Source organism: Salvelinus namaycush, chromosome 3 (genome assembly GCF_016432855.1).
Source record: "Salvelinus namaycush isolate Seneca chromosome 3, SaNama_1.0, whole genome shotgun sequence".
NCBI lineage: Eukaryota > Metazoa > Chordata > Actinopteri > Salmoniformes > Salmonidae > Salvelinus > Salvelinus namaycush.
Window position 1 is genome coordinate 72,502,131 of NC_052309.1, and position 68,199 is coordinate 72,570,329.

At 44.2% G+C, this 68,199-nt stretch overlaps 4 protein-coding genes across 5 annotated transcripts; all 4 read right to left on the reverse strand.

Annotated features, from left to right (window-relative positions):
• Positions 1–13,560: 13,560 nt before the first annotated feature.
• On the reverse strand, positions 13,561–24,384 carry LOC120037270 (histone acetyltransferase KAT7). Of its 2 annotated transcripts, XM_038983446.1 has the most exons (14): positions 24,218–24,384; positions 21,560–21,707; positions 20,552–20,713; positions 19,418–19,657; positions 19,165–19,247; positions 18,923–19,009; positions 18,632–18,730; positions 18,232–18,342; positions 17,572–17,757; positions 17,341–17,430; positions 17,094–17,234; positions 16,913–17,006; positions 16,530–16,783; positions 13,561–15,928 (listed from the first exon to the last, which is right to left on the reverse strand). In XM_038983446.1, the coding sequence occupies exons 1-14, from the start codon at positions 24,230–24,232 to the stop codon at positions 15,830–15,832; spliced, it is 1,809 nt and encodes a 602-aa protein (XP_038839374.1). In that variant the 5' UTR covers positions 24,233–24,384; the 3' UTR covers positions 13,561–15,829. The 2 variants fall into 2 exon arrangements, with proteins under 2 accessions (XP_038839374.1, XP_038839378.1); XM_038983450.1 differs by lacking the exon at positions 20,552–20,713 and having other exon boundaries at positions 13,567–15,928.
• A 7,108-nt stretch (positions 24,385–31,492) lies between these two features.
• Positions 31,493–35,287, reverse strand: LOC120044567 (glucose-6-phosphatase-like). The gene is made up of 5 exons (XM_038989231.1): positions 34,834–35,287; positions 34,506–34,615; positions 33,663–33,768; positions 33,400–33,515; positions 31,493–32,661 (listed from the first exon to the last, which is right to left on the reverse strand). The coding sequence occupies exons 1-5, from the start codon at positions 35,049–35,051 to the stop codon at positions 32,153–32,155; spliced, it is 1,059 nt and encodes a 352-aa protein (XP_038845159.1). The 5' UTR covers positions 35,052–35,287; the 3' UTR covers positions 31,493–32,152.
• A 5,635-nt stretch (positions 35,288–40,922) lies between these two features.
• On the reverse strand, positions 40,923–43,722 carry LOC120037287 (primary amine oxidase, liver isozyme-like). The gene is made up of 4 exons (XM_038983457.1): positions 42,072–43,722; positions 41,637–41,922; positions 41,396–41,528; positions 40,923–41,269 (listed from the first exon to the last, which is right to left on the reverse strand). Exons 1-4 carry the CDS (start codon positions 43,627–43,629, stop codon positions 40,985–40,987), a joined length of 2,262 nt encoding a protein of 753 aa, XP_038839385.1. The 5' UTR covers positions 43,630–43,722; the 3' UTR covers positions 40,923–40,984.
• An 8,876-nt stretch (positions 43,723–52,598) lies between these two features.
• On the reverse strand, positions 52,599–55,400 carry LOC120037356 (primary amine oxidase, liver isozyme-like). Its single transcript, XM_038983505.1, has 4 exons — positions 53,748–55,400; positions 53,313–53,598; positions 53,072–53,204; positions 52,599–52,945 (listed from the first exon to the last, which is right to left on the reverse strand). The coding sequence occupies exons 1-4, from the start codon at positions 55,303–55,305 to the stop codon at positions 52,661–52,663; spliced, it is 2,262 nt and encodes a 753-aa protein (XP_038839433.1). The 5' UTR covers positions 55,306–55,400; the 3' UTR covers positions 52,599–52,660.
• Between the last annotated feature and the right edge of the window lie 12,799 nt (positions 55,401–68,199).

The window sequence follows — 68,199 nt, forward strand, 5'->3', positions numbered from 1 at the left end:
CAGTACTTTGTTGAAGCACCTTTTGGCAGCGATTACAGCCTCGATTCGTCTTGGGTATGACACTACAAGCTTGACACACCTGTATTTGGGAAGTTTCTCCCATTCTTCTCTGCAGATCTTCTCAAGCTCTGTCAGGTTGGATGGGGAGCGTCACTGTACAGCTATTTTCAGGTCTCTCCAGAGATGTTCAATCTGGTTCAAGTCCAGGCTCTGGCTGGGCCACTCAAGGACATTCAGAGACTTGTCCCGAAGCCTGCATTGTCTTGGCTGTGTGCTTAGGGTCGTTATCCTGTTGGAAGGTGAACCTTCGCCCCAGTCTGAGGTCCTGAGTGCTCTAGAGCAGGTTTTCATCAAAGATCTCTCTGAACTTTTCTCCATTCATCTTTCCCTCGATCCTGACTAGTCTCTCAGTCCCTGCTGCTGAAAAACATCCCACAGCATGATGCTGCCGCCATCATGCTTCACCGTAGAGATGGTGCTATGTTTCCTCCAGACATGACACTTGGCATTCAGGCCAAAAAGTTCAATCTTGGTTTCATCAGACCAGAGAATCTTGTTTCTCATGGTCTGAGAGTCCTTTAGGTGCTTTTTGGCAAACTCCAAGCGGGCTGTCGTGCCTTTTACTGAGGAGTGGCTTCCGTCTGGCCACTCTACCATGAAAGCCTGATTGGTGAAGTCCTGCAGAGATGGTTGACCTTCTGGAAGCTTCCCCAATCTCCACAGAGGAACTCTGGAGCTCTGTCAGAGTGACCATCAGGTTCTTGGTCACCTCACTGACCAAGGCCCTTTTCCCCCGATTGCTCAGTTTGGCCGGGTGGCCAGCTCTGGGAACAGTCTTGGTGGTTCTAAACTTCTTCCATTTAAAAAGGATGGAGGCCACTGTGTTCTTGGTGACCTTCAATGCTGCAGAAATGTTTTGGTACCTTTCCCCAGATCTGTGCCTCGACACAATTCTGTCTTGAAGCTCCTCGGACAATTCCTTTGTTCTCATGGCTTGGTTTTGCTCTGACATGCACTGTTTACTGTGGTACCAAATCATGTCCAATCAGATTGATAAGGATTTTTTTTTTTTTTTCAATTTTAGAATAAGGCTATAACTTAACAAAATGTGGAAAAGGGAAAGGGGTCTGAATACCTTCCGAATGCACAGTAACTGCATAACATCAACAACATGCATGCCAATCTTTCCTTGTTGAGGGTTAAAGAGAGATTAAATACTTATCTTGTAGTTTTTATGAGAAATATTACTTTGATGAGAATTCCAGATTGTCTGCGTAATCAAATAACATACATCTCAGACACCCATACATACCCCACAAGACAGGTGACTCGTCACAGTATTATACAGAGCCATGATCGCATGGAACACCCTTCTATCTCCAATTACTCAAGCAAACATCAAAATGACCTAAAGATGTTTTATAAAACAACATCTCATGGCACAATAGGAACTGTGAAATGACACACACTGACACACTAACACGGTCTAAGGCACTGCATCTCAGTGATAGAGGCATCACTACAGACACCCTGGTTAGATTCCATGCTGTATCACAACTGGCCGTGATTGGGAGTCCCATTTGGAGGCGCACAATTGGCCCAGCGTTGTTCGGGTTTGGCCGGTGTAGACCGTCATTGTAAATAAGTATTTGTTCTTAACTGACATGCCTAGTTAAATAAAGGTCAAATAAAATAAAAAAATATACATTCTTTAGTTGTATTGTTTGTATATCGTTGTATTTTATATTTGTGTGACGGTTCTTGTCTATCAGTGTTTTGTTACTTGTCGCGTTGCATGTGTGGACCCCAGGAAGAGTAGCTGCTGCTTCAGCAAAAGCTAATAGGGATTCTAATAAACCAATAAAACCAATAGTCATTCAGGATTTTCTGACACAATACATTAATTACCATTCATTTCTATTGGGCACAAAATAATCTGAAACACAACCAAAACTAACTGCAAATGTATCCAACAAGTTTGTAGAGTCACAAGCTTGATGTATTCATTGTTTGTTAGGAATATGGGACCAAATACTAAACTTTTGACTACTTTATTTTTACGAATCTTTAAGGGTGTCAATAATTGGGACCGCTACCTTTTTGAGAAAAAAGTTATTACTTGTTAAGCAAAATCAATTTTTCTTTAGCAATTGTATTACTATAAAATTATATAATTTCCCACTTATTTTTGAGCGTACAATATAGCCCAGTATTTGAATAATTTATTTTATACAGTCATTATTGCCCATCTTTATCAAGGGTGTCAATAATTTCAGACCCGCTGTGCACACTCTTTGCCCCTGGAAAATAATATTTGTTTGCCAAATTGAAGCATATGGAAAGCAGTTAGGAGCTTGGAAATGCCTCAGGGATGAATCTATTTTCAAGGTTATCTTTTCCCTGAAGAAGGAGTAAAAGTTTATTGATGATTTATAAATGATCAATAAAATAACGTACTTATATCGTTATTACTTTAATTTAAATGGCATCACAGTATGTGTTACCCTGATGTCTTCATATAATAAACAGTAGGTCGGACTAAATGGTAAGATCCTGCTGAGTATTGAATACACAACTCATTCATTGACTGAATACAGTGGCTTGCCATCCCATGTGTGATTTAACACTGCTTATCTTCCGATGTGACAGTTATAGTTTAGTGAAAAGGGGTTGACTTGATTATAAAGCCCAGAGTGCGTCAGTAGTTTACCACACAGTAGCTAGTGGTGTGGAGAGGAGATGAAGGCAGATGCCTCTCAGTGACTCGCTCTTTAAAAGACAATTTCCTAACAGGGTGTGGGTGTACCTCACAGCTCAGTCTGGCAGGTAGTGAGATCTAGCCCATCTGTGACACACACACGTTGCAGTGGAGAGCGAGTGTGTACCATAAGGCAACACACCAACTAACTGACTGATGTTTGATTTGAGTTTAACTGCATTCCAATCAGTCGAGGACTTTAGAGGAAACATGCCTCAAAGACACATGCTGGTCTCTCAGGCAAATTATTGAGTCAATCCATCATTGAGGGAAATGCCCAGTCATATGAATGACATTGTCACGACTTCCGCCGAGGTCGGTCCCTCCTTGTTCGGGCAGTGTTCGGCGGTCGACGTCACCGGTCTTCTAGCCATCGCCGATCCACCTTTCATTTTCCATTTGTTTTGTCTTGTTTTCCTATACACCTGGTTTGCATTCCCTCATTACTCGTCTTGCATATAACCCTCTGTTTACTCCCATGTCTGTGTGTGGATTTGTGGTATGTAAATGTATGTGTACTCCAGGCTGGTTTGCGCCGGGTTATTGTAACCCGTGTGTGTTTAGTTTTCTTTGTACCCGTGTTTTGTTCGCCTCAATAAAGGGCTCCGTTTGCTACCCATTTCTGCTCTCCTGCGCCTGACTTCCCTGCAGCCAGTTACGCATTCCTTTACAGAACTCCACACCCAGACATGGGGGGAAACAGAGGGTTATATGCAAGACGAGTAATGAGGGAATGCAAACCAGGTGTGCGGGAAAACAAGACAAAACAAATGGAAAATGAAAGGTGGATCGGCGATGGCTAGAAGACCGGTGACGTCGACTGCCGAACGCTGCCCGAGCAAGGAGAGGGACCGACCTCGGCGGAAGTCGTGACAGACGTATTCATTGGAGTAAGCTCTCTTACTACATGATTCAATATTTGTTATTTCATAGTTTTGATGTATTCAATATTATTTTACATTAAAAATAAAGAAAATCCTTGAATGAGTAGGTGTGTCCAAACTTCTTTGACTGGTACTGTATGTGCATAAATATGATATAGCACCACGACTATACCCTGATGAAGACAGCTTGTCTGTCGAAAACGTTGGTTATTAGGTTATGAAATTAGTGCGTCTGAGCTCCTAGAGTGTGTGGCTCTCCTTTTCTTTTTCAAGTGTTCTACTCTGCCAGCCAGCACCTAAACAGGTGTGCGTTTCTTTCGCCTCCAGATAGCACCAGTATTACCCTTGCTAGACAAGGAATTACAGGATATTTGTAGCCACATTACTGTAGAGACGGTTATGAGCAGTGACATGGTGGTGTTGTCGTTCCTTTTTGTCTAGAATTCATATGGACAGAAGCAGTCTAATTTATTCCCTGTCCGTTTGGAGAGTGGTGACAGTGTTTCTCATCAGGACACTCAGATCATCTGAGGACCCTCCTTAGATCACATCCTCAATCAGCCTTGGTCTGGTCTAACTCATCTCATCTCTCTGCATACTCTGACCCTTCCCTCATCACTCCACGCCTAAACATGGCCAGAGATGTCTGACTACTTTCAATCACCACAAAGTGTCAGAGAGAAATGTCTTACCTCAACTAAAGGTTCCTTTCTGTAGATGTGTGCCTTGACGAAATGTTGGCATCTGGGAGAGTTATGCTAAAAGCACAAAGATGATTACCAATCAAATGGAATGTCTTTGTCTGCAATTAAATGAGATTGATGTCTTACATTTGTTAACATAAAACGAATACCTTGATAGTTGATGGTGGACTGGTTAACTTTATTATTGACATTGTCCAGAGAGTTATGTGAAAGCCATTGGTCCAGTTATAAATTGGTTTCGGATTGATTTAATCGGGCAAGACTTTTTGGTCACCCTTTTTTTTGGTCACCCATCAAATACATATCACATGTGGCGTTCCACAAGGTTAGATATTGGGTCCTTTACTGCTCAGTTTATATATATGTTACACCTTGGCAGCGTTATCAGAAAGCAAAGCATTGATTTTCACTGATGCGCAGACAATACACAACTTTACATTTCTGTGTCACCAGAGGATTTTAGCTCCACAGATAAATTATTAGACTGTATGAGTGATTTAAATTATTGGATGGCTCACAACTTCCTCCAGCTAAATCAAGACAAGCCTGCGGTACTTATTGTTGGAGCCAAAGCACAGAGAGAGAATCTAGCTGCACATTCTAATTCACGGGCAATAAAGATAAAACAAAAGGTAAAAAACCCAGTTTTTATTTTAGATTCTGTACAAAATATCAAATCACACGTTAGGAATGTGACCAAAATAGCTTTTTACCACCTGAGGAACATTGCCAACGGTTCTCTCTCAGGCTGATACAAAGAGAATCATCCATGCTTTTATTACAAGCAGGCTTGAATACTGTAATGCTCTCCTGTCTGGTCTACCCAAGAAAGCCATTGGTCAACTGCAAATCGTACACAATGCGGCAGCACGAGTACTGACCAAGACCAGACAGAGAGCACACATTACACCGGTTTAAAGGTCTCTGCACTGGCAGCCTGTGAGTTATAGAATTCATTTTAAGATTATTCTATTGTTCACCCCAATACATGTCAGACATGTTTTAAGTTATGTACCCAGTAGGTCCCTCAGGCACTGTCCTTTTAACTATCCCAAAGTCTAGGACCAAGAGGCATGGAGAGGCAGCCTTTAGTTATTATGCCCCCAGACTCTGGAATAGCCTCCCATTATCACGCCCTGACCTTAGAGATCCTTATTATTCTCTATGTTTGGTTAGGTCAGGGTGTGACTCGGGTGGGAAAATCTATGTTTTCTATTTCTTTGTTTTTGGCCGAGTGTGGTTCCCAATCAGAGGCAGCTGTCTATCGTTGTCTCTGATTGGGGATCATATATAAGTTGTCATTTTCCTTTTGGGTTTTGTGGGATCTTGTTTTCTGTTTAGTGTTTCTGCCTGACAGAACTGTGCGCTTTCGTTTTCATGTTTGTTATTTTGTTTGAGTGTTTTTGAAATAAAATAATCATGAACCCTTACCCCGCTGCGCCTTGGTCCACTCTTCATACCACCAACGAGAGCCGTTACAGAAGATCCCACCAAAAACGGACCAAGCAGCGTGGCCAGGAGGAGTGGACATGGGAAGAAATCCTGGATGGAGAAGGACCCTGGACAAGGGCCGAAGAGTATCGCCGTCCAAGGGAGCAGATGGAGGCAGCGAGAGCGGAACGGCGACGATACGAGGAGTTAAATCAACAAAGCAAGCACGAGAGGCAGCCCCAAACATTTTTTTGGGGGGGAGGCACACGGGGAGATTGGCGGAGTCAGGGTTTAGACCTGAGCCAACTCCCCGTGCTTAACCGTGGGGAGCGAGTGACCGGTCAGGCACCGTGTTATGCGGTGCGCTCTGTGCTAGCTCCCCGCATTTGCCGTGCTAGAGTGGGCATTCAGCCAGGACGGATTGTGCCGGCTCAGCGCTCCTGGTCTCCGGTGCGTCTCTTCGGCCCAGGATATCCTGCGCCGGCTCTGTGCACTGTGTCTCCGGTGCACCTTCACAGCCCAGTGCGTCCTGTGCCAGCGCCCCGCATTTGCCGGGCGAAAGTAAGCATCCGGCCAGGACGGGTTGTGCCAGCTCTACGCTCGAGACCTCCAGTGCGCCTCCACGGCCCAGTGTATCTGGTGCCTGCTCCACACACCAGGCTTCCAGTGCATCTCCCCAGTCCGGTGAGACCTGTTTCGGTTCCACGTACCAGGCCTCCAGTGTGTCTCCCCAGCCTGGTAAGCCCTGTGGCAGCTCCACGCACCAGGCTGCCAGTACGTCTCCTCAGTCCGGTGAGACCTGTTCCGGCTCCACGTACGAAGCCTCCAGTGATGATCCATGGCCCGGAGCCTGCTGTGATGATCCATGGCACGAAGCCTCCAGTGATAATCCATAGCCCGGAGCCTCCAGTGATAATCCATGGCCCGGAGCCTCCAGTGATAATCCATGGCACAAAGCCTCCAGTGATGATCCATGGCCCGGAGCCTCCAGTGATGATCCATGGCACGAAGCCTCCAGTGATGATCCATGGCCCGGAGCCTGTAGCGACGATCCATGGCAAGGAGCCTGCAGCGACGGTCCCCTGTCCGGAGCCTGTAGCGACGGTCCCCAGTCCGGAGCCTGCAGCGACGGTCCCCAGTCCGGAGCCTGCAGCGACGGTCCCCAGTCCGGAGCCTGCAGCGACGGTCCCCAGTCCGGAGCCTGCAGCGACGGTCCCCAGTCCGGAGCCTGCAGCGACGGTCCCCAGTCCGGAGCCTCCAGCGACGGTCCCCAGTCCGGAGCCTCCAGCGACGGTCCCCAGTCCGGAGCCTCCAGCGAGGGTCTTCAGTCCGGAGCTTACAGGGGGGATTCCTAGCCTGGAGTCCCCGGCGACGATTTACGTTCCGGAGGTCCCGGCGACGATCCCTGCACCAGAGGCGCCACCGAAGTGGGGGGAGCCTCAAGCGGAGCGGGGTCTGTGTCCCGCACCGGAGCCTCCACCGAGAGTAGGTGCCCACCCGGAGCCTCCCCTATAGGTTCAGGTTTGCGGCCGGAGTCCGCACCTTTGGGGGGGGGGGGGGGGGGGGGGGGGTGGCTACTGTCACGCCCTGACCTTAGAGATCCTTATTATTCTCTATGTTTGGTTTGGTCAGGGCGTGACTCGGGTGGGAAAGTCTATGTTTTCTATTTCTTTGTTTTTGGCCGAGGCTGGTTCCCAATCAGTGGCAGCTGTCTATCGTTGTCTCTGATTGGAGATCATATATAAATTGTCATTTTCCTTTTGGGTTTTGTGGGATCTTGTTTTCTATTTTGGTTTCTGCCTGACAGAACTGTGCGCTTTCGTTTTCACGTTTGTTATTTTGTTAGAGTGTTTTTGAAATAAAAGAATCATGAACACTTACCCCGCTGTGCCTTGGTCCACTCTTCATACCACCAACGAGAGCCGTTACACCCATAGAACCTGAGGGGGGACGAAACTGTGGACATATTTAAAAGAGACGTTAATTAAAACACATGTTTTAGCCTTGCTTTTCCTTAGGGTGCTTTTTAGTTGTTCAGTTTGTGTCATTCTTTTGTATGTTTATCTTATGTTTGTTGTGTAGTAAATATTTCAGCTTTTATTTTCGTAGGTTTTTAAAAAAAGAAATTCCTGTGAAGCTCATTGCGTTGCATTCCATGTCTGAAATGTGCTGTATAAAAAAAGCTTGATTTGATTTGATTGGTGAACGAGAGATAACACTAAGGACTAATCATGCTCTCCCTCAGGAGCATTTTAGTTGGCAGTGTGAGAGGCAGCAACATGCCTGAGATTGACTGCCTACTCAGTGAGACTCGCCATTTCACTGAAACTACCTCTGTGGCCTGGGTAGGATTGAGCTGGATAAAGCAGCAATCTCATTTCACAGATTCATCCCTAGAGTTGACCCCAATGTCCAAAAAGACAATGAGGATATTAGGAACCTTTGTGACTGGCTGGGATATTGAATACAAAACACATGGCTATGTGCTGATTGAACCACTCTTGTCACGCACATCCAATAGCACCTGTACTTCAGCCTGGAATTGGTCCATCTATCATTAGATGGATGATATAACCAACATGTGTGTAACATGTTATTTTGTTCATTCTTGTGGTGTATATCCAGCCTGTATTTTACAGTTGAAGTCAGAAGTTTACATACACCTTATCTAAACACATTTAAACTCAGTTTTCACTATTCCTGATATTTAATCCTAGTAAAAATTCCCTGTCTTAGGTCAGTTAGGATCACCACTTTATTTTAAGAATGTGAAATGTCAGAATAATAGTAGAGAGAATTATTTTTTCAGCTTTTATTTCTTTCATCACATTCCCAGTGGGTCAGAAGTTGACATACACTCAATTAGTATTTGGTAGCATTGCCTTTAAAGTGTCTAACTTGGGTCAAACGTTTTCGGTAGCCTTCCACAAGCTTTCCACAATAAGTTGGGTGAATTTTGGCCCATTCCTCCTGACAGAGCTGGTGTCACTGAGTCAGGTTTGTAGGCCTCCTTGCTCACACACATTTTTTCAGTTCAGCCCACAAATTTTCTATAGGGTTGATGTCAGGGCTTTGTGATGGCCACTCCAATACCTTGACTTTGTTGTCCTCAAACCATTTTTCCACAACTTTGGAAGTATGCTTGGGGTCATTGTCCATTTGGAAGACCCAACCAAGCTTTAACTTCCTGACTGATGTCTTGAGATGTTGCTTCAATATATCCACATCATTTTCCTCCCTCATGGTGCCATCTATTTTGTGAAGTGCACCAGTCCCTCCTGCAGCAAAGCAGCCCTACAACATGATGCTGCCACCCCCGTGCTTCACGGTTGGGATGGTGTTCTTCAGCTTGCAAGCGTCCCCCTTTTTCCTCCAAACATAACGATGGTCATTATGGCCAAACAGTTCTATTTTTGTTTCATCAGACCAGAGGACATTTCTCCAAAAAGTACGATCTTTGTCCCCATGTGCAGTTGCAAACCCTAGTCTGGCTTTTTTATGGCAGTTTTGGAGCAGTGATTTCTTCCTTGCTGAGTGGCCTTTCAGGTTATGTCGATACAGGACTCGTTTTACTGTGGATATAGATACTTTTGTACCTGTTTCCTCCAGCATCTTCACAAGGTCCTTTGCTGTTGTTCTAGGATTGATTTGCACTTTTTGACCCAAAGTTTGTTCATCTCTAGGAGACAGACCGCATCTCCTTCCTGAGCGGTATGACGGCTGCGTGGTCCCATGGTGTTTATACTTGCGTACGATTGTTTGTACAGATGAACGTGGTACCTTCAGGCGTTTGGAAATTGCTCCCAAGGATGAACCAGACTTGTGGAGGTCTACAATTTTGTTTCTGAGGTCTTGGCTGATTTCTTTAGATTTTTCCATGATGTCAAGCAAAGAGGCACTGAGTTTTAATGTAGGCCTTGAAATATATCCACAGGTACACCTCCAATTGACTCAAATGATGTCAATTAGCCTATCAGAAGCTTCTAAAGCCATGACAAAATGTTCTGGAATTTTCCAAGCTGTTTAAAGGCACAGTCAACTTAGTGTATGTAAACTTCTGACCCACTGGAATTGTGATACAGTGAATTATAAGTGAAATAATCTGTCTGTAAACAATTGTTGGAAAAATTACTTGTGTCATGCACGAAGTAGATGTCCTAACCGACTTGCCAAAACTATAGTTTGTTATATGGAGTGGTTGAAAAACGAGTTTTAATGACTCCAACCTAAGTGTATGTAAACTTCCAACTTCAACTGTATGTGTGTATTAACATAGACCTTAGCCTATGCCTGCTATGTGATGCATGCCATAAAACACATGGAAGCTGTAGGCCTACATGCTACATGCAGATCTGCCACCAGAGGTGTCATGCCCATAAGGGGCACAGGGGCACGTGCCCCCTCAGATGTGTCCTGGGAAAAAAATAAAAAATAACATTACATTTTTTTGTTTCATTTGTTGTTATTCTTTCTTTGTAATACTACTAGACACCTACAGATGTAGGATGTTAATTTAAGGTAGTTTACTACAGCAGGAAAATAATCCTGCAGCAATACGAAATGGGAATTATTATGTGGATTATAATTCATGCACATTTTTTGTAAGGGAAAATCAAGTCTGTTATTTCAAAGTGGAAATGACAGACTTCAGAAACCTTTTTAAACCTCAAATACACTACAAGTTTAACATTTCCTGCATTGCAGGAAACTTATCCTAACAGGGTGGCCTAATTAAGTTTTTGGAATCAAACCACTCGATTGCATCCCTACTTTATATCGACATCGAACATGTCACCCTCCCTAGGAGAGGGGGTGACCTCGACAATTTATTGTTAAAATGAGAGGCTGCCTGGATCTTTAATTTATAGACCCTTGCCCCATTCGGTCTTAACGTAGACTTTGATATGAAGCCATTCTTGTAATTATTGTGATTTTGCTATTGTAAATGTTTGTAGGCCTGTGTAGCCAAATTGTATCTATGATCGTATGCTATCCATTCATGTTTTTGGTATGTTATTTTTATATCTGAGAATTAACCAATGATATCAGGCCACACCCGGCCATGATTACAGACACCTGTGTGTGTCCTTTGACACTATATAAACTAGTCACCCCGTAGTGTTTGTCATTATACCCTGATGAAGACAGCTTGTCTGTCAAAACGTTGGTTATTAGGTTATTAAATTACCGCATCTGAGCTCCTAGAGTGTGCGGCTCTCCTTTAATTCTGTAGCAATTTTATGAAGTTGGCTTTAGCTAGCCCAGATATGTTCCCAATCTCCCAACCTCATAACTAGCTACCAAGGCATTTCAGGCTATCAAGTTAGAGTAGCTTGTCTAACTATCTTATCTTAGCTGGCATGCCTGCTGGCAAGGTTGGTGGACTAGAAAAGCAAGCAATTACTAAATGTACTGAACAAGACTCATTTCTTTCAATGTTTTACTCAGATTTTAGTAGAAATGCTGTGTAGCATATTTAGTTTCTTAAATTAAAAAAACACCAGTCAGTAGGATACAGACAGCTCAAGAGGTATGATTAGATATGCATAAAAATAACCATGTTGTTTTTGCATAGAATTAAGCATAATGCTTACGGCTCTAGATTGCAGAAAAAAAGATGTTTCAGATGTTTGAAAAATGCTAAATTCTCCAAATTGGCAAATATCTGAATTATTGGTCATAATGAACAAAGCAATGTTATACATTCCTAATTAATTACATAATTGCGTTCTGGGTTTATTTTGTAAATTAGCTTCTGTGATTTTATATTTATAGCCCCTCTCTGACCCACCCACCAGCCATCCTCACATACTTTGTGCCCCCTCAGGTTTTTGGGTTGCATGATGCCCCAGTCTGACACAGAGATAGAAAGAGTGAAATGACCGAATAAGAACTGTTAAGATCTAAGAAACTTTTTTCAATACATATATTCATTAGAGAGGGTTTGATTTGTCCAACATTGATTCCATTCGCCTTTTTTCACCAAGTCAACTGCAACTGCAATATATATTTCTTCAATAAGTCATTGCTTATTGTCCCAACTCAATAGTACTCACCTCTGGTTGTTCTGCCCTTATTGGATGATCATTTATCCAGAGGTAAACGATTCGAACACACAATGTAAAACAAATGGGTTGAGAAAAACAACACATACATCATGAGAAAAAGGTCAGATGGCTTTAGACAAGGCTTTAGACAATCGTGAGTTTGCTCACCAGTTGCGCACAAAGCTATGTCAAAAACAATATTTACTCTCGTAAAAATGCACATATGATGCTATATGGAGAGAGGGGCGGAGCAAAATATTGGAATATAAATTGACCACAGCGTTACCGATTGATAGGCACACGAGAGAGACCACACTATAACGCCTGTTACAACTTTGGCTTTGCTTAATAGATATCTGTTTGTTTCATACAGAAGAAACACCTGCAGCCTATCATCTATTCCCTCAAATTTACCGACATGGACGTTTTAAAGTTTGTGGTTTTGATAGTTGCAGTGTTTGCGCAGGTATACGGTGCCCTGGGAACACCAACCAGCGACGATGGAGATATTTGGTCGATTGAAACCTGGCAGGTAAAACGCACGTCCCTCTTCTGAAGTCCATAGCTAGTTGGTTAGCAGTGAATGTTGTAGCGTCCTGCTGCGTTCAAGCTATTACGTTTAGGACATCTGATAGAAGGCTTCTGTTACTTATTCACTGTTACAATTACTGTTACAGAGGGATCCGTTGGAGAGTGGCTTGGCCTTCCGCGTGGCTGACCTCACCAAGAGGTCCAAATCGCAGCAGTTTCAACAACTCGTGGGGCAAAGCTCAGGTCAATTCAACTTTCATATCTTTTGATTTGGTCTGTTTTTTGGGGGGTCATAGTAAAATAAGTTTGTATGCTATAATTCATAGAAATGATAGAAATTTGAATGAATTAAACACATTTCATTTCCAGATTTAGGAGTCCCTCAACCGATTCGAAGTAGGTGTTTCAAATTTGAAAGCATTTTAAATTAAATTATTAATTGGCCTGCTTTGGGCTATAGCCTATATTATGTTCTTCTCAAATAAATGTGTGTGTGTGTGTTTCATCAGGAAATAAAGCAGACATGTTTATTGGACTCATGGGTCGAAGGTCCTCAAGTCGAGGTAGAGGCAAGCACCTTACCAGATGATAAATATGTTAGCTATCATTCTTCAGAACAATTTCAATCTAATGTATTTATTCCATATTTGTTTTTCCAGAGTCACAAGAGGAATGGAACAAGTCCCCGTATTACTAGAGATGAAGATATAACTTGATTGTTCAAAGTTACTGTAATAATCAATCTTTCTCAAATTATTAATCAAGGTCAAAGCAATCTAATACGTGCAACAAAGCTTAATTGATGTAACATAAGTAAGGAATGTGTAATAAGGGTCAATAATTATTTGACCCATGCGTTTTAAAACTGGGGCAGGGATTTGCTGCAACTAATTGACATTTTATGCCTTTCTTAACTGTATCATTCTGTACTCTCCTTTGCAATACAAGCTGCTTGTCATGTTCAATCAAGTATTTTTTGTTGTTGCATAATATTAGATGGCTTGTTATGCATACAAACGGGTATATTTGTCTAACTTAAGATAATTCACACATGTCATCACTGAGAGCATTACTGAACATCAAGATTCATTAATATTGAAAAACAATTTGCTTTTCTGTGCTTCATATCAAATGCTGATCATTTGTCAGTGAACCCCTACACATGCTGCCCCAGAAAGTTCAGAAAGAACACCTTGCACACAGGATCAAGACATTTTGGAGTTTAGATTTATTGGAGAGGAAGCAAGTACAAAAGCAGGTGCACACAACTGATCTACATATTAATGCTGTACAGGGGTACTGCTGTGTAGCTACAGTGGTCTACTGCTCTTTTGATAGTTTACTGAAGAACAAATTCTTGTATGAAGGTGAACATTATGACCAGGCACACTGGTTTCAGGTAAACCGAGCTGTTCTGGAGTTGCTTTCTATAGCTGCCATGACTGGCACAGGAGGAAGCATCAAGACAACACAGACCACAGCAACATGTTGGGTGGCAAAATATGAAAGGCAGAGGTAAAGGAAGAGAATTGTTTGTGGGAAATTAACAGTTGACCTGTTGTAGCAGTGTTCTCAGGTACCAATAAAATCTACAGTGAAATGAGCTGCAAGTTCACCTGCTGTAATACCTCTGTGTGATGTTAGGCCAAGTTAGCATCTATTCATGCCAAAGATGCTGATATTATAAACTCTTGATGAACCATGAACTTTGCAACTAAATCAAAACCATACCCCAAAATATAGTGGACAGTGTACAATCTAGTCAAAATAAGGAAGTAAACAATCTGATGGGCAGGTATATTTCAAGGCCTGTCACTTAACACTCAAAAGCAGAGGGAATGAATAAAGCCTGACTGGCCCAAAACTATTTTAACATGCAATTTAAATTGGAAATCCAACACGAGTGCTTATATTCTGAAAATAATCATAAACCCCATATTATTGGAGAATTACTTTCTTAGTTCAACCTGGATCCATTGAAATACATTTTGAAATATGACGGTGAAATATACAGTATATTTGGCAGCCTTGAATAAATACCTCTTCTCTCAGATTTTGAGCTTGTTTTGTTACTCCCCTATGACATACAAATGCACAGCTCAAATAGCTTATTTCTAAAGTACACAAGAAAAACAATAACAGCCCAAAAACACAACAATAAAAACTCTACACAAGGATTAACACCATTTCAGAATGACAGTGAAGTTTGTCAATCCTTTACGATGTTAGTAAAGAGTTAACTTTTGACATATGGTCAGTTAAGGCCATTTCTTCTGCAACTATAAAGATGTGCACTTCATATATTTATTGCCCTATTGTGGCTATAAATTCTTGAGATGAGGGCCATACGTTGCTGTGGAACTCAAAATCTTTATATATATACACACAGCAGATGGAGGTAATTTCTGGTTTCATCCAATGTATATGCACAAATAGTCTAGCAGTCAGTAACATTTGCAGCAATTCAAAATGTTGGTGAAAAATATCCATTATTTTATCCTTATACACAAACTGACATAAAATGGGTTGACTACAACGCAAAACAAATAGTCTCTTTTGCTGGGTACTACATGCATTGTTCCTCTGCAACATGTTCGAGAAAATCTCTTCTAATGACACGTTCAAATCTAGTTCTCAGTACGGCTAGGAATCCAGTCCTGCACATTTTAAAAACTTTCTTCAAATATACTTTGTCTTGCCAAACCTGTACCATAAAATCTTCTCTATCATTTAAATATATTGACAGCATGACTTGAACTTGACATCAAATTCGTACTTCGGCCTCAGACAGAGCCTGACTGCAAATTCCAGTTCTGTTCTTCCTCCTACTCTCCCAAAGTGTTTACTTGTGCACTCTCCTTCATGCATTTAAAAGGAATGGATTGGGGTAAGGAACTTCCTCCAGCCAGCGTTTTCACCAGTCCGATGCTTTTAAATACTTGAAAGAGTGCACACTGTGGAGAGAAGGGGAAGAAAGGGAATTGGCAATCTTTCAGGAAGCCAAATTTAAAATAGCTTAAAAAAGGACATTAGCCAAAACAGCTTAAAACAGTGGTAAAACCAAACAGAAGTAAAAAAAAAAATTGTTTAAAAATTTGTTAAAAAAAATAAATAAAGCCAAAACCAAACAGAAACACTAAAGACAATCAAGACACATGGATACATTGTTGTGTTACCTCGACCCCTCCCCAGAAAGACAGCTATATTCCCATACGTACTGACTGGCTCACTAGGTTAACACGGTTCTACTGAGAAGTTGTGTGTGGAAAGCTAGGGTCTGGATTCAAGCAACCCACCATTAGTATTCTTCTTGATATTATGATCTACTACTTAAGCCTGGTTAGGACTCTCAATAATAATGATGAATAATTCTGCACTAACACTTGTTTGAAGTAAACTATTCTGATAGTGAGCTTTGAACCCAGGTCCTTGGGTTGGAGAGTTGGCGTGGTATGGTGTAGGGGGAAGGGTGTCCTATGTTCCTTTAGGTGGGGTCCACTTTAAGGCGGTGGGTTCAATAGTCTTGCTGCTGCCACGCTTGGTCTCCTTGGCTTTCCAGTCGTCGATTAGGTCCTGGAGGAGATAGTTAGCATGTTAGCCTCAGAAGCCAAGATTTGTCACGTTCTGTTCCAAATCCTGTGGAAGTTCTCCTCAAAATTAAAATTAAAAAAGGACAGACAACAGTGGTATAGATGGAAACTAGACATGTTGCCACTTTCAAACCTATTAAATATTTAGCATGTTTCAGATTTTTTTTAAATTAATACACAACTAACACAGCATAGGCAAACTGTCTGACACGGTAGAAAGAGAAACAAAGCATAAAAATAAAAAAAAGCTACAAAAAAAAAAGCCTCTCTGAGGGGAAATGTCACTAATACTCAAAATCCAATACCAAAGTTCTCCAGACTTCCAATAGTAAAGTCAACGTGACGAGATTTGGAAGGATGGCTCCGTGAGGTTAGTAGCATGTTAGCACTGCTCGGCTCATGATAAGTGGATGTCCACGACAATATCGAGACTGAACTGACGTCTAATGAAATAACCCAAAACCCAACTAATTCCACAGTTAGTTGGAGAAATGCCCAGGCCGTCATACTAAATCAGAATTTGTTCTTGGCTGATTAAATGATATATAAAGAATAAATATATGAAGAAATGGTAGGTGACATACCTGTCTCTTCAAGACCAGGTGCTTCCCTTTCCAGTACTTGAGCATCTGGAGGGACTGCAGGGTGCTGACGATGTCCACTGGGTTGACGGCTGTCTCCTGGCTGATCTCCTTGATGGAGATCTCCTTCCCCTGGAACTGGTTGAGGTAGCGCAGCAGCACCTCCTTCCAGTAGGACCTGTAGCTGATTAGGCCCAGGTCTGAGAGGGGCCGCTCTGGAGAGCCCACCTTCTCCTCCACCTTAGACAGTAGGTAACCTGGGAGGGGGCAGACCACACACAGGGTTACACAGAGACCAGGGTTAGAGAGAAACCAGGACCAGACACGGGGTTACAGAGAGATCAGGTAGAGTTACAGAGAGACCACAGGGTAGTGGCTGTACTCACTGAAGTCAATCAGCATCTTTCCGTAGCCCTGCCTCATGTACTGTGGCATGGTGAGGATACAGGAGACATTGTAGTTCAGGAACGAGTTCTTCTCCTAAAATGGGAGGGCATAGACATTTTGAGTTTGAGAAAACCAGTTTATAAATAAAACGTAGCATTATAACTACGACTGACTGGTTACCTTTGAGAAGTAGCCAACAAGATGGCAGCCGGTGTTGTCAGCCTCTGTCATGACGTAGAAGAGGAAGGGCTCCACGTCGTAGTATAGGGTCTTGTGGTCCAGGAAGAGCTTAGCCAGAAGGCACAGGTTTTGGCAGTAGATCTGTGGACGATAGGGTCATTTAGCAGGGCTATGGTCAGAGCAGGGTAGTCAGAACATTCACAAGGCAGGATAACATAACATTCCTGGGACCACAGAAATCTCTCACCTTGTTCTTTTTACCGTCCACCTCAAAGACGGAGATGTTTCCCTTTCGATAGATCTCATCCCCTGGTGGGTGTTTCCAGACACACTTGGCCTGTACAGGGGGAGGGACAGCACCGATCATCATACAAAAACCTATTGAGAACTGAGATCCACTCTGAAACGTCTGAATCCATCCATAAAGAACAATCAGAAAACACCAGAGAAACTAATTGACATGCACCAACGCTCTCACCATGTGCCGGCGCAGGATGGTCAGACTCTTCATGTACTTGAGGCAGAACTCACACATGTAGAGGCGTCCCAGGCGGGCGTACTCCTCGGGGTAGGGCGAGTGGTACCAGGTGTCTAGCTCGTACCGGCCAAACACGATGGTCTTGATCATGTTGCTGCCCTCCGCCACCTGGCCCTGCAGCTTCTCCTGCACCAGGCGGAGGACAGGGAGAGGGGACAGAAAAGAGAGGAGGAAGAGAGAGGTTTGACCAACGCAGCGAGGGAGAGGGGCAGGCAAAACGCCTGCCCCTCATTACTCTCCGTGGAAGCGACCACAGAGAATACGCTTTAATTTGGGAAAAAGGTTAGAAATATGTGTAGAAAGGATAAGCGAGAGCTTTGATTTGGAAGACTGAAAGGGGAGCCTCTTAAAGATATCGGCTAGAGTAAATCTAGCTCAAAGAGGGCGAAGAAGAACTTCTCCATAAACTACCCGGTCTTGTAACTGACAACACCAGACAGTGTGAGAAGCCAGATTACCCAGAATGCTCCCCGTCTGGCACTGCCCACCATAAACGGTGAGAGCTGGGCGTCAACTGGGCCCAGTCCAGACAGTCACTAGTACAGGCTCAGGAAAAGAAAGAGGAAAATGGGAGGAAGGGCGATGAGTTCTCTCTCTTACAAGATCCTCCGAAGCACGTGCCTGGGCTTTTCGAAAGAGCTCCAGGTCGTAATCACTTGTGATGTTCTCCAGGAGGGGCTCTCGGTTGTTGCCGTGGGACTGCCGGTGATCCTGGGACATCAGAGAGGGAGAAGAAGCCTTTAACCTCAGAACAATCAGCACATCTCTTCAACCGGACACATTATTTACCTTCAACATATCTGTTGTCCGAACAGTTGTCAAACTGTGCTTGCAAGACACTTTTTAATTTTGCAAGTATTATATTTGTTTACGTTTCGTATGGGATAAGAGTGTATTACAACGCGTAGGCTACAAGGAAGCTTTTTCTTCTGGCACTAATGGAAAAGGGTCGTTTTTTCTTTCCTAGAGTTTGGATTAGAGGTCAGATCATCACACTCACCATGTACTGGTCTTTCTGCTCTTTTAGCAGACCCGAGTTCCTCTTCTTCCTCATTTCAGTCACCTTCTCCTTGTACCTCATCTGCCTCTCCGTTGGGGCCTAATCCATTATGCAATGTTATGATACTGCCATGACACTGCCTGTAAATCCAAATCCTTAACTAATTTGCACCCTATTGCCTTTCTTGAAACATTTACTGCAAGGAAGGACAAATCCAAACCAAAAACAGTAGCGTAGTAATAAAATGAGATGGTTGACCAAATGAAAGGCCCAGGATCAGGATCATAGTACCTGGTGACGGGTAGCGTGTCGGTTCTCATCCTGCCGGTGGGACAACGTCCGCTCCTCCACCTGTTTGTCACGAGAGGAGGCCCTCGTCTGTGAAGAGAAATCCCGTTTGGTAAGCCATCCCTACTAAAGACATGCCTGCAGTATGTTGTTTTATTAAGTAGTAGGCAGACAGACTTCAGACACGGCCAAAAGAATCACACACCTCAACACTAAAGCCAACTTCCAAGGTCTTGTAGATTTACCTTGCATTCATCTACAGAGAGGTTGTGGAAGAGAGGGCAGCCAGATATTGAGAAGTGCCTCTCATGTTTCCCTGTCAAATGGCCTGAAAAACAAATAAAACAGAACGTCAAGTGAAACAAATGCAGAACATAACAATTAACAGTGTGTGTTTTGAAGGTGTAGCATTCACATTGCACAAAAAGTCAACTATGTAAATAAAATGTCCTGTCCTCATTGACGGTGGAGCTGACAGTTAAGAATGAGATCATTTACCCAGGGAGTTGCAGCCTGGTGTGGGGCACTTCATGTTGAAGTTGTAGCTCTCGTGGAAGCGGCGGCGCTTGGGCCTGTGGGAGAGGTCGCTGCCAGAGTCTTTGAGTGACAGCTCCTTGGCCAGGCTCTCGTCATGAGAGGCGTTAGGGCTGGACACGTCAATGTCCGACTCCGATGAGAGGGCGTTCCCTGTTGGGGTGCGGGGCGGAGACTCGTCCTGGTCTGCTGCTCGCTTCAGGTCTGGAAGAGCCAACGAGGAGAAGAACACATGTAAAATAATTGTTATACTCACAAGCCCGACACTTTTTTATTTTACCTTTATTTAACTAAGCAAGTCAGTTAAGAACAAATTCTTATTTACAATGACGGCCTACCCCGACCAAACCCGGACGACGCTGGGCCAATTGTGCGCCGCCCTATTGGACTCCCAATTACGGCCAGTTGTGATACAGCCTGGAATCGAATCAGGGTCTGTAGTGACGCCTCTAGCACTGAGATGCAGTGCCTTAGACCGCTGTGCCACTCAGGAGCCCACAGTACCATGTTTATACAGTTTCAGGACACAAGATTCCATTTTGTTGTGATGCTGTTATACACACACTATGCTATATATTTTTTGTCAATGTTGGTGATGCATTTGTTTTTCACAAAATTCTTGCACGCCCCCTTCAGGTTTTCCCAAGGCATGTTTTTCCAAAGGCAAAAAGTGAGGGGTATGAAATAGGACAAGAGGGATGATGACTCATCGTGACACCAAACACCCAATACATGATCGCATACAACGACCCCACCACACCAGCAACGGAAACCCAAAGGAATGAATAGGGATGGTAGCTACAAGCATAGGCTGCAATTTTCAGCAGAACTGTCTGAGTAACCAGTAGAAACATAACAAATGAGTGGAATAACATGTGGAGGACAACACAAGCTCAAATCATCTGTTTGAGGACACAAGTCCAAAACAAACTTAAGAGTAGAAATGCGCTGGTTGAGCACCACTGCCTCTTCGAAAACTTAAAATGATACAATGAAAATATATCATAAATAACGCAGTGGGTGGCCAGCTCTCAGGTGTGGACAATGGAGCAGGGGGGAACTGTGAGAGAAAGTGACCATGCTGCCTCGTCCTCCTACCCTCCACATGCTGCTCCGTGTCCGACCCCGAAGAGCGACTCTGGCGCAGAGGGTATTTCTTGGGGGTGACCGGCGGCCCTTGCTGCAGACTACGGCTACGGGTCACTCGCCGGGCAGAGAAGGTCACCACCTCTGCTGGGCTGATCTGGACAGGGCTGGAATCTAAAAACATTTTTTTTTAACAGGCATCTTCAGGGGTCTCTGGCCCTCAGCAGTAATGTAGCGGGCTAGGAGCTACAAGTCTTCTGTCTCGTCAATGGAGAAATCCCTTTCAAGCAGAGACACTTACACTCCCTTAACAAACATATTCATTTCCACAACATACCTGACCATATAGGATTCATATACAGGCAACAAAACAAAACATAGGCCCAAGCAGTAGGCTACTTGTTGTATATAACAACTTAATAACAATATCAGTTCAGTTGTCACATTGAGGACCAAGGGACATGCCAAGCTTTTCAAAAACCACATAGAATGCATCAAGTTTTATTTCAATAACAAAAGGGAGTGGAAACTATATCATCCTCTACTCAAACCATGACAGCCAGACCGAATAGGGATCAGGGGGGATGACTGCTGTCTAAACCCATTTGCAGTTTATGAGCTTGAATGCTGATTTACAATGGCTATTGTACAGCAAGAGATAACAACACATGAGCACATCTATGGGTATATCTACAGACAAGAGAGAACCCCAGCATTACAGTCAGTATCTTCATTTTGAATCTTCTGACTTAGATTATTGTCACAACATTTGGTTCAATGACCGAGACTGAAAACTCATAGGGCTGAAATCCAAGGGATTCACATAGGATTCATAGTTATTCAGCAGATTCTTGATGCAGAAACATAACAATATAAATATCTTGGCCATCTCATGACAGTTCCATATCAAAACTGCACTGTTGGTTAAGGGCTTGTAAGCAAGCCACTGTAAGGTCTACTACATCTGTTGTATTCGGCGCATGTGACAAATACATTTTGATTTGAAAACAGCATATTTACCTTGAGAACTTTGGCTGAGTCGCAGCGATGCCCGGGTGAGGCGCGTGTTCCTCCGTGTTCTCCCATAGGTCTCGATTCTATCTGTGTGCTCATGGTCAGCAGAGAAGTCTGAATCTTCAGTGCCCTCGGAGCTGCTCCCAGCATTCCTCTTTCATAGAACAAAAGGAAAGATCGATCGTCAGTTATGCACATCAGTAACATAAACATCACGATTCTTTGGTTTGGTTTCTGTTAGCTTGTATGAACAAAAATGCTATCGTTGAATCCATTTATGATTATCATGAAGCATCACTTGTGTGCCCCAATCTTCCTATCTTCCAACAACATGTGGGAGGAAACAGCGCAATAACTGCGACGTGAATAGGCTATATTCAGTAGCCTACAGTGCATTCGGAAAGTATTCAGACCCATTGACTTTTTCCACATTTTGTTACGTTACAGCCTTAATTCTAAAATAGATTAAATCGTTTTTTCCTCCTCAATCTACACACAATACCCCATAATGACAAAGCAAAACTTTTTTTTTTAATTTTAGCAAATGTCAAAAATATATATCACATTTACATACGTATTCAGACTGTTTACTCAGTACTTTGTTGAAGCACCTTTACCCATTCTTCTCTGCAGATCCTCTAAAGCTCTGTCAGGTTGGATGGGGAGCATCACTGCACAGCTATTTTCAGGTCTGTCCAGAGATGTTCGATCAGGTTCAAGTCTGGGCCACTCAAGGACATTCAGAGACTTGTCCCGAAGCCACTCCTGCGTTGTCTTGGCTGTGTGCTTAGGGTTGTTGTCCTGTTGGTAGGTGAACCTTATACCCATTCTGAGGTCCTGAGCGCTCTGGAGCAGGTTTTCATCAAGGATCTCTCTGTACTTTGCTCCGTTCATCTTTTCCTCGATCCTGACTAGTCTGCCAGTCCCTGCCACTGAAAAACAACCCCACAGCATGATGCTGCCTCCACCATGCTTCACCTTAGGGATGATGCCAAGTTTACTCCAGACTTGGTTTCATCAGACCATAGAATCTTGTTTTTCATGGTCTGAGAGTCCTTTAGGTGCTTTTTGGCAAACTCCAAGAGGGCATGTGCCTTTCACTAAGGAGTGGCTTCCGTCGGGCCACTCTACCATGAAGGCCTGAAAGGTGGAGTGCTGCGGAGATGGTTGTCCATCTGGAAGGTTCTCCCATCTCCACAGAGGAACTCTGGAGCTCTGTCAGAGTGACCATAGGGTTCTTGGTCACCTCCCTGACTAAGGCTCCGATTGCTTAGTTTGGCCGGGCGGCCAACTCTAGGAAGAGTCTTGGTGGTTCTAAACTTCTTCCATTAAAAAAGGATTGAGGCCACTGTGTTCTTGGGGACCTTCAATGCTGCAGAAATGTTTTGGTACCCTTCCCCAGATCTGTGCCTCGACACAATCCTGTCTTGGAGCTCTTCGGACAATTAATTCGACCTCATGGCTTGGTTTTGCTCTGACATGCGCTGTTAACTGTGGTACCAGTCAAGTCCAATCAATGACATTTACCACAGGTGTACTCCAATCAAGTTGTTGAAACATCTCAAGGATGATCAATGGAAACAGGATGCACCTGAGCTCATTTTCGAGTCTCATAGCAAAGGGTCTTAATACTTATTTAAATAAAGTGTTTTTTAAAAATACATTTTCAAGTATTTCTAAAAACCTGTTTTTGCTTTGTCATTATGGGGTATTGTGTGTAGATATTACTTGTTTAAAAAATATATATTTTAGAATAAGGCTGTAACGTAACAGAATGTGGAAAAGGGGAAGGGGTCTGAATACTTTCCGAATATTGTTTACAGGCGTCAATGGTTTACATCTTTATTAATATGGAGGAGGAGCATGTGTACAAGCAACACTTCCGTAGTACTTTTCCCACAATGCACCATGTCAAAACATTTACCAACGGCCAGAATTGAAATCCACTCGGGAAATGTTCCAAAACAAACATGAACATGAAACGGACTATACATATGTATATCAACAACATTACCATACTGTTACGTTAACAACTAGCGTAGCGAAGATAATTTCGAGATGAAAATGGCTCAACAATCTTAAGGGCACTATGTGTCTTTAAACCAATTGCAAGTGAGGAAAGGCGGGACATGAGAAAATTAAACCAATTGACACTATGTTATTCCTGAATCAAGCCAATGAAATCGTTGTTTTGAGGAAGACAATTATTTCCCTCACCACCAGCAGGATTCAAGTAGCTAAAGCCAGAGGTTTGAACCTAGATTACACCTTTTCCGTACACCCTGCGGGCCTGTTCCACCAAGCTTTTGGTTCTATCACTGCTAACTGGTGGTTCATCTGTAACTACGTTAGCTAGCTAAAACGATTGTGAAATGATGTTCAAATGCGCCCCATCACTATAGCCATGAATGCACACACTCACGGATAGCTAGCTAGATCAGTATCGCATCAGCTTGCCATGGCATTTGTGCTATTCTAAATGTTACACAAAATGTATTGTGCTATGCTTTAACGCAAACTAGGGCTCAATTAGCTCCTATTTGTCACGTTATAGTGACACGATAGCTAATTAGCTAAACAAATTAACATTACATATAGCTAGCATGAGTCAGTCACCTGTATTTTACCACCAACGTTACGTATCTAAATCAACCAAGTTCTTACCTTTCTCCGAGGCATATTTCACTTTAACGGCGTCTGTTTTAAGACGTTGGCTATCCCTTAGCAGTAAAAATAAACACAGCGTTTTAAAATGAAAATGCTCACTAAAGAAACTGGTTGACTGGACATACCGCTCACCGTTTGTCTCACACTTCCGTGGTATGTTCAAGCAAGTCGACACGTTTCGGAATGTTTTGAAACGGTTCAACTGTTATTCAATTGGCCACTAGATAGCAGTGTTGTAACTTGTACATGATGGTCCCTTGTGTAAAGGCCCCTTGCTATTCGGAATCCTTGGGATGTCCCTACCCCCCACATTGAAGTTGAAATGTAAGGTTAGGGTTTAGAGGTAAGGACATCCCAAGGGCCCAGATATTGTAAATCAAATTAAATCAAAGTTTATTTGTCACGTGTGCCGAATACAACAGGTGTAGACCTTACAGTGAAATGCTTACTTACAGGCTCGAACCAATAGTGCAAAAAATGTATTAGGTGAATAATAGGTAGGAAAATAAATAAATCAACAGTAAAAAGACAGGCTATATACAGTAGCGAGGCTATAAAAATAGCGAGGCTACATACAGACACCGGTTAGTCAGGCTGATTGAGGTAGTATATACATGTAGATATGGTTAAAGTGACTATGCATATATGATGAAAAGAGAGTAGCAGTAGCGTAAAAGAGGGGGTGGTGGGTGGGCCACAATGCAGATAGCCCGGTTAACCAATGTGCGGGAGCACTTGTTGGTCGGCCCAATTGAGGTAGTATGTACATTAATGTATAGTTAAAGTGACTATGCATATATGATAAACAGAGAGTAGCAGTTAGTCTGGGTAGCCATTTGATTAACTGTTCAAGAGTCTTATGGCTTGGGGGTAAAAACTGTTGAGAAGCCTTTTTGTCCTAGACTTGGCACTCCGGTACCGCTTGCCATGCGCCAACCAACTACTTCTCCGACAGAGTTCAGTGTGTCAAATCTGAGGGCCTGTTGTCCGGGCCTCTGGCAGTCTCTATGGGGGTGCCACAGGGTTCAATTCTTGGGCCGACTCTCTTCTCTGTATATATCAATGATGTCGCTCTTGCTGCTGGTGAGTCTCTGATCCACCTCTATGCAGACGACACCATTCTGTATACTTCTGGCCCTTCTTTGGACACTGTGTTAACAACCCTCCAGACGAGCTTCAATGCCATACAACTCTCCTTCCGTGGCCTCCAACTGCTCTTAAATACAAGTAAAACTAAATGCATGCTCTTCAACCGATCGCTGCCTGCACCTGCCCGCCCGTCCAGCATCACTACTCTGAACGGTTCTGACTTAGAATATGTGGACAACTACAAATACCTAGGTGTCTGGTTAGACTGTAAACTCTCCTTCCAGACTCACATAAAACATCTCCAATCCAAAGTTAAATCTAGAATTGGCTTCCTATTTCGCAACAAACCTTCCTTCACTCATGCTGCCAAACATACCCTCGTAAAACTGACCATCTTACCGATCCTCGACTTTGGCGATGTCATTTACAAAATAGCCTCCAACACCCTACTCAACAAATTGGATGCAGTCTATCACAGTGCCATCCGTTTTGTCACCAAAGCCCCATATACTACCCACCACTGCGACCTGTACGCTCTCGTTGGCTGGCCCTCGCTTCATACTCGTCGCCAAACCCACGGGCTCCAGGTCATCTACAAGACCCTGCTAGGTAAAGTCCCGCCTTATCTCTGCTCGCTGGTCACCATAGCTGCACCCACCCGTAGCACGCGTTCCAGCAGGTATATCTCACTTGTCACCCCCAAAGCCAATTCCTCCTTTGGCCGCCTCTCCTTCCAGTTCTCTGCTGCCAATGACTGGAACGAACTACAAAAATCTCTGAAACTGGAAACACTTATCTCCCTCACTAGCTTTAAGCACCAGCTGTCAGAGCAGCTCACAGATCACTGCACCTGTACATAACCCATCTATAAATAGCCCATACAACTACCTCTTCCCCTACTGTATTTAGTTATTTGTTTTGCTCCTTTGCACCCCAGTATTTCTACTTTGCACACTCATCTACTGTCAAATCTACCATTCCAGTGTTTTAATTGCTATATTTTATTTACTTCGCCACCATGGCCTATTTATTGCCTTTACCTCCCTTATCTCACCTCATTTGCTCACATTGTATATAGACTTATTTTTCTACTGTATTATCGACTGTATGTTTGTTTTACTCCATGTGTAACTCTGTGTTGTTATATGTGTCGAACTGCTTTGCTTTATCTTGGCCAGGTCGCAGTTGTAAATGAGAACTTGTTCTCAACTTGCCTACCTGGTTAAATAAAGGTGAAATAAAAATAAATAAAATAAAAGTAGAGAGAAGTCTATGACTGGGGTGGCTGGGGTCTTTGACAATTTTTAGGTGTAGAGGTCCTGGATTGCAGGCAATTTAGCCCCAGTGATGTACTGGGCCGTACGCACTACCCTATGTATTGCCTTGCGGTCAGAGGCCGAGCAATTGCCGTACCAGGCAGTGATGCAACCAGTCAGGATGCTCTCGATTTTGCAGCTGTAGAACCTTTTTTAGGATCTCAGGACCCATGCCAAATCTTTTTAGTTTCCTGAGGGGGAAAAGGCTTTGTCGTGCCCTCTTCACGACTGTCTTGGTGTGTTTGGACCATTCTAGTTTGTTGTTGATGTGGACACCAAGGAACTTGAAGCTCTCAACCTGCTCCACTACAGCCCCGTCGATGAGAATGGGGGCGTGCTCGGTCCTCCTTTTCCTGTAGTCCACAATCATCTCCTTAGTCTTGATCACGTTGAGGGATAGGTTGTTATTCTGGCACCACCCGGCCAGGTCTCTGACGTCCTCCCTATATGCTGTCTCATCGTTGTCGGTAATCAGGCCTACCACTGTTGTGTCGTCTGCAAACTTAATGATGGTGTTGGAGTCATGCCTGGCCATGCAGTCGTGGGTGAACAGGGAGTACAGGAGGGGACTGAGTACGCACCCCTGGGGAGCTCCAGTGTTGAGGATCAGCGTGGCAGATGTGTTGCTACCTATCCTCACCACCTGGGGGGCAGCCCGTCAGGATGTTCAGGACCCAGTTGCAGAGGGAGGTGTTCAGTCCCAGGATCCTGTACAGGGAAATACATTGACAGTACACTGACTCATAGTTTACATAAAAATAGACTGTGTATTTTTTTCCTGAGGTAAGATACAGTACAGTACACAAGATGCATAGCAAGTCGTTTGATGAGGATGTAAATAGACCATTCATCATAGAGCGCTCATTGAGTGTATATCAGGGGAGGTCTTGTGTAACTGACCTCCCCTCCCCCACACATTCTGTCTTTACTACTAAGTCTCACTCCCACCGAGTTCTATAGAGTTCTATACTGAACAAAAATATAAATGCAGCATGCAACAATTTAAAAGATTTTACTGTTACAGTTCATGTAAGGAAATCAGTCAATTTAAATTCATTAGGCCCTAATCTATGGCTTTCACATGACTGGGAATACAGATATGCATCTGTTGGTCACAGATACCTTTAAAAAAAAAAGTAGGGGCGTGTATCAGAAAACCAGTCAGTATCTGGTGTGACCACCATTTGCCTCATGCAGTGCGACACATTTCCTTCATATAGAGTTGATCAGGCTATTGATTGTGGCCTCTTCTTCAATGGCTGTGCGAAGTTCCTGGATGTTGGCGGGATCTGGAACAGACTGTCTTACACGTCGATCCAGAGCATCCCAAACATGCTCAATGGGTGACATGCCTGGCGAGTATGCAGGTCATGGAAGAACTGGGAAATTATCAGCTTCCAGGAATTGTGTACAGATCCTTGCGACATGGGACAGTGCATTATCATACTGAAACATGAGGTGATGGCAGTGGATGAATGGCACGACAATGGGCCTCAGGATCCTGTCACGGGATGTGCATTCAAATTGCCATTGATAAAATGCAATTGTTTTCATTGTCCGTAGCTTATGACTGCTGACGTGGTAATTTCCTGTATTACTCAATAAAGAGAGCCAACCACACACAAGTCAGAGTTATATTATAAAGTCCATCTTTAATATATATATGAGCTTCACCATAGCCCTTTTTTGACTCTCAGATCAATTCAGTGTCTATAAATGAATTCTCTGAGAGTGCTTACAAAACAATTCTTAGTTTCATTTATAGCCAAGATACACCCCTCTCAACTTACAAAGAATCTGTTACTTGAAAGAGGAGTATCCCATAGCTAGATAACATTAGCTATAAATCATCGTTCAGTTTGGTCTCCCAAGACGAGGCCCCAATCCCATGCTTGGTACCACAACATCACCTCATCCAATGGCATACATCAATTGTCAAGTCTAGATGCTCCCATCCAAAATACAACCCCTCCTGGATAAGCTCAGAAAAGACAGTGAGCCTCTTAGGTCATATACTAGATCAAGATAAGGGCAACCTCAGAGGGGACATACAATGGTTCCAAACACTGCCTTACTCCTTCCCCCCATGAGAAAAGTAGGGAGTGACTGGCGTACAGACATTGTATGAGATAACTAACTGGTTCCCCATTAATAACGCCATCCCTTCTCATGGTTTAGGAATAGTTACAGACACATTCCCATAAGAAGACAATGTTCCATTCTGTCCTCCTCCCCTTCTGATATTCTACATAGCACCACATGGTTTAACAGATACATTGACATATGAAGACAAGCCTGACCTCTCCCCTCTCTGGGCCCCAAGTGACTACGCCCTAGCTCAGAAGGGAAAATGCAACTGCCCACAGTATCTCACAAGCATATGATGAAAATAACATCTTATCTATCTATGTTACCTAGCTAAATCTGATTCAGCCACGACACTGCCCATACCATAACCCCACCACCACCATGGGGCACTCTGTTCACAAAATTGACATCAGCAAACCACTCGCCCACACGATGCCATCTGCCCGGTACAGTTGAAACCGGGATTCATCCGTGAAGAGCACACTTCTCCAGCTTGCCAGTGGCCATCGAAGGTGAGCATTTGCCCACTGAAGTCGGTTACGCGGCGGACTGCAGTACACGTGGTCTGCGGTTGTGAGGTCGGTTGGACATACTGCCAAATTCTCTAAAACAACGTTGGAGGCAGTTTATGATAGAAAAATGAACATTCAATTCTCTGGCAACAGCTCTGGTGGACATTCCTGCAGTCATTCAATTGCACGCTCCCTCAAAACTTGAGACAACTGTGGCATTGTGTTGTGTGACACCTGTGTAATGATCATGCTGTTTAATCAGCTTCTTGATATGCCACACTTGTCAGGTGGATGGATTATCTTGGCAAAGGAGAAATGCTCACTAACAGGAATGTAAACCAATTTGTATGTAAAATTTTTGCGAAATCTGCTTTTTGTCCGTATGGAAAATTTCTGGGATCTTTGGTTTCAGCTCATGAAACACGGGACCAACACTTTACATGTTGCGTTTTTGTTCAGTATATATGTAATTCTATGCTCACCCTCCTTCTCTCCCTATAACAATATTTCATGAAGACAAGAAACCGATTGGGAGTGCTTCTTGATTTTACAATCTAAAGTCTGAATCCTCCACAGGCTTTTCTGGCTGAGAGCGATAACAAATAAATTAACTGTGGTCTATCTACAGTAAGTGATGATTAATTATGCTATTTGATAGTCAAATAAAATGTGCCATTGGGTATTACAAATCACAGGGCATTTACAGGAAAAGGGGCTGTTTCATAGACCATGATTAATCTGGATTGTACACAATAAAAAAATATACAGTGGGGAGAAGAAGTATTTGATACACTGCCGATTTTGCAGGTTTTCCTACTTACAAAGCATGTAGAGGTCAGTAATTTTTTATCATAGGTACACTTCAACTGTGAGAGACGGAATCTAAAACAAAAATCCAGAAAATCACATTGTATGATTTTTAAGTAATTAATTTGCATTTTATTGCATGACATAAGTATTTGATACATCAGAAAAGCAGAACTTAATATTTGGTACAGAAACCTTTGTTTGCAATTACAGAGATCATACGTTTCCTGTAGTTCTTGACCAGGTTTGCACACACTCCTCCATACCAGATTTTGGCTCACTCCTCCATACAGACCTTCTCCAGATCCTTCAGGTTTCGGGGCTGTCGCTGGGCAATACGGACTTTCAGCTCCCTCCAAAGATTTTCTATTGGGTTCAGGTCTGGAGACTGGCTAGGCCACTCAAAGATCTTGAGATGCTTCTTACGGAGCCACTCCTTAGTTACCCTGGCTGTGTGTTTCGGGTCGTTGTCATGCTGGAAGACCCAGCCACGACCCATCTTCAATGCTCTTTCTGAGGGAAGGAGGTTGATGGCCAAGATCTCGCGATACATGGCCCCATCCATCCTCCCCTCAATACGGTGCAGTCGTCCTGTTCCCTTTGCAGAAAAGCATCCCCAAAGAATGATGTTTCCACCTCCATGCTTCACGGTTGGGATGGTGTTCTTGGGGTTGTACTCATCCTTCTTCTTCCTCCAAACACGGCGAGTGGAGTTTAGACCAAAAAGCTCTATTTTTGTCTCATCAGACCACATGACTTTCTCCCATTCCTCTTCTGGATCATCCAGATGGTCATTGGCAAACTTCAGACGGGCCTGGACATGCGCTGGCTTGAGCAGGGGGACCTTGCGTGCGCTGCAGGATTTTAATCCATGACGGCGTAGTGTGTTACTAATGGTTTTCTTTGAGACTGTGGTCCCAGCTCTCTTCAGGTCATTGACCAGGTCCTGCTGTGTAGTTCTGGGCTGATCCCTCACCTTCCTCATGATCATTGATGCCCCACGAGGTGAGATCTTGCATGGAGCCCCAGACCGAGGGTGATTGACCATCATCTTGAACTTCTTCCATTTTCTAATAATTGCGCCAACAGTTGTTGCCTTCTCACCAAGCTGCTTGCCTATTGTCCTGTAGCCCATCCCAGCCTTGTGCAGGTCTACAATTTTATCCCTGATGTCCTTACACAGCTCTCTGGTCTTGGCCATTGTGGAGAGGTTGGAGTCTGTGGACAGGTGTCTTTTATACAGGTAACGCGTTCAAACAGGTGCAGTTAATACAGGTAATGAGTGGAGAACAGGAGGACTTCTTAAAGAAAAACTAACAGGACTGTGAGAGCCGGAATTCTTACTGGTTGGTAGGTGATCAAATACTTATGTCATGCAATAAAATGCAAATGAATTACTTAAAAATCATACAATGTGATTTTCTGGACTTTTGTTGTAGATTCCGTCTCTCACAGTTGAAGTGTACCTATGATAAAAATTACAGACCTCTACATGCTTTGTAAGTAGGAAAACCTGCAAAATCGGCAGTGTATCAAATACTTCTTCTGCCCACTGTAGATATTTAATTTTAAAATAATTGTCTCTCATGTCATATAAAAAGAAAACCAAGTAGTGAGCTAATAACGGCTTTATATTGCTGTCTAATTTCTCAGGGCAGGCCCTGTCCATGACCACTGCACTGTGTGAGGTTACCAGAACTTTTCCATTGAAAAACGACAGCTGATCCCTCTATGGACATTTTATCCCCCCCCCCCCCCCAACGGACAATTACCCTGCCCACACCCAATGAACATTTATATTGATCATTGTCACGTTGTAAACATGTATACATAATAATAATGATTATTATTTGTATTTTTTTATTGTTTCATTCACACCTGCACTGCTGGAGCTCGGAGCTTAAGAATTTCACTGTACACTGCAACTACATCTGTGCATGTGACAAAAAAAGAGAAAAAAAAGTAATATTAAACATCCACCTCATGCAGCAACAAGTGTCTACTGACCGACCTTCAAGCCCTTTCAACTGGGGTGAACATTCCTGCTTCTCCTATGACAGTCCGCCTCTGTCTGTCCCTTCAGGGCATTTGTCACAGAATTACAATAAGTTCGAATTAGTTCAAAACTGGTGTTTCTTTCCGTTCCGTCCCGCTGCCTCGGCCACGCAGTAGGGCACTATGCCCACAGTGGACAGGGGCACAGTGGCACTCTTACAGAAGGACAGCAGATAGAACAGAGCCCTGGTGTGGGCTGGTGGCCTGAATGAGTCCAGTAGGTGGAGCAGCAGCAGTGTGGCGCCCACGCATGCCAGCCTATATGTGGCGCCACCGCCTACTCTCCGGGCCTCGGCGTAGAGGGGCGAGTGCAAGCCCAAGCCCAGGCCTAACAGAGTGCCGGTGTTGCGCAGGAGGCTGGCGAAGGGTGTAGTGTCTATGTGGACCCATTGGGGCCGCTGGCACCAGCGCTGGGCCTTGTCCAGGGTCCAGAGCAGGTCCACCCCCAGGCCCCTGAGGACCAGGTAAAGGCCCACAGCGAAGGAGAGCAGGGAGAGGGTGGTGTAGATGTAACGCATCAGGCTAGCCCTGTAGATCCACTGGACCCGGTCAAAGGTCTCCGCCACTAGGATGCCTAGGAAAACGGACAGGCTTGTCAAAGAGAAGTTCTTTCCCAGCTTTCACTTGCATGTTCTCAATTGGGAAAACACCTAACAAAGGCGCCAGGCACCTACTACCATACCTGTTCAAAGACACCTAAATTATTTGTCTTGCCCATTTACCCTCTGAATGGCACACATACACAATCCATGTCTCAATTGTATCAAGGCTTAAAAATCCTTCCTTAACCTGTCTCCTCCTCTTCATCTACACTGATTGAAGTGGATTTAACAAGTGACATCAATAAGGGATCATAGCTTTCACCTGGATTCACCTGGTCAGTCTAAGTCATGGAAAGAGCAGGTGTTCTTAATGTTTTGTACACTCAGTGTATATCTGAAAGGTTTGTATTTGTAGATACTCTTCCTGGTGTCCAGTAAAATTAAGGCAGTTATACAATTTAAAAAAACATCACAATACATTTCACAACACATTGAGTGTGTGTCCTCAGGCCACTACTCTACTACCACATATCTACAACACAAAATCTATGTGTGCGTGTGTGTATAGTGCGTATGTTATGATGTGTGTATGCATAAACAACATATTTGGCATAAACTACATTCATGGCAGAAGTTACACCAAGCCAATCAGTGTTCAAAGCAGTGCTATTACCATATTGCTTATCCAGAACTGAAAGAAGGGCCAACAGGGTAGTAGGGTATAGGGTTTGATTTAGAGTTCAGTATAAGAGTTGGGGCTCTCCACTGACCTGTGACGACCCCAGCGACAACTTGGTGAGGGAAGTGGGCAGCGATGAAAACCCTGGAGAGGCAGACACACACCTGCACGCACCAGAAGACAGCCCACAGGGTCGCGCGGACACACCTGATGCGCACGCACGCACACACACACACACACACACACGCAGGGAAGGACACACAGTCACCTACTTAGCAGAGTTGGATCATTCAATCTAGATATTTGTGTCTAGCAGATAAACTCTGATAAACAACATAGAATTTGTCCTCTTACCAGTTCTTGATGTGACCCCCATGTTCCTTGAGGAGGATGGCAAGGAGTGATGAGATCATAGCGTAGTAAACCCCTGCAGCACTCATGGCATGACCCGACGGACTTCCTGTGAGAGGAGAACTGCTGTCAAGTACAGTTTTGCTTGAAAAAAAAATTGTGAACAGAATGGAATCAAACTGAATCGAACTGCACTCTATACTTTTCTGTAAACTGGTCAGCTCTGTATACCCGTTGCAAAACCCACTGGTTTATGCTTATTTATTAAACCCTCTTAGGCCTCACTTCCCCCTATCTGAGATATCTACTGCAGCCCTCATCCTCCACATACAACACCCATTCTGTCAGTCACATTCTGTTAAAGTATCCCTAAAGCACACACATCCCTGGGTCGCTCCTCTTTTCAGTTCGCTGCAGCTAGCAACTGGAACGAGCTGCAACAAACACTAAAACTGGACAGTTTTATCTCAATCTCTTAATTCAAAGACTCAATCATGGACACTCTTACTGACAGTTGTGGCTGCTTTGCGTGATGTATTGTTGTCTCTACCTTCTTGCCCTTTGTGCTGTCGTCTGTGCCCAATAATGTTTGTACCCTGTTTTGTGCTGCTACCATTTTGTGCTGCTGCCATGTTGTGTTGTCATGTGTTGCTTCTATGCTTTTTGGTAGGCCATCATTGTAAATAAGAATTTGTTCTTAACTGACTTGCCTAGTTAAATAAAGGTTAAATAAATAAAAAATAAAATAAAATAATGGAATTTAATTCATTTGAGTTGAAAATACTGCATGGATTCTCCAGAAAGGAAAGCGGTTTTGCAACCAGCAGCAGACAAACAGGCACTCACCTGGACTAGTCTCACAGGTCATAGGGAACTGCCCAATTTGTGGCGCTGATGAGTTGCCATAGTAAGGAGTCTCTTGAACCCACCAATAGGGACGCTCGCCAAACAGGATCCTGTGTAGACATGAGAGAGTAATATATCATGTATCACATATTGAATCCTCCTCTGTCTAGCAACATACGCACTGGAGGGATCATCTGTTGGATTGTTCTCATAGCATAGTTAAATCATTCGGAACCTGCAGTATTTTTTATCCTGGAAATATACATATTATATTGTTATTCTTTATCTTACCATCTGAGCACTGTGATTAGTATTAGTAGTCACCTACCATTTGAAGATAAGGTTGAGCCAGTCTCCCACCACAGCCACCCAGACCAGCTTGACCCCCACTGATTCCCGCAGGTGGAAACACACAGGGAAGAAGACAAAGAAGGTGTTCCGCAGGTCAGCTGCCATGGAAACAAACAGGAACCAGCTCTGAGTGTCCCTGTAGTGAGTCTGGAGGTATCGTGTGGTGCTAACCCCATAGGCGTGGACGGTGTCCATGGCTGCTCTCTAGTTCACTGTATCTGACAGTCACACTAACGTCAAGACCAGTCTTCGACAACTAGTCTATAGCTGCTGCTGTGTCTGATATCCTATGTCAGAAGAGCAGAGGTGTCTGCTGAGATGCCCGCTGGCAGTACCATAGTTCTGTGTGTATTGCCTGATAAAGTCAAGAGGTAGTGGTGTGAGGTCTCTGTGCAGCCCTTGTAGTGTGTGCTGCTTGTCTGTCCAGTGCACGCCTGTCACCGCTGCTATCCCTTTTATACCCTGTGTGAACACCTGGTCACTCCACCACGCCTGATCTTTGAACTGGAGAGAGTGAGGAGGGAAAAGAACTGGACAAACATTACATCATGACTGACTGCACTGCAGCCAGCTGGTCAGTGCATCACCATGGGGACTACCTGTGGTGTGGTATTGTTGGAAGACCCCCCCCCCCCCCACATGCACGCACGTACACACACACACACACCAGTGGCGGGTGGTGGGAGGAGCTATAGGAGGATGGGCTCATTGTAATGTCTGGAACGGAATCAATGGAACGGTATCAAACAAATCAAACATATGGAAACCACATGTTTGACTCCGTTCCATTAATTCCATTCCAGCCATTACAATGAGCCCGTCCTGCTATTGCTCCTCCAACCAGCCTCCACTGAAAGACATATGCATGCACACATACTCATCACCACCGTCACGTCATGCATGTGCAGGGGCTGCTCCTCCAGTTATCGCTCCCTGCCCTGTTGAGAGCTCAGAGTGAGTAGATACCAGATGAAGTAAATGTGAAGTGTTCTTTTTCCCCCGCCGGCTGATTGCCCTCTTATGGGGCTAGTGGAGTTGAACAATAACAAGCGTATGGGTTCAATATAAGCGCTAATGAATCGCTGACAGATTTCTCCTTTCAAGAGTTCAATATCCCTCAATGTCTCATTGGTCCATCATTCTTATTTCATTCAATGACTGCTTTAAACTACATGTACTCTCTAAGGGTTCCAAAAGGGTTCTTTGGCTGTCCCCATAGGAGAACCCTTTTTGGTTCCACGTAGAACACTTTTGGGTTCCATGTAGAACACTCTGTGGAAAGGGTCCTACTTGGAACCCAAAAGGGTTCTACCTGGAACCAAAACAGTTCTACCTGGAACCAAAAAGGGTTCTCCTATGGGGACAGCCGAAGAACCCTTTTAGGTTCTAGATAGCTCTTTTTTTCTAAGAGTGTATGGTTAACCATGTTAAGAAAGATTACTTTTTCAGGACATACTACTTTGCATGTGTTGCTGAAGGCCAACGGAGGAGGGAAAAAAAGAGGACAACATGGAAAAACCCATGCTGTACAGGCACGTCGAGCTAGTGATGGAAAAGAGTGTAGCCTCGTTTAGTGAGGCATGGAGGGGAGTGAAGGAGGGAAGAGGAGAGGAGGAGGAGAGGGTCTGTGTTTACGTCTAGCTGAGTGTTCCCAGCCACCACCCTCCAACCAGCACACGTTTCCAAGGTGATATGTTATCTGGCCGTGGCCGGCTGACAGACATTAGGCCTGTTCCTTGCCTGCTGCTGCTGTTGTTTGCTCCACAAACCATGATCTTCCCCAGGGAGCTAAAAATAACACTAGCATGGTCCCACTGTGCAGCCCACCACACGTACACACACATCCTACAATTCCCATTTCATGTCCGTCCCCCACCCCTCCAACTGCACTAACGGAGCGGATGGCTTTCCCTTGAGAAACACGTTCAGGGAGGGGGGAGACAAGTGAACGTGTGATTGGGGTGGGGAGGGGGGAAACCAGGTGAGAGATGCATGATCTAAGTGTGTTTTGTTGAACTCTTCCCTGATGGTATAATAGGACATATTTTCACGATATTTATTCATGTAACCTTTGTAAATCCATTACAAACCTATTGATGTTTTCTAGCCAGCTAAGGGACTGCTACTGGTGTGAGAGGGGAGAAATGTAACGGATTTCCTCTTCGTCTGAGGAGGAGTAGCAAGGATCGGACCAATGTGCAGCGTGGTAAGTGTCCATAATTAGATTTTTAACAAATCAAAATGAACACAGAACAAAATAACAAAAAACACAAACAAACAACCGAAACAGTCCCGTATGGTGCAAACACTGGAACGGAAAATAATCACCCACAAAACACAATAGAAAACAGGCTACCTAAATATGACTCCCAATCAGAGACAACGACTGACACCTGCCTCTGATTGAGAACCATACTAGGCCAAACACATAGAAATATAAATACAGAACAAAACATAGAAAAACAGCATAGAATGCCCACCCCAACTCACGCCCTGACCGAACTAAAATAAAGACATAAAAAAGGAACTAAGGTCAGAACGTGACAAGAAAGTTGTTATTTCCAACTCAAGGAGGCCGTTAACTGTGGTTGATCTCTGCTATGCAACATGTCACTGTGAAGATGTTTACTCAGTCAAAAGCCTCTTGTTTATGTCTACACAAATACGTCTGTGATTAACAAGGCAATTGTCTTAATTGCGCCATGTTGATTACCAGAGTGCTTTTACCAAGTTTAGTAAACAGAGTTAAAACAGAGGTTAAACCGGGCACTCCATCACCAATAATACCCTTGCCATAGACCACATCACCAACATCACTGCCCTGCACACCAAGGTACCATCTGTCCCAGTGGACAGTGCTGATAAACTAGAGAAAAACACACAGTTGTCCAAATATTGAATGTTCAGCCGATGTTTGTCTGCTTTGTATGGAGATCAGGCTTCTGAGCTGTGGCTGTTTGGGACTGTGAGTTATGACCCAACCAGGTCTATTAGTTAATGATTACAGACATCCCCAACACATTCATCACAAGTGTGAGGATGCATAATGCATTAGAGAGGAAACATGTGCAGGACACCATGCGTTCATTACATTGTCTATTGTTGCTGTTGTTCACCACTTTATAAAAGGAGGATAATGGTCTACTGGAGACTTTTAGCACCAGGGAATCACAAGGCTCAGACTTTTGCGGAAATAATGCATTCATGTCAATGGGAGATTTTTGTGAAATTTATCCTTGCAGATCACATGGTAGGATTCCTCCCTGAGTTTCTGGACTCTGTCAGCATCCTCTTTCATCAGTTGGAGAGGCTTACCTTTGAGGAAGTTCCAAAGGGTAGTCAAATACTGGGGTCTCACACCATGCATAGGCCTAGATTTAATTACATTTATGGTTTATTTTAATAGGGATGGGTACAAGCACATTGGAATATTGAATAAACAATCATCTGATGTGTTGCATCAGCTAGATTAGCGTATTAAAATAGCATCACTGTGTTTACACAATACAATTTAGCCATAAAGTTGAGGTCTTGTTTATATAGTCATCTGGTCTGTTCAGCATTTATACATCTGTTATAGCAGTTGTTGTTGAAAGAGAAACTAGACCAATTAAGGACTACAGGCTCAAAGGAAGTGTTGTACTATACTATCATGAACCTCAGCTTATAGGCAACTTTCCATCTATTGCCCTTGAGAATAGACAGATGAAGCCATAGCGTGTGACACCCATGTTGCTATCGATGTCTCGTCAGGCAGTCTGCCAAGAAAATCCAAATGATAAACAGTCTTGTTATGACAGTAAGGTTCTTTATAGAAACTTCCAACATACTTTCCCAAGTCTGTTCAGACTCCTCACAGTATGCCCTGAACCAAGAGACCCTGACATTAAGTATTTTATGCTAGATTTTCTTGTTGCCATAAACAAAAACATTTCCCATGGTTGAAGTTACCTAATAGTTGTGCATGGGTCTTTTATTATAAAATGAAAATCAAACTCAAGTCAACTCAGGTAAATAGCTAAAGATGTGTGATTTTATCTGGCCAGCATTTGATCTAATGTTTTATAGAAATATGTTATCTTTCTATGTAGGCTATAGGCTATCCTGTGTATATTCCTCTATTCAAGTCTTCTTACTGCTTAGTCTAAGTCTAGTAATCTTGGCGGAGACTTTTCAACTCCAAGGGAGTGACTCTCAGAATGAAGGTGCCTCTGAAGAGACTGACAACCAATCTTTGGTCTACCTCTGAGATCAGTGTGTGGGGGTTCTTACCAGTAACCGGAGCAGTCTACTGGTCATGACTCATGACCGTTATATGGTTAGTGGAGCAGGAAGATCACAGGGCGAGGACGTTGGGGTGACCAGCACTAGGCAGCTGAGAGTTTGAATCCAATGTAAAATGTCCCTGACATTAACACAGATGCAGTTATCTCCTCTTTATTTAGGGGGGGATGTGGTTGCTGTGTCAGGAGTCAAGTTAGGAATTTGACAAATTAAGTTCCTTTGCTTTCTCCTGAGTGTTTTTTTTTTGTTGCTAATCTTTCTTGTTTTAACCAAGCTAGCCTGCAGGCATTAATTAGAATGGAGGACAAACCAAAGTTTCCTTAGTGTCTGACTGAAATCATGCGAACCCAGATGTGGTAATCTCCATAGGAACGTTTTCTCTGACACCACTAACTCCAGTGTTGATTCAATGTATCCATTCCCCTCACAGTTCTAACACTTTAACAACTGGTCTGTAACTGAATGTCTACACAGTCTGAGTGGAATTTATTGAAAGTGGAAGGTCAAATTAAAACATACGTTTTGCAACACAAGTGGGAGTAGACATATGTATGTGTGTGTGTGTGTGTGTGTGTGTTTGTGTGTGTATATGTATGTATGTATGTATGTATGTGTGTGTGATGAGTAGCCTATACAGGTCTAAGAGGCACTTAGCAGCGGAGCAGAAATCCATCTTTCCAAAATGTGGACAAAGTTCTGCGTAAGAGGCCTGTTAGCTGCATGGACATTCCTTCAAATATTTACAATGGCCAGTGTGAGGAGGTCATTTTCAGGTCACCTTTAGTAGGGATTGGAGGCTGTGCCAAGATATGTTACAAAATCTGTGGGTTGTCCAAGGGGGAAAATTACAAACTCGCAATGGCCTTAAAAATGCCAAAATCTTGTCCAACAAACCCTATTGTACTGTGAAAAAAAATTCTAAGTTAATTCTTATCCAGGCTGTATCACAACCGGCCGTGATTGTCCCATAGGGCGGCGTACAGTTGGCCCAGCGTCGTCCGGGTTTGGCCGGTGTAGGCCGTCATTGTAAATAAGAAATTGTTCTTAACTGACCTGCCTAGTTAAATAAAGGTTAAAAAAAAAAATCAACATATTAAAAGGTATACAACAAGAACTTCCGTTCCCATGAAGTGAGGAGGGGTGGGGAGTTCATTCACCCACTTTGATCTGGTCTCTGCAGACACCATGGGGAGTAGAAAGACTGTAAAAAACAGGAAACAGCTGAGGTCCAGCCCATTTGAAACAAATATTTTTATTTTTTATTGGGAGAGACAACTAGACAGATTATTTCTTATGTGTAAGGTAAAAACATAAACAAAACAATCAACGGAGAGTTACAGCTTCCTCCTCATACAGAGAGTGGTCAGACGAACGTGAATTGAAAAGCCTCAGTGCAGTGATAAAGTATTCAAATGAGCAGATATAAACCTATACTGTATTGAGTTGAATATATACAGTGAGTGTACCATTTAGAGGGTGAATGGGCAAGACAAAAGATTTAAGTGCCTTTGAACAGGGTATGATAGTAGGTGCCAGGCACACAGGTCTGAGTGTGTCAAGAACGGCAACGCCGCTGGGTTTTTCCACTCTCAACAGTTTTCCGTGTCTATCAAGAATGGTCCACCACCCAAAAGACATCCAGCCAACTTGACACAACTGTGGGAAGCATTGGAGTCAATTTGGGCCAGCATCCCTGTGGAACACTTTTGACAACTTGTAGAGTCCATGCCAAGTTAGAAATCCAATATTGTTTCTTAATTATTTCAAATTTTCACATTTTCATAAGTGTTTTAGTGTTTAGCGCAGAGCACACTCAGGATTGGGACTGGGGACTTTTTTTTTTTTCACTCTTCAAACTTCATGGTCCCTTCAAACCCATTGTAGGTGAACGGTTCAACGACTGGGCTGCATGCGTCTTCAGCCAAGCAGGCCATCTTGTTATTTTCACAGTTTCCCTCTGACCCTGGGCTGATGTACACCCCGTCTGGAGAGTGAATAGACGGGTCCTCATCAAAGTAATTATGTGGTCTCAGGATCACTCCGCCTCCATTTCCAACGGTAACTGTGTTGGGGATGTCCTCAGCATGAGGAATGTGGAGGAAGCCGGTGGTTACCCAGGCAACCAGGTCCTAGACAAAAAAACACTAATTTGGTGACTACCAAACCTTCATTTATCAATGACCTGAAAATGTGCAAATCTCAAGAGAGTGGTAAAATATATGTAAGGACAACGGCACATAAGACCAAAAACACACCTGGTTCTCAATGCTCTCGTCATCCTCAATGTACTTGCTGAAGTCCACTGCTGGTGTCCACATGTTGTTCTGACTGTACAGGCTACTGCTGGTCTGCTCCGAGTCTTTGTGCTTAGTGATGGCCACTTTATACCTGCCAAATAAAATAACAAAAGTTGGTCAAACTGCTTTGCCTTTGGTCTACCTGTAACCTGTGTTTTGGGAATTAGGACCTTCCTTAGGAGAGAGGAGGGAGCCTCACCTAGCCCAAGACATGGACTTCTCCTCTGGCTCCGTCTCTGGAAGGCTGTCACCGGTGAAGCTGACCACCTGGAGGCGGTAGGAGCGTTGGTGGCCCCAGCGGTTGGTGCGGTTGCTTGCGATGTGAAGGTAGCGTGGCGTCTTGGTGTCGTAGCGGAGAGCAGCCTCCTTCTCAGTCTTTAGCTGGGCCTCCACCAGCTGAGGAACCATGGCATAGCGCTCCGGCATCCAGGGTAAAGAAACATTCATAAACTTCATGTCCTTGGTCTGGAATACATTCTCAACCCCTGTGGTACAAAATCCCAATTCAAAATTCTAATTATTGGATCATGTTATAATCCTATCATTGAAATGAAAGATAACTCATTTAAAACATGTATAACTGTGCTTTACTTTCATCGGTTCATACTAGGCCAAATGTATTGTTCACACTTACCCAACACGTCCAGGTCAACTTTGAAGTTGATGAAATGAGTGTGGATGTTCCCAATAGTATTTTCTGCCACCTGGTGTCCGTATTTGAGATTGCCATCAACATTGAAAGATGACGATATGTATCCAGTGGCATGCACTTTGGTCTCAACAGAGCCGCTCTGGTAAAAAATGAAGTCCCACAAGTAGTCATAGTTACCTATGGCCGTAATGGTCCTAAAAACTAAGGCACTGTTTACCATGCCTCCATAACTATTGCTGAAAAAGTCCGAGAAGTGTCTTCTGAGAGGACGGCCTGTATTGTGCTCAAAAAGGCAAATTGAATTCCTGAATCTATGAGGTGCACTGACGTCAATGTATCGGAAAGTGTCGATGTAGGTTGCCGCGTACGGACAATCCACGCCTCGAACGAGCTCGTGCGCAAAGCGACCTATTCCGATACTAGAGTCCAAAAACTTAGTCAGAATCATGCCGGGTGTGATGGAACCATAAACTGACATTGCCTCTTGAACACTAAGCTCATAAACTATCCTCTCCCCCTTGAAACGAATGTCAAAAACTCTCATACCGGTGAGGGAACTCAGACCGAACGCAAAACTCCATTCGAGATACATGACATGATTATTCTTGACACTGAAGCGTTTACCTTGCGCGTAAAACTGCTGAGGGCTTAAACCTGTGGGTTTACTTTTAGGTTTTAGTGATGCATAGTTCTGGACAGGTTTATACACAATTTTAGTCACTGTCCCGGCATCATATTGTTTTATAAGATCCTCCACACTGTCGAAGTACTGTCCGTTATAAAGTAATCTCTTCACACTCCAAAGAGACGCGTTGGTGCTTTCGTGGTTGATTAAAACTTCCAAACCTACAGGGTGGATGTACATCCCACTCAAATCACGAAAGAAAGATATCCATGTCTGTCTCTCTCCGGATTTGACACCCCGAGGCATGCCTTCGAAACCATTCAGGGTTTTCTCTTTACTGACATCAAAACTTTCTTTCATTATTTGGCCAAGTTTTGTAAATACCTCTTCATTAATAAACTTGAAAATAAGTGCATATTCACCAATGGTGACCGTACGAGCATTGATGGGCAACTCTTCTTTATACCTCTCAACGGTGACATCGCGGTGGTAAGTCGTGTTGGGGAGAGGTCCCACCACATATTCTTTAATGTGCCCAAGGGTTCCATAGAAAACCACCGCAGTCGCCTCTCTCACCGGCTTGGGTTTATTGTTATCTAGGTAGCCAAGTGCATCCGCTTTCCTTGGCAGCAAAAGATCAATTAAGAAGAGAAAATTCCCTGAAGGCTTTGTAAGCGCATTGACAGAAATATCCAAGTCTTTCTGATTACTCATATAGTCGCGGACTTGGAGATATTCCTCCGCGGACAGGTCAGCAAACATCGCGCTGCGTTCATTGTGTTTTCCCTTGAAAACATGATGCGGCTTCGAGGAGCATTTGGGCAGCCTACCTGAGTAAAGACATACGATGACAATATTCGCTATTACTGAGATCAGGCCAAAGAGTATCAATATCCATTTAACTAATGAAGTCATTCTCCAAACCACAATCTAAACATCCTGGGGTGTTCTGGATAGAGGAGGCGATTGCGATGAGCATAAGATTAGGCGGCAAGTGAATTTGGGATGAGCCACACCCGTCCGTCCCTCGTCCCACCCCCGTGCAGCACCCTCAAGAAATTCAAAGTTCTCGTATACTTTGAATAAAGTTATGCAATTGCCGGGATTTAATCCAATAGTTTTTTTTAAGCGGCAAGTGAATTTGGGATGAGCCACACCCGTCCGTCCCTCGTCCCACCCCCGTGCAGCACCCTCAAGAAATTCAAAGTTCTCGTATACTTTGAATAAAGTTATGCAATTGCCGGGATTTAATCCAATAGTTTTTGGATAAAGGCCAACATTCCTCCTGCGTAAAGTGTATTTTACGCACATATTGTATGCTCCCTGTGGAAAGGGTTGTGCGTTCCTGTCAAATAAATACTTGTTCAATGGACTTGGTTGTGTTGATATATTTTTTACAGATATTTTATTTGTACATGTAGGCCTAGATAGAAAATTAAATGTGTAACTATTTTTACACAAAATGTGGTGTGCAAGAGCATCGTCTTCTTGAAGTTGAAATACACTATAATGGTTATTTTAGTTGGGAAGCCTCTATAAACCAGGCATCACGCGCAGACAAAACAATTGATGGTGTTGCTTTTGTTGTTTTTCACTAGCCTGGGTCTCACTGCACTGTCGAAGTGAAAAAACACCTTCATCTGATTTGTCTGTTGTCGCCCGCCGTGTTTCCTGGACCCTGGTGGGAATAGTTTTCCGTTTCGGAACGCAGCCAACATTCTCTCGCCAACATTTGATGTAAGTGGAAAGCCACAAGTCTTGGCAGCCTTCCGAAAGTCCTCAGTTTGAAGTAGGTTTATAGTGTATAGCGCTCCTCACTTTTTCTTTCTGAGGCAAGCCGTAAAAGGAGCTCTCTTATTCTAACCAACAAACACAGCTATAACTCTTAGTTGCTACATCCAATTTTGGATATAGGCATTAAAAGAATGATATAGCCTATACCCATTGATTCTTGAGTAATAGGCTAAGTTATAAATGCCTCATGAGCTAGTTCAACTGTCGTAGACCTACCCCATCAGAACCCAAAATATAAGCTTGATTTACACCAATGTTTGTAAACAATGTAGGCCTAAATGTAAACGAACAATGCATACCCTCAAGACATGGCTAGCAGAGACAATTTTGTATTAGCAACTGATAATTATGAGCTTATATGGTATTAAAGTTAAGGGACATCACCCTGGGCGGAGTGAACCATAGTAGGGGATAAAAAGGGAAAACACCATCTCCAGAACTGAGTGTGTTACTTTCAAATTACTGTAAGTGTATACTCCGGGTTGCAATCCTTATTAAACAAACTAACCTCCGATCAAAGAAGTTTCCTGTGGTCTCTTGTATGAACATAGGGCAGAAATCCCTTACAACTGTTTGCATCTGAGTGATTGAAGCAGGGAGAACAGGGCAGGGCATGGCTGGGGTCCCTGATGATCATCTTGACCTTCCTGCGACACCTGATGTGGTAGGTGTCCTGTAGGGCAGGCAGTGTGCACCCAATGGTGAATTCGACTGCACGTATCACCCTCTGAAGCGCCTTACGGTCCGTGGTGGTGGAGTTGCCGTAACAGGCTGTGATGCAGCTCGACAGTATGCTCTCGATGATGTACCTGTAGAACGCTGTGAGGGCATTTCGGGACAGGCCGAATTTCTTCAGCATCCTGAGGTTAAAAGGTCACTGTCGTGCCTTCTTCATCTGTCCGTGTGGTTAGACCATTTCAGCTTCTCTGAGATGTGTACACCAAGGAATTTTAAGTTATTGACTGTCTCCACGGCTGCCCCGTTGATGAGAATGGGGGCATGTCCAGCCTTGTTCCTCCTGAAGTCCACAATCAGCTCCTTTGTTTTGCTAACGTTAAAGGAGAGGTTTTTTACCTGGCACCACGCCATCAGAGTGCCTTCCTCCTAGCTTTAAACTCTCTTGTCGTTATTGGTAATCAGGCCTACTATTGTCGTGTTGTCAGCAAACTTGATGATGGAGTTGGAACTGTGCGAGCCTATGCAGTCGTGTGTATACAGGGAATACAGAAGGGGACTGAGGACGCACCCTTGTGGGGCCCCTGTGTTGAGAATCAGTGTCGACGAGGTAATGTTGCCTACCTTCACCACCTGGGGGTGGTGGTGTGCACCCAATGGTGGGTGCACACCACCATTGGGTGGGTGGTCCCGTGTGGCTCAGTTGGTAGAGCATGGCGCTTGCAACGCCAGGGTTGTGGGTTCATTCCCCACGGGGGGACCAGGATGAATATGTATGAACTTTCCAATTTGTAAGTCGCTCTGGATAAGAGCGTCTGCTAAATGACTTAAATGTAAATGTAAATGTAAATGGGGTGTCCCGTCAGGAGGCCAAGGACCCAGTTGCAAAGGGAGGAGTTCAGACCCAGGGCTGTGAGCTTTGTAATGAGCTTATAGGGCACTATGGTATTGAAGGCCGAGCTGTAGTCGATGAACAGCATCCTCACATATGCATTCCTTTTGTCCAGGTGGCTAAGGGTAGTGTGCAGTGCAATGGCGATTGCGTCGTCCGTGGAACTGTCAGGGCGGTAGGTCGAATTGGAGAGAGTCGAGTGTGTCTGGGAGGGAGGAGGTGATATGGTCTTTGACTAGCCTCTTTAAGTACTTCATGATAACGGAAGTGAGTGTTACTGGTTGGTAGTCATTCAGTTCAGTTACTTTCCCTTTCTTGGGCACGGGGATGATAGTGGACATCTTGAAGCAGGTGGGTATAGCGGCCTGACCTAGGGAGAGAAAATGTCAGAGAATACAACAGCCAGCTGGTCTGCACATGCTCTGAGGGCAGGGCTAGCAATGCCGTCTGAGCCGGCAGCCTTGTGAGGGTTAACACATATGTCCTCAGTGGAGACTCTCCTTGGCAGCTTAGGGTCATTGTGCTCGAATCATGAGAAAAAGGTGTTTAGCTGGTCCGGTAGTGGGGCGTTGGTGACCGCGATATGGATGGCTTTCTTTTTTTATGCTTCAATGAAGGAATCTAGGTTTAATTTCAGGATTAACTGGTATATTTGGATACATTTTATTCCCCATATTCTATTGATCCAATACAACAACACAATTCATAATTATAAAAAATTAAAAAACGTTTTGCTTAGGGCACCCAAAACACTAGGCTGCATGTGTGGGTATCAATGTGGGTATGGAGACCTGCGAGCCTCTGCGGCCCCTCGTGATGATTTCAGATTTTTTTTCTGGCTCCCACCCCCATCAAAGTTGCCCATCCCTGACCTATACATTTTCTAGCCTTTGACCTTCTTGCCATTCGACTTAGATTTACTGAGATATGTTTCTATAATTCACAAATTTATTCCTGGCCAGTGCACGAGCTGCGTGGCCCACTCATTTTCCCTCTTCTATGAGTCCTCTCTCCCTTGTGACAACTTTCAGATGTTGAATTCCAGGGAAACACAACAATTTGCATCTCAGGAGGAACTCTGTATTTTGTATTTTGTATTTTTTACCCATAATGCTCATTGACTTCACATTCCATATTACCATTAAATAAAGCCAAGTGATTATTTCTACCAGGGTTCATTGGGTTGGCCAAAGAAACAGAACACTATTTTAATTTGCAAAATAAAAAATATTGTCATCCTGCCAATACTATGATGACACTGAAGACAGTAGTTTTCAATGGATGTGTTCGTAAATTCACTCTAGAGTGCCAGAGTGTGCTCATTGTGTGCTCTGGGCATTTGTAAATTCAGAGCGTTGTCAGATTGTCAGTTCGTAAATTCAGATCGTTTAGCTCTCGGAGCATTCAGAGCACACTCTAGCCGAGGACCAGGGTTGATCTGAGCATTCTGACCTCACAACGGCAGTCAAGCACCCAAGCTAACTAGCTAAAGTTGAACAATAACAAGCGTATGGGTTCAATATAAGCGCTAATGAATCGCTGACAGATTTCTCCTTTCAAGAGTTCAATATCCCTCAATGTCTCATTGGTCCATCATTCTTATTTCATTCAATGACTGCTTTAAACTACATGTACTCTCTAAGGGTTCCAAAAGGGTTCTTTGGCTGTCCCCATAGGAGAACCCTTTTTGGTTCCACGTAGAACACTTTTGGGTTCCATGTAGAACACTCTGTGGAAAGGGTCCTACTTGGAACCCAAAAGGGTTCTACCTGGAACCAAAACAGTTCTACCTGGAACCAAAAAGGGTTCTCCTATGGGGACAGCCGAAGAACCCTTTTAGGTTCTAGATAGCTCTTTTTTTCTAAGAGTGTATGGTTAACCATGTTAAGAAAGATTACTTTTTCAGGACATACTACTTTGCATGTGTTGCTGAAGGCCAACGGAGGAGGGAAAAAAAGAGGACAACATGGAAAAACCCATGCTGTACAGGCACGTCGAGCTAGTGATGGAAAAGAGTGTAGCCTCGTTTAGTGAGGCATGGAGGGGAGTGAAGGAGGGAAGAGGAGAGGAGGAGGAGAGGGTCTGTGTTTACGTCTAGCTGAGTGTTCCCAGCCACCACCCTCCAACCAGCACACGTTTCCAAGGTGATATGTTATCTGGCCGTGGCCGGCTGACAGACATTAGGCCTGTTCCTTGCCTGCTGCTGCTGTTGTTTGCTCCACAAACCATGATCTTCCCCAGGGAGCTAAAAATAACACTAGCATGGTCCCACTGTGCAGCCCACCACACGTACACACACATCCTACAATTCCCATTTCATGTCCGTCCCCCACCCCTCCAACTGCACTAACGGAGCGGATGGCTTTCCCTTGAGAAACACGTTCAGGGAGGGGGGAGACAAGTGAACGTGTGATTGGGGTGGGGAGGGGGGAAACCAGGTGAGAGATGCATGATCTAAGTGTGTTTTGTTGAACTCTTCCCTGATGGTATAATAGGACATATTTTCACGATATTTATTCATGTAACCTTTGTAAATCCATTACAAACCTATTGATGTTTTCTAGCCAGCTAAGGGACTGCTACTGGTGTGAGAGGGGAGAAATGTAACGGATTTCCTCTTCGTCTGAGGAGGAGTAGCAAGGATCGGACCAATGTGCAGCGTGGTAAGTGTCCATAATTAGATTTTTAACAAATCAAAATGAACACAGAACAAAATAACAAAAAACACAAACAAACAACCGAAACAGTCCCGTATGGTGCAAACACTGGAACGGAAAATAATCACCCACAAAACACAATAGAAAACAGGCTACCTAAATATGACTCCCAATCAGAGACAACGACTGACACCTGCCTCTGATTGAGAACCATACTAGGCCAAACACATAGAAATATAAATACAGAACAAAACATAGAAAAACAGCATAGAATGCCCACCCCAACTCACGCCCTGACCGAACTAAAATAAAGACATAAAAAAGGAACTAAGGTCAGAACGTGACAAGAAAGTTGTTATTTCCAACTCAAGGAGGCCGTTAACTGTGGTTGATCTCTGCTATGCAACATGTCACTGTGAAGATGTTTACTCAGTCAAAAGCCTCTTGTTTATGTCTACACAAATACGTCTGTGATTAACAAGGCAATTGTCTTAATTGCGCCATGTTGATTACCAGAGTGCTTTTACCAAGTTTAGTAAACAGAGTTAAAACAGAGGTTAAACCGGGCACTCCATCACCAATAATACCCTTGCCATAGACCACATCACCAACATCACTGCCCTGCACACCAAGGTACCATCTGTCCCAGTGGACAGTGCTGATAAACTAGAGAAAAACACACAGTTGTCCAAATATTGAATGTTCAGCCGATGTTTGTCTGCTTTGTATGGAGATCAGGCTTCTGAGCTGTGGCTGTTTGGGACTGTGAGTTATGACCCAACCAGGTCTATTAGTTAATGATTACAGACATCCCCAACACATTCATCACAAGTGTGAGGATGCATAATGCATTAGAGAGGAAACATGTGCAGGACACCATGCGTTCATTACATTGTCTATTGTTGCTGTTGTTCACCACTTTATAAAAGGAGGATAATGGTCTACTGGAGACTTTTAGCACCAGGGAATCACAAGGCTCAGACTTTTGCGGAAATAATGCATTCATGTCAATGGGAGATTTTTGTGAAATTTATCCTTGCAGATCACATGGTAGGATTCCTCCCTGAGTTTCTGGACTCTGTCAGCATCCTCTTTCATCAGTTGGAGAGGCTTACCTTTGAGGAAGTTCCAAAGGGTAGTCAAATACTGGGGTCTCACACCATGCATAGGCCTAGATTTAATTACATTTATGGTTTATTTTAATAGGGATGGGTACAAGCACATTGGAATATTGAATAAACAATCATCTGATGTGTTGCATCAGCTAGATTAGCGTATTAAAATAGCATCACTGTGTTTACACAATACAATTTAGCCATAAAGTTGAGGTCTTGTTTATATAGTCATCTGGTCTGTTCAGCATTTATACATCTGTTATAGCAGTTGTTGTTGAAAGAGAAACTAGACCAATTAAGGACTACAGGCTCAAAGGAAGTGTTGTACTATACTATCATGAACCTCAGCTTATAGGCAACTTTCCATCTATTGCCCTTGAGAATAGACAGATGAAGCCATAGCGTGTGACACCCATGTTGCTATCGATGTCTCGTCAGGCAGTCTGCCAAGAAAATCCAAATGATAAACAGTCTTGTTATGACAGTAAGGTTCTTTATAGAAACTTCCAACATACTTTCCCAAGTCTGTTCAGACTCCTCACAGTATGCCCTGAACCAAGAGACCCTGACATTAAGTATTTTATGCTAGATTTTCTTGTTGCCATAAACAAAAACATTTCCCATGGTTGAAGTTACCTAATAGTTGTGCATGGGTCTTTTATTATAAAATGAAAATCAAACTCAAGTCAACTCAGGTAAATAGCTAAAGATGTGTGATTTTATCTGGCCAGCATTTGATCTAATGTTTTATAGAAATATGTTATCTTTCTATGTAGGCTATAGGCTATCCTGTGTATATTCCTCTATTCAAGTCTTCTTACTGCTTAGTCTAAGTCTAGTAATCTTGGCGGAGACTTTTCAACTCCAAGGGAGTGACTCTCAGAATGAAGGTGCCTCTGAAGAGACTGACAACCAATCTTTGGTCTACCTCTGAGATCAGTGTGTGGGGGTTCTTACCAGTAACCGGAGCAGTCTACTGGTCATGACTCATGACCGTTATATGGTTAGTGGAGCAGGAAGATCACAGGGCGAGGACGTTGGGGTGACCAGCACTAGGCAGCTGAGAGTTTGAATCCAATGTAAAATGTCCCTGACATTAACACAGATGCAGTTATCTCCTCTTTATTTAGGGGGGGATGTGGTTGCTGTGTCAGGAGTCAAGTTAGGAATTTGACAAATTAAGTTCCTTTGCTTTCTCCTGAGTGTTTTTTTTTTGTTGCTAATCTTTCTTGTTTTAACCAAGCTAGCCTGCAGGCATTAATTAGAATGGAGGACAAACCAAAGTTTCCTTAGTGTCTGACTGAAATCATGCGAACCCAGATGTGGTAATCTCCATAGGAACGTTTTCTCTGACACCACTAACTCCAGTGTTGATTCAATGTATCCATTCCCCTCACAGTTCTAACACTTTAACAACTGGTCTGTAACTGAATGTCTACACAGTCTGAGTGGAATTTATTGAAAGTGGAAGGTCAAATTAAAACATACGTTTTGCAACACAAGTGGGAGTAGACATATGTATGTGTGTGTGTGTGTGTGTGTGTGTTTGTGTGTGTATATGTATGTATGTATGTATGTATGTGTGTGTGATGAGTAGCCTATACAGGTCTAAGAGGCACTTAGCAGCGGAGCAGAAATCCATCTTTCCAAAATGTGGACAAAGTTCTGCGTAAGAGGCCTGTTAGCTGCATGGACATTCCTTCAAATATTTACAATGGCCAGTGTGAGGAGGTCATTTTCAGGTCACCTTTAGTAGGGATTGGAGGCTGTGCCAAGATATGTTACAAAATCTGTGGGTTGTCCAAGGGGGAAAATTACAAACTCGCAATGGCCTTAAAAATGCCAAAATCTTGTCCAACAAACCCTATTGTACTGTGAAAAAAAATTCTAAGTTAATTCTTATCCAGGCTGTATCACAACCGGCCGTGATTGTCCCATAGGGCGGCGTACAGTTGGCCCAGCGTCGTCCGGGTTTGGCCGGTGTAGGCCGTCATTGTAAATAAGAAATTGTTCTTAACTGACCTGCCTAGTTAAATAAAGGTTAAAAAAAAAAATCAACATATTAAAAGGTATACAACAAGAACTTCCGTTCCCATGAAGTGAGGAGGGGTGGGGAGTTCATTCACCCACTTTGATCTGGTCTCTGCAGACACCATGGGGAGTAGAAAGACTGTAAAAAACAGGAAACAGCTGAGGTCCAGCCCATTTGAAACAAATATTTTTATTTTTTATTGGGAGAGACAACTAGACAGATTATTTCTTATGTGTAAGGTAAAAACATAAACAAAACAATCAACGGAGAGTTACAGCTTCCTCCTCATACAGAGAGTGGTCAGACGAACGTGAATTGAAAAGCCTCAGTGCAGTGATAAAGTATTCAAATGAGCAGATATAAACCTATACTGTATTGAGTTGAATATATACAGTGAGTGTACCATTTAGAGGGTGAATGGGCAAGACAAAAGATTTAAGTGCCTTTGAACAGGGTATGATAGTAGGTGCCAGGCACACAGGTCTGAGTGTGTCAAGAACGGCAACGCCGCTGGGTTTTTCCACTCTCAACAGTTTTCCGTGTCTATCAAGAATGGTCCACCACCCAAAAGACATCCAGCCAACTTGACACAACTGTGGGAAGCATTGGAGTCAATTTGGGCCAGCATCCCTGTGGAACACTTTTGACAACTTGTAGAGTCCATGCCAAGTTAGAAATCCAATATTGTTTCTTAATTATTTCAAATTTTCACATTTTCATAAGTGTTTTAGTGTTTAGCGCAGAGCACACTCAGGATTGGGACTGGGGACTTTTTTTTTTTTCACTCTTCAAACTTCATGGTCCCTTCAAACCCATTGTAGGTGAACGGTTCAACGACTGGGCTGCATGCGTCTTCAGCCAAGCAGGCCATCTTGTTATTTTCACAGTTTCCCTCTGACCCTGGGCTGATGTACACCCCGTCTGGAGAGTGAATAGACGGGTCCTCATCAAAGTAATTATGTGGTCTCAGGATCACTCCGCCTCCATTTCCAACGGTAACTGTGTTGGGGATGTCCTCAGCATGAGGAATGTGGAGGAAGCCGGTGGTTACCCAGGCAACCAGGTCCTAGACAAAAAAACACTAATTTGGTGACTACCAAACCTTCATTTATCAATGACCTGAAAATGTGCAAATCTCAAGAGAGTGGTAAAATATATGTAAGGACAACGGCACATAAGACCAAAAACACACCTGGTTCTCAATGCTCTCGTCATCCTCAATGTACTTGCTGAAGTCCACTGCTGGTGTCCACATGTTGTTCTGACTGTACAGGCTACTGCTGGTCTGCTCCGAGTCTTTGTGCTTAGTGATGGCCACTTTATACCTGCCAAATAAAATAACAAAAGTTGGTCAAACTGCTTTGCCTTTGGTCTACCTGTAACCTGTGTTTTGGGAATTAGGACCTTCCTTAGGAGAGAGGAGGGAGCCTCACCTAGCCCAAGACATGGACTTCTCCTCTGGCTCCGTCTCTGAAAGGCTGTCACCGGTGAAGCTGACCACCTGGAGGCGGTAGGAGCGTTGGTGGCCCCAGCGGTTGGTGCGGTTGCTTGCGATGTGAAGGTAGCGTGGCGTCTTGGTGTCGTAGCGGAGAGCAGCCTCCTTCTCAGTCTTTAGCTGGGCCTCCACCAGCTGAGGAACCATGGCATAGCGCTCCGGCATCCAGGGTAAAGAAACATTCATAAACTTCATGTCCTTGGTCTGGAATACATTCTCAACCCCTGTGGTACAAAATCCCAATTCAAAATTCTAATTATTGGATCATGTTATAATCCTATCATTGAAATGAAAGATAACTCATTTAAAACATGTATAACTGTGCTTTACTTTCATCGGTTCATACTAGGCCAAATGTATTGTTCACACTTACCCAACACGTCCAGGTCAACTTTGAAGTTGATGAAATGAGTGTGGATGTTCCCAATAGTATTTTCTGCCACCTGGTGTCCGTATTTGAGATTGCCATCAACATTGAAAGATGACGATATGTATCCAGTGGCATGCACTTTGGTCTCAACAGAGCCGCTCTGGTAAAAAATGAAGTCCCACAAGTAGTCATAGTTACCTATGGCCGTAATGGTCCTAAAAACTAAGGCACTGTTTACCATGCCTCCATAACTATTGCTGAAAAAGTCCGAGAAGTGTCTTCTGAGAGGACGGCCTGTATTGTGCTCAAAAAGGCAAATTGAATTCCTGAATCTATGAGGTGCACTGACGTCAATGTATCGGAAAGTGTCGATGTAGGTTGCCGCGTACGGACAATCCACGCCTCGAACGAGCTCGTGCGCAAAGCGACCTATTCCGATACTAGAGTCCAAAAACTTAGTCAGAATCATGCCGGGTGTGATGGAACCATAAACTGACATTGCCTCTTGAACACTAAGCTCATAAACTATCCTCTCCCCCTTGAAACGAATGTCAAAAACTCTCATACCGGTGAGGGAACTCAGACCGAACGCAAAACTCCATTCGAGATACATGACATGATTATTCTTGACACTGAAGCGTTTACCTTGCGCGTAAAACTGCTGAGGGCTTAAACCTGTGGGTTTACTTTTAGGTTTTAGTGATGCATAGTTCTGGACAGGTTTATACACAATTTTAGTCACTGTCCCGGCATCATATTGTTTTATAAGATCCTCCACACTGTCGAAGTACTGTCCGTTATAAAGTAATCTCTTCACACTCCAAAGAGACGCGTTGGTGCTTTCGTGGTTGATTAAAACTTCCAAACCTACAGGGTGGATGTACATCCCACTCAAATCACGAAAGAAAGATATCCATGTCTGTCTCTCTCCGGATTTGACACCCCGAGGCATGCCTTCGAAACCATTCAGGGTTTTCTCTTTACTGACATCAAAACTTTCTTTCATTATTTGGCCAAGTTTTGTAAATACCTCTTCATTAATAAACTTGAAAATAAGTGCATATTCACCAATGGTGACCGTACGAGCATTGATGGGCAACTCTTCTTTATACCTCTCAACGGTGACATCGCGGTGGTAAGTCGTGTTGGGGAGAGGTCCCACCACATATTCTTTAATGTGCCCAAGGGTTCCATAGAAAACCACCGCAGTCGCCTCTCTCACCGGCTTGGGTTTATTGTTATCTAGGTAGCCAAGTGCATCCGCTTTCCTTGGCAGCAAAAGATCAATTAAGAAGAGAAAATTCCCTGAAGGCTTTGTAAGCGCATTGACAGAAATATCCAAGTCTTTCTGATTACTCATATAGTCGCGGACTTGGAGATATTCCTCCGCGGACAGGTCAGCAAACATCGCGCTGCGTTCATTGTGTTTTCCCTTGAAAACATGATGCGGCTTCGAGGAGCATTTGGGCAGCCTACCTGAGTAAAGACATACGATGACAATATTCGCTATTACTGAGATCAGGCCAAAGAGTATCAATATCCATTTAACTAATGAAGTCATTCTCCAAACCACAATCTAAACATCCTGGGGTGTTCTGGATAGAGGAGGCGATTGCGATGAGCATAAGATTAGGCGGCAAGTGAATTTGGGATGAGCCACACCCGTCCGTCCCTCGTCCCACCCCCGTGCAGCACCCTCAAGAAATTCAAAGTTCTCGTATACTTTGAATAAAGTTATGCAATTGCCGGGATTTAATCCAATAGTTTTTTTTAAGCGGCAAGTGAATTTGGGATGAGCCACACCCGTCCGTCCCTCGTCCCACCCCCGTGCAGCACCCTCAAGAAATTCAAAGTTCTCGTATACTTTGAATAAAGTTATGCAATTGCCGGGATTTAATCCAATAGTTTTTGGATAAAGGCCAACATTCCTCCTGCGTAAAGTGTATTTTACGCACATATTGTATGCTCCCTGTGGAAAGGGTTGTGCGTTCCTGTCAAATAAATACTTGTTCAATGGACTTGGTTGTGTTGATATATTTTTTACAGATATTTTATTTGTACATGTAGGCCTAGATAGAAAATTAAATGTGTAACTATTTTTACACAAAATGTGGTGTGCAAGAGCATCGTCTTCTTGAAGTTGAAATACACTATAATGGTTATTTTAGTTGGGAAGCCTCTATAAACCAGGCATCACGCGCAGACAAAACAATTGATGGTGTTGCTTTTGTTGTTTTTCACTAGCCTGGGTCTCACTGCACTGTCGAAGTGAAAAAACACCTTCATCTGATTTGTCTGTTGTCGCCCGCCGTGTTTCCTGGACCCTGGTGGGAATAGTTTTCCGTTTCGGAACGCAGCCAACATTCTCTCGCCAACATTTGATGTAAGTGGAAAGCCACAAGTCTTGGCAGCCTTCCGAAAGTCCTCAGTTTGAAGTAGGTTTATAGTGTATAGCGCTCCTCACTTTTTCTTTCTGAGGCAAGCCGTAAAAGGAGCTCTCTTATTCTAACCAACAAACACAGCTATAACTCTTAGTTGCTACATCCAATTTTGGATATAGGCATTAAAAGAATGATATAGCCTATACCCATTGATTCTTGAGTAATAGGCTAAGTTATAAATGCCTCATGAGCTAGTTCAACTGTCGTAGACCTACCCCATCAGAACCCAAAATATAAGCTTGATTTACACCAATGTTTGTAAACAATGTAGGCCTAAATGTAAACGAACAATGCATACCCTCAAGACATGGCTAGCAGAGACAATTTTGTATTAGCAACTGATAATTATGAGCTTATATGGTATTAAAGTTAAGGGACATCACCCTGGGCGGAGTGAACCATAGTAGGGGATAAAAAGGGAAAACACCATCTCCAGAACTGAGTGTGTTACTTTCAAATTACTGTAAGTGTATACTCCGGGTTGCAATCCTTATTAAACAAACTAACCTCCGATCAAAGAAGTTTCCTGTGGTCTCTTGTATGAACATAGGGCAGAAATCCCTTACAACTGTTTGCATCTGAGTGATTGAAGCAGGGAGAACAGGGCAGGGCATGGCTGGGGTCCCTGATGATCATCTTGACCTTCCTGCGACACCTGATGTGGTAGGTGTCCTGTAGGGCAGGCAGTGTGCACCCAATGGTGAATTCGACTGCACGTATCACCCTCTGAAGCGCCTTACGGTCCGTGGTGGTGGAGTTGCCGTAACAGGCTGTGATGCAGCTCGACAGTATGCTCTCGATGATGTACCTGTAGAACGCTGTGAGGGCATTTCGGGACAGGCCGAATTTCTTCAGCATCCTGAGGTTAAAAGGTCACTGTCGTGCCTTCTTCATCTGTCCGTGTGGTTAGACCATTTCAGCTTCGCTGAGATGTGTACACCAAGGAATTTTAAGTTATTGACTGTCTCCACGGCTGCCCCGTTGATGAGAATGGGGGCATGTCCAGCCTTGTTCCTCCTGAAGTCCACAATCAGCTCCTTTGTTTTGCTAACGTTAAAGGAGAGGTTTTTTACCTGGCACCACGCCATCAGAGTGCCTTCCTCCTAGCTTTAAACTCTCTTGTCGTTATTGGTAATCAGGCCTACTATTGTCGTGTTGTCAGCAAACTTGATGATGGAGTTGGAACTGTGCGAGCCTATGCAGTCGTGTGTATACAGGGAATACAGAAGGGGACTGAGGACGCACCCTTGTGGGGCCCCTGTGTTGAGAATCAGTGTCGACAAGGTAATGTTGCCTACCTTCACCACCTGGGGGTGGTGGTGTGCACCCAATGGTGGGTGCACACCACCATTGGGTGGGTGGTCCCGTGTGGCTCAGTTGGTAGAGCATGGCGCTTGCAACGCCAGGGTTGTGGGTTCATTCCCCACGGGGGGACCAGGATGAATATGTATGAACTTTCCAATTTGTAAGTCGCTCTGGATAAGAGCGTCTGCTAAATGACTTAAATGTAAATGTAAATGTAAATGGGGTGTCCCGTCAGGAGGCCAAGGACCCAGTTGCAAAGGGAGGAGTTCAGACCCAGGGCTGTGAGCTTTGTAATGAGCTTATAGGGCACTATGGTATTGAAGGCCGAGCTGTAGTCGATGAACAGCATCCTCACATATGCATTCCTTTTGTCCAGGTGGCTAAGGGTAGTGTGCAGTGCAATGGCGATTGCGTCGTCCGTGGAACTGTCAGGGCGGTAGGTCGAATTGGAGAGAGTCGAGTGTGTCTGGGAGGGAGGAGGTGATATGGTCTTTGACTAGCCTCTTTAAGTACTTCATGATAACGGAAGTGAGTGTTACTGGTTGGTAGTCATTCAGTTCAGTTACTTTCCCTTTCTTGGGCACGGGGATGATAGTGGACATCTTGAAGCAGGTGGGTATAGCGGCCTGACCTAGGGAGAGAAAATGTCAGAGAATACAACAGCCAGCTGGTCTGCACATGCTCTGAGGGCAGGGCTAGCAATGCCGTCTGAGCCGGCAGCCTTGTGAGGGTTAACACATATGTCCTCAGTGGAGACTCTCCTTGGCAGCTTAGGGTCATTGTGCTCGAATCATGAGAAAAAGGTGTTTAGCTGGTCCGGTAGTGGAGCGTTGGTGACCGCGATATGGATGGCTTTCTTTTTTTATGCTTCAATGAAGGAATCTAGGTTTAATTTCAGGATTAACTGGTATATTTGGATACATTTTATTCCCCATATTCTATTGATCCAATACAACAACACAATTCATAATTATAAAAAAATAAAAAACGTTTTGCTTAGGGCACCCAAAACACTAGGCTGCATGTGTGGGTATCAATGTGGGTATGGAGACCTGCGAGCCTCTGCGGCCCCTCGTGATGATTTCAGATTTTTTTTCTGGCTCCCACCCCCATCAAAGTTGCCCATCCCTGACCTATACATTTTCTAGCCTTTGACCTTCTTGCCATTCGACTTAGATTTACTGAGATATGTTTCTATAATTCACAAATTTATTCCTGGCCAGTGCACGAGCTGCGTGGCCCACTCATTTTCCCTCTTCTATGAGTCCTCTCTCCCTTGTGACAACTTTCAGATGTTGAATTCCAGGGAAACACAACAATTTGCATCTCAGGAGGAACTCTGTATTTTGTATTTTTTACCCATAATGCTCATTGACTTCACATTCCATATTACCATTAAATAAAGCCAAGTGATTATTTCTACCAGGGTTCATTGGGTTGGCCAAAGAAACAGAACACTATTTTAATTTGCAAAATAAAAAATATTGTCATCCTGCCAATACTATGATGACACTGAAGACAGTAGTTTTCAATGGATGTGTTCGTAAATTCACTCTAGAGTGCCAGAGTGTGCTCATTGTGTGCTCTGGGCATTTGTAAATTCAGAGCGTTGTCAGATTGTCAGTTCGTAAATTCAGATCGTTTAGCTCTCGGAGCATTCAGAGCACACTCTAGCCGAGGACCAGGGTTGATCTGAGCATTCTGACCTCACAACGGCAGTCAAGCACCCAAGCTAACTAGCTAAAGTTGGCTAGTTTGCTAGCTACTTCCAGACACAAATGAGAGAACACCTCATCTGACCATTTTACTCACCCTAGGAGAGCTGGTTAGACTGTTTTTATGTTATCTAGAGCGTTGGCGACTGTAACTGTGCTGCTGGCAACAAATATATATATTGTAACGTTCGTCTATTTCTTCCTCCTCCTCGGATGAGGAGAGGCGAGAAGGATCGGATCAAAATGCAGCGTAGGTGGAATACATTAATTTATTTATTTAAACAAGACGACGAACACGAAGAACACTTGAATAACTACAAAACAATAAACGATGTGAACAAACCTGAACTAGAGAACATAACGCACTAACAGGAACGAACACATACACGAACGAAAACGAAACAGTCCCGTGCGGTGCGACATACACAGACACAGGAACAATCACCCACCAACAAACAGTGTGAACAGCCTACCTAAATATGGTTCTCAATCAGAGGAAACGTAAAACACCTGCCCCTGATTGAGAACCATATCAGGCTAAATGAACATGAACCCAACATAGAAACACATAACATAGAATGCCCACCCCAACTCACGCCCTGACCAACTAAACAAATACAAAAACAAAGGAAAACAGGTCAGGAACGTGACAGAACCCCCCCCCCTCAAGGTGCGAACTCCGAGCGCACCACCTAAAATCTAGGGGAGGGTATGGGTGGGCATCTGTCCACGGTGGCGGCTCTGGCTCAGGACGTGGTCCCCACCCCACCATAGTCAATCCCCGCTTTCGTAACCTCCTCCTAATGACCACCCTCCAAATTAACCCCACTGGATTAAGGGGCAGCACCGGACTGAGGGGCAGCTCCGGACTGACTGACGAATCTGGCAGATTCTGGCTGGCTGACGGCTCTGGCAGATCCTGGCTGGCTGACGGCTCTGGCAGATCCTGGCTGTCTGACGGCTCTGGCAGATCCTGGCTGGCTGACGGCTCTGGCTGCTCATGGCTGGCTGACGGCTCTGGCTGCTCATGGCTGGCTGACGGCTCTGGCTGCTCATGGCTGGCTGACGGCTCTGGCTGCTCATGGCTGGCTGACGGCTCTGGCTGCTCATGGCTGGCTGACGGCTCTGGCTGCTCATGGCTGGCTGACGGCTCTGGCTGCTCATGGCTGGCTGACGGCTCTGGCTGCTCCTGTCTGGCGGAAGGCTCTGGCTGCTCATGGCTGGCGGAAGGCTCTGGCTGCTCATGGCTGGCGGAAGGCTCTGGCTGCTCCTGTCTGGCGGAAGGCTCTGGCTGCTCCTGTCTGGCGGAAGGCTCTGGCTGCTCCTGTCTGGCGGAAGGCTCCGGCTGCTCCTGTCTGGCGGAAGGCTCTGGCTGCTCCTATCTGGCGGAAGGCTCTAGCGGCTCCTGTCTGGCGGACGGCTCTAGCGGCTCCTGTCTGGCAGACGGCTCTGAAGGCTCAGGACAGACGGGCGGCTTTGAAGGCTCAGGACAGACGGGCGGCTTTGAAGGCTCAGGACAGACCGGCGGCTTTGAAGACTCATGACAGACGGGCGGCTTTGAAGGCTCAGTACAGACGGGCAGCGCAGGTGGCGCTTGGCAGACGGACAGCTCAGACGGCGTTGGGCAGACGGGCAGTTCAGGCGCCGCTGGGCAGACGGCAGACTCTGGCCGGCTGAGGCGCACTGTAGGCCTGGTGCGTGGTGCCGGAACTGGAGGTACCGGGCTAAGGACACGCACCTTCAGGCTAGTGTGGGGAGCAGCAACAGGACGCACAGGACTCTGGAGACGCACAGGAGGCTTGGTGCGTGGTGCCGGAACTGGTGGTACCGGGCTGGAGACACGCACCATAGGGCTAGTGCGTGGAGAGGAACAGGGCTCTGGAGACGCACAGGAGGCTTGGTGCGTGGTGCCGGAACTGGTGGTACCGGGCTGGAGACACGCACCATAGGGCTAGTGCGTGGAGGAGGAACAGGGCTCTGGAGACGCACAGGAAGCCTGGTGCGTGGTGTTGGCACTGGTGGTACTGGGCTGGGGCGAGGAGGTGGCGCCGGATATACCGGACCATGCAGGCGTACTGGCTCCCTTGAGCACTGAGCCTGCCCAACCTTACCTGGTTGTATGCTCCCCGTAGCCCGACCAGTGCGGGGAGGTGGAATAACCCGCACCGGGCTATGCACACGTACAGGAGACACCGTGCGCTCTACCGCGTAACACGGTGTCTGCCCGAACTCTCGCTCTCCACGGTAAGATCGGGAAGTTGGCGCAGGTCTCCTACCTGACTTCGCCACACTACCCTTTAGCCCCCCCCCCCCCCCCCCCCCCCAATAAATTTTTGGGCTTGACTTACAGGCTTCCTACCGCGTCGTCGTGCTGCCTCCATTCGCCGGTATCCCTCCTCACACTGCGCCAGAGAATCCCAGGCGGGCTCCGGCACTCTCCTTGGGTCGATCGCCCACCTGTCGATCTCCTCCCACGTAGTGTAGTCCAGATTTTGCTCCTGTTTCCGTGCTGCCTCCTCATACCGCCGCCTCTCGGCTTTAGCTGCCTCCAGCTCTTCACGAGGGCGGCGATATTCTCCAGGTTGTGCCCATGGACCTTTACCGTCCAGTATTTCCTCCCATGTCCAGAAATCCTGCGATCGCTGCTGCTGCTTTTTCCCACGCTGCTTGATCCTCGACAGGTGGGTGATTCTGTAACGTTCGTCTATTTCTTCCTCCTCCTCGGATGAGGAGAGGCGAGAAGGATCGGACCAAAATGCAGCGTAGGTGGAATACATGAATTAATTTATTTAAACAAGACGACGAACACGAAGAACACTTGAATAACTACAAAACAATAAACGATGTGAACAAACCTGAACTAGAGAACATAACGCACTAACAGGAACGAACACATACACGAACGAAAACGAAACAGTCCCGTGCGGTGCGACATACACAGACACAGGAACAATCACCCACCAACAAACAGTGTGAACAGCCTACCTAAATATGGTTCTCAATCAGAGGAAACGTAAAACACCTGCCCCTGATTGAGAACCATATCAGGCTAAATGAACATGAACCCAACATAGAAACACATAACATAGAATGCCCACCCCAACTCACGCCCTGACCAACTAAACAAATACAAAAACAAAGGAAAACAGGTCAGGAACGTGACATATATTCATTTTTTTTGCCAACGTTTACTGACACAGGTCATATTCAACGGGCAGGTCATATTCAATGTGTGTTCGTAAATTCATCAGTTGTTCTGCGCTCTGGCACACAGACGAGAGTGCTTTGAAATCGGAGTAGATAGCCAGAGTGAATATACGAATGCACCCAAAATTCGAAAAATGTATCCCCCCAGCCCTATAAAATGGACTCCGAGACTATACACTGGCTCTTGCCAGCCCTGTGCAGTGTTTTCCTCTTCTGAGTCAGATGATGTTGAGCTTGAGCTTGTTCCCGGCTGAAAACTTTTATCCAATAGGTCTACAGGCTCTGTACTACTGAAGCTGGTGGCAACGTCATCAACAACAGCAGCAGGATTAGTCTGCTGAACACTAGTCAGTGATTAACCAACATGTTACTACTTTGTCCCCATCAAACATGTTACTCCAGCAGCATGTGCTTGCTTGTAGTTTGCAGTCGTTGTCGACATAAAAATTAAATTCAATAGTTATTCACAAGCTAATGTTTTATGAACGAGTGGCTGGTCCAGTGAGTAATGTTAGCTACGTGCCTATTGACACCCATTCTCAACTGGATCCACCTTCGACAGGTGCGGTACTACATGCCAGACCAGCTGCCATTGCCCAACACAAGACAAGGTTCACCAGCGGAAGAACATTAAGGACCATGCCTGGAACACTCCACCAACACAACATTCAAATTCAGTTAGAGTTATGTTGTAGTATAATATGGAATGCCTAGCATGGTCACAACTGCATTGTGGTATAAATATTGCTAGTTCTTGTACATAAACTCAGCAAAAAAAGAAACGTTCCCTTTTCAGGACCGTCTTTCAAAGTTATTTGGATTGTTATGAATTAACTTCATAGATTTTCATTGTAAAGGGGTTAAACACTGTTTCCCATACTTGTTCAATGAACCATAAACAACATGTACCTGTAGAACGGTCGTTAAGACACTAACAGCTTACAGGCGGTAGGCAATTAAGGTCACAATTATGAAAACTTAGGACACTAAAGAGGCCTTTCTACGGAGTCTGAAAAACACCAAAAGGAAGATGCCCGGGGTCCCTGCTCATCTGCGTGAACATGCCTTAGGCATGCTGCAAGGAGGCATTAGGACTGCAGATATGGACAGGGCAATAAATGGCAATGTCCGTACTGTGAGACGACTAAGACAGCGCTACAGGGAGACAGGACGGACAGCTGATCATCCTCGCAGTGGCAGACCATGTGTAACAACACCTGCATAGGATCGGTACATCCGAACATCACACCTGCGGGACAGGTACAGGATGGCAACAACAACTGCCCGAGTTACACCAGGAACGCTCAATCCCTGCATCAGTGCTCAAACTGTCCGCAATAGGCTGAGAGAGGCTGGACTGATGGCTTGTAGGCCTGTTGTAAGGCAGGTTCTCACCAGACATCACCGGCAACAATGTCGCCAATGAGCACAAACCCACCGTCGCTGGACCAGACAGGACCGGTAAAAAGTGCTCTTCACTGACGAGTCGCGGTTTTGGCTCACCAGGGGTGATAGTCGGATTCGCGTTTATCGTCGAAGGAATGAGCGTTACACCGAGGCCTGTACTCTGGAGCGGGATCGATTTGGAGGTGGAGGGTCCATCATGGTCTGGGGCTGTGCGTTACAGGGAAGACATCCTCCTCCCTCATGTGGTACCCTTCCTACAGGCTCATCCTGACATGCCCCTCCAGAATGACAATGCCACCAGCCATACTACTCGTTCTGTACGTGATTTCCTACAAGATAGGAATGTCAGTGTTCTGCCATGGCCAGCGAAGAGCCCGGATCTCAATCCCATTGAGCACATCTGGGACCTGTTGGATCGGAGGGTGAGGGCTAGGGCCATTCCCCCTAGAAATGTCCGGGAACTTGCAGGTGCCTTGGTGGAAGAGTGGGGTAACATCTCACAGTAAGAACTGGCAAATCTGGAGCAGTGAGGAGGAGATGCAGTGCAGCACATAACGCAGCTGGTGGCCACACCAGACACTGTCTGTTACTTTTGATTTTGACCCCCCCTTTGTTAAGGGACACATTATTCAATTTTTGCTGGTCACATGTCTGTGGAACTTGTTCAGTTTATGTCTCAGTTGTTGAATCTAGTTTTTTTCATACAAATATTTACACGTTAAGTTTGCTGAAAATAAACACAGTTGAAAGTGAGAGGACTTCTTTATTTTGCTGAGTTTATGTATATATGTGAGTTTGATTAAATAAATTGATAATATTTTTTGCAAATGCACTGACAAGTGTCTAAATGATTCCAGCTGCATCAGAAACCAATAAAGTGCTGACTTAAACATCTGGATCAATTAATTGTGATATTCATGGAATGTATTTGGAAGTAACTAGCTACACTCTTACTGCCAAAACAAATGATGCAGGGAGGTGGTGTATCATTTCATTTGTTGGCAATTTAAACATGTTTCAGGTAGCATAGTGGTTAAGAGTATTGGACCAGTAACCGAAAGGTTGCTGGCTCGAATCCCTGTGTCAACTCGGTGAAAAATCTGTCGATGTGCTCCTGAGCAAGGCACTAAACCCTAATTGCTCTGGATAAGAGTGTCTGCTAAATGGCTAAAATGTAAAAAACAGTAGATTATCTACTTATTTACTATATCAACAGACTGAACTGTATTTGCTCTGGAGACCAAGGTGAGTTCACACAGCAGTATGCTGGAACAGTTATGGGAATGTATGACACAGGGCCTTTGAAAAGTATTCTGACCCTTTGACTTTTTCCACATTTTGTTACGTTATTCTAAAATGTATTAAAATGTTTTTTTACCCCTCATCAATATACACACAATACTCCAGAATGACAAAGCAAAAACAGGTTTAAAAAGAAACCCTGAAATATCATATTTACATAAGTATTCAGACCCTTTACTCAGTACTTTGTTGAAGCACCTTTGGCAGCGATTACAGCACCAAGTCTTCTTGGGTTTGACGCTACAAGCTTGGCACACCTGTATTTGGGGAGCTTCTCCAATCCTCCTCTGCAGATCCTCTCAAGCTCTGTCAGGTTGGATGGTGAGCGTTGCTGCACTGTTATTTTCAGGTCTCTCCAGAGATGTTCAATCAGGTTCAAGTCTGGTTCTGGTTGGGCCACTCAAGGACATTCAGAGACTTGTCCCAAAGCTACTGCTGCGTTGTCTTGGCTGTGTGTTTAGGGTCGTTGTCCTGTTGGAAGGTGATCCTTCGCCCCAGTCTGAGGTCCTGAGTGCTCTGGAGCAGGTTTTCATCAATCTCTCTGTACTTTGCTCCATTCATCTTTGGCCTGATCCCGACTAGTCTCCTAGTCCCTGCCGCTGAAAAACGTTGACACAGCATGATGTTGCCACCATCGGCATTACCTTACGGATGGAGCCAGGTTTCCGCCAGACGTGACGCTTGGCATTCAGGTCAAAGAGCTCAATCTCGGTTACATCAGACCAGAGAATCTGGTTTCTCATGTTCTGAGAGTCTTTAGGTGCCTTTTGGCAAACTCCAAGCGGGCTGTCATGTGCCTTCCATCTGGCAAATCTACCTTAACGGTGTGATTGGTGGAGTGCTGGTTCTTGGTCGGGTTCTTGGTCACCTCCCTGACCAAGGCCCTTCTCCCCCGGTTGTTCAGTTTGTCCGGGCGACCAGCTCTAGGAAGAGTATTGGGGGTTCCAAACCTCTTCCATTTAAGAATGATGGAGACCACTATGTTCTTGGGGACCTTCAATGCTGCAGAAATGTTTTGGTACCCTTCCCCAGATCTGTGCCTTGATACAATCTTGTCTCGGAGCTCTACGGACAATTCCTTCGACTTCATGGCTTGGTTTTTGCTCTGACATGCACTGTCAACTATGGGACCTTTTATAGACAGGTGTATGCCTTTCCAAATCATGTCCAATCAATTGAATTTACCACAGATGGACTCCAATCAAGTTGTAGAAACATCTCAAGGATGATCAATGGAAACAGGATGCACCTGAGCTCAATTTCGAGTCTCATAGCAAAGGGTCTGAATACTTATGTGAAAAAGGTATTTTTATAAATTTACAACAACAAAAAATGTCACTTTGTCATTATGGGGTATTGTATGTAGACTGCTGAGAATGTGTTTTTAAATCCATTTTAGAATAAGGCTGTAAACATAACAAAATTTGGAAAAAGTCAAGGTGTCTGAATACTTTCCGAATGCACTGTATGGAGTAGAAGAAAAATGTACTACCAACGCCTATAATAAATATTACATATTAATAAATATTTCCCTACCAAGGGAATACTTGCATATGGTGGGTGCATTGAGGTGTTGGGAGTTACTTTGATAAAAGGGATAGATTGTTGTTATGGACTTTTCACATCTCCTCAAGTCATCAACTTATTTGTATCCAACATACTATACTGTCCATCTTGTGAGGGATAAATTGCTTGAATGGCCCCAACACATGCAGGCAAGGGGATTCGGTATCCTGTGCCTAGCTTCTCCCCACATAGAACAAACTCCAAAAATAATCTGTAGACCATCAAGTGGTATTGTCTGTATGAGAATGACCAAAACACTAGACTTTCATGGGCAATTGTTGTGTACTGTCTGTATTCCTAATGTAGCAGCACAATGCAGAATATCTCATAGACAAACGTAAGCTAGCTAGCTACAACCCACAGGTAGTTATTAAAAGACTAATATGAGTGATAATGCCAAAGTCATTCCTTTACCCTTTGTCATCATCATCAAAGCCTTTATCCAGTTTTGCTCCTAATAAGGAGAACTAGCTAATGTTAGCTAGCTATAACATTAGGCTACAGTACATTTCAGGTATAACAAACAGCTAGCTAGCTCAATTTGGCTAGTAGTTGGACTCACAAAATTATACTACACTGAACAACTCTACCACTTGTGAAGAGAGCTTATATTGCAAGTTAACTACGTCTCTATGTTAGTATGTAAAGAAAAAAAAAAATCATCGTCTAGCGCTTCTTGGAAAGTGTTACCATCAATCTACCAATGATGTCATTGGTTGAACTCTCCTGGCACGAAAATTAAAAAAGACTGTTATGGTGCATAATTGTGTCTGAAACACCTCTCATCCCTCATAATTATGTAGTGAGACTGGAAAAACAAACCAAATAGTGTCGTGGTGAAGTTTCCCTTTAACTTCTTAGGGATGGGCCCCTTTTTTCTCAATTTCCACCTGAATGACGTGCCCAAAGTAAACTGCCTGTTGCTCAGGCCCTGAAGCCAGGATATGCATATAATTGGTACCATTGAGAAGAAAACACTTTGAAGTTTGTAGAAATGTTAAAATAATGTAGGAGAATATAACAATAGATATGGTAAGAGAAAATCCAAAGAAAAACCAACCAGATTTTTTGAGAGAGAGACCATCCTCTTAGAATGGCACATATAAGGTCATATTGATAATTAGCTCCCTGGATGCAATTCCAATGTCTTCCACATGGTGTCAGCAGTCTATGTTCAATGTTTCAGGCTTGTAACTTCAAAAACGAATAACAAATATCAGTTTTAGTACAGGGACACAGTCTTGGAAATTCGTGTTTGCGGGTATCTGAGGAGTAAATAGAAACGTATTTTGACTTGTTGAAACAAAGTTTAGGGGTAGATTTTCGGATTCCATTCTCTGCATGACCGCTGTGTTTTATATTTTAGTTTATTTTCCTGTTTTTGGGGAATGGCAGTAGATCCAGTTGTCATATTATGTAACCATTTGTAGGCCAATTTTTAATCTGTAGAATGACTAGTAATGCTAATTGACTGGACATTCCAAATCACCATGGCAATTATGCTTCACAATA

Bases quoted from the DNA above. Each gene is read 5' to 3' on its own strand.
- LOC120037356 (XM_038983505.1), bottom strand. From the start codon at position 55,305: ATGACTTCATTAGTTAAATGGATATTGATACTCTTTGGCCTGATCTCA. The intron at 53,599-53,747 runs GTAAGTGTGAAC...TTTGTACCACAG, and splicing joins AGTTGACCTGGACGTGTTGG to GGGTTGAGAATGTATTCCAG. The intron at 53,205-53,312 runs GTGAGGCTCCCT...TTTATTTGGCAG, and splicing joins AAGTCCATGTCTTGGGCTAG to GTATAAAGTGGCCATCACTA.
- LOC120044567 (XM_038989231.1), bottom strand. From the start codon at position 35,051: ATGGACACCGTCCACGCCTATGGGGTTAGCACCACACGATACCTCCAG. The intron at 33,769-34,505 runs GTGAGTGCCTGT...CTCCTCTCACAG, and splicing joins GACCTGTGAGACTAGTCCAG to GAAGTCCGTCGGGTCATGCC. The intron at 33,516-33,662 runs GTAAGAGGACAA...CGTGCGCATCAG, and splicing joins GGGGGTCACATCAAGAACTG to GTGTGTCCGCGCGACCCTGT.
- LOC120037287 (XM_038983457.1), bottom strand. From the start codon at position 43,629: ATGACTTCATTAGTTAAATGGATATTGATACTCTTTGGCCTGATCTCA. The intron at 41,923-42,071 runs GTAAGTGTGAAC...TTTGTACCACAG, and splicing joins AGTTGACCTGGACGTGTTGG to GGGTTGAGAATGTATTCCAG. The intron at 41,270-41,395 runs GTGTGTTTTTGG...TTTTTTGTCTAG, and splicing joins ACGAGAGCATTGAGAACCAG to GACCTGGTTGCCTGGGTAAC.
- LOC120037270 (XM_038983446.1), bottom strand. The intron at 20,714-21,559 runs GTAAATATGCTG...AAATGTTTTTAG, and splicing joins ACTCAGCCAAAGTTCTCAAG to ATTCCAGCCCTGTCCAGATC. The intron at 16,784-16,912 runs GTGAGTACAGCC...GCCCCCTCCCAG, and splicing joins AAAGATGCTGATTGACTTCA to GTTACCTACTGTCTAAGGTG.